This window comes from Gambusia affinis, linkage group LG01 (assembly GCF_019740435.1).
Source record: "Gambusia affinis linkage group LG01, SWU_Gaff_1.0, whole genome shotgun sequence".
Classification (NCBI taxonomy): Eukaryota; Metazoa; Chordata; class Actinopteri; order Cyprinodontiformes; family Poeciliidae; genus Gambusia; species Gambusia affinis.
The window spans coordinates 2,643,893-2,714,399 of NC_057868.1; the positions used below are offsets into that span (position 1 = coordinate 2,643,893).

A 70,507-nucleotide genomic window follows, 5' to 3' on the forward strand; every position below is an offset into this window, starting at 1 on the left:
AACTGGGAGTGGTGCATTTCTGCAGAGGCAACTGCAGAGGCAACAGTCTCAGGGAAGAGATGGAGAAGATCTAACTTTTCACAGATTATCTCTCTCATACTGTATTTGAACAAATTCCCACATCTGGAAATATTCAGGTTCATTCTGGTTTCGCTCACAATCAGACGATGATGCATCTGACAGCTGTTTTCTGCTGCACTCTTAGAAACTGACCCACAGCTCAGAATGACACTGAACACTGTGACACACAAGCTGTGATTATTTGTTGTTGTATTGATTCTCTACTTCTCTGCATAATGACAGGAGAGCTACCAAAATTCTTCGGTAGGACTAAAAACCTGAAGATTTAATGTGAAAATCCTTAAGTTCTGCTTTGCATCTGCTGTTTTGTCGATGAATGATCTGGCTGTAAATGTTCTGTTCGCTTCCTCCGGTGCTGCTCTGACTCAGAGCAAAAAAACAGAATTTTTTTTCCTCCCCAGGCAATTGTATGAAAGTCTATGCACACAAATGTGACTGCAATAAGTGCATGTGGGAGTGGAGAGATAAAGCTGCCAAAATCATGGCTTTATTTTGTGTATTCTCTCTTGTGTATGAGAGAATACACAAGAAGGAGGAGGGAAAAAAAGAAAAAAAGACTGCCTGTTTGTTTGGTCATCAAGCCTTTACCAAAGTCAAGTGGAACTGAAGCCAGAGATGCTCTGCTGACATAGTGCTAGATGTGAATGGTGACGCTCTCCTCTAGAGTAGACTATGTTTCAGTCCTTGGACATGAACACACTTAAATAAAGTCAGTAGATTTGTTCTTTACATCTGACTTACTGTTTTTATTTTAATGGTGGTGAATATCTGCAGGAACTCTGGAGATTTGTCTAACACTACATTAACTTGCATGCAACTTTTCAGCAAGATGTAGAAGCCCATCTTAAATTAATAATTACTGAAGTGCTAGTTCTGCTGGCAGATTTTTCCCCCATGCCAAAAAATAACTCAGATTTTTGCAGCTGAATCTATAAATACCAAAGACGACAGTTTGACAGAAAATAACACTGGTTCTAGCCTGTATTTTAGGAGCTTTTTGAACCTAAATGACTCAGTTTTCACAGATTCTTATTAATGATTTATCAAAGATTCCTCTTGCTGCTTCTTTTTGCATCGTGAACATTTTACCTTTAACCTTTTTCGTCTGAGGGTTCCCATCAGCAAAGGATTAAACTATGTGCTAAAGAATCACATAGTTTAATGTTCTTTCTTGAAGAAAGTGACAATACAATGCCATATTTTAATAAGTGATTTATTCTCCCCAAAATAAACCCAAATCAAACTTTTAAGCACAAATACTTCAAATACAAAGCATTGGGATTATTGCAAATGTTCAATAAATTAACTTATTTCTTCATTCAGACATATTCAGTAGTTCACATTAAAGAAGAAATGAAAAACAAACCCATAAAGAGAAACAACAAAAATAAATCACCCGGCAAGTGAAAACCGAGGGAAAAGGACCTAAAAATCAGAGTGAAGCCAAGTGGAACTTCCATGTGTGAACACAGGAATCAGTTTTAATGTTCTGTCGGGAAGGGGGAAAAGCCCAAAGAAGATTTAATATACTCTGCGTTCCCAGAATAATCTATTTCACAAATACAGTGAGGAAGCTGTCCATCAGGGTCCAGTTCCTAAGCGAGTCTGATGTTGGGGCTTAAATCCAGACTAGAGGTCAGGAAACCTGAGCGACACGTTCAGAGAAACCTCCAGAGCTCGAGTAAAACTAGAAAAACCAGGCAGAACATGACTTGTGAAAGCTGGTGCTGGTTAGATGTTACGAGAAATGCTGAAAAATGAGAAGTAGAGATGGTGAACTGGAGAAAGGTTACATGCTTCAGGTTCAAAGAAAATGATGGAAAAGGCTAAATACGAGCTAACGAGCCATCAGAGGACGGACTTTGTTAGCATGAGAAGCTAAACACAGCGGCTGCCAGTCAACCAAAGGAAGGAGTCGTGTTCACCGACTTCCACAGTCTTGCCTGGGATTCTCCGTCAGAGTCCTGCTTGAAGCACAGAACTACAGCCACAATTCGTCTAGAACTCACCACAGTCACATTTCTTCACATTTTCTCAGCCAGAACCAGATTTTCACTTTTTCTCTCTCTGGAGAAATCTTAAGTCACTCTTCTGCTGTGGTGTAGTTTCACACTAGGCCTGAAAGTTATGCCACAAGTTGGTCATTATCATAACATGCATATTGTAAAGATGTGCAGTGCCAGATTGGATGATATTAAGTGCAGCAGCAAAGTGGTCATAAGGTGGACAAATCTCTGCCTCTTGGCTGATAGGTGAATTTGACCGACTGTTTCACTGACATGCCTCAGAAACGGGAACCGTGAAATAAATAAATGTACATCTGATTAACTATCTGATATTACAAGTGTGTATTTAAATTACTTAATGGCATATGTAATCATCTGATTAAGAGTTTATTTATTTTATGGTGAATTTATTTAATGACTTATTGTATTAATTTTGTCCTTTTTAATCCTCCATAGACGTGCCTGATCCAGCCCTCCCTACATTTGATCAACAGTCCTTTGTCGTGTCTGTAGTGTTTTACACAGAAAAATGATAATTACATATACCAACTTGACAAACAATTAATTCAAAATCATATTTAGGCACTTTGTTAACACCAGCAAACTATTTACCCTAATATTTTTTGTTATACTAAAACCAGAAAGATAACTTGGCTTTTAAATATTTTTTTCTGCACAACACCATTAGAAATTATGCCTGCTTATCACACTGAAGCTAGGTTTAAAGAAGTAAACGGTGAAAGGAAACCATTGCATGCTGCAATGGTCCTAAATGAAATGTGTGAAAGGTAAACAGAAGACTGAAATTGCTGGTTTCCACCTGGATCGCCTGGCATAGATTCAGCTCTTCCTGTTTGACCTGGAGGCTCACACCACCACGTCTGAAACAATCAAGACGTTTTTTTTTTAAAGGCTTAATCTAGAGACTCTTCTACAGAAGACCGGTTTCATATTCAATTCTAACTCACAACTTGTGATTTTTTTCAAAAAAACCCCCACAATTTCAGTATACATATACTGAATACTCATGCAGAGTAAAACAAATAATTTTTATGAACGCTATTGCTAATTCCGGCCCTGTGGTTTGGTTTCCCAGCTGATTTCTGGGCAATATTCCGCCATGTTGGATGTTATTTTACATAAAACACAGCAGCTGAGTTGGACGTCAGACGATTTAGAATCAGAACGAACAGCAAACGAACGAACCCACCCACCATGTCAATATGTCCACAACAACAGCAGCAGCAAACCTGCGCTGAAGCTACGGTTAAGCGACCTCAGAGGAGTCGCGGCAGTCGTCTTCTCTTTTGCTGGAGACCTGGTGGAGTCAGAGCGGAGTGTTAGAACAGGTGAGGCATGGCGGAAACTGTCTGCCCCCACCCCTGACTACACACAGACAGAATGGCAGAAGAGGAAGAGGAGGGGGAGGAGGAAGAGCAAGGGGTGTGAGCAGTAAAGAACCAAAGCCACAGGTTTGTTGTTAATTTAATTATGTGATTCAATATAAAACATTTTGAAAAAAGGCAGAAAAAAAAGAGCAGAAAGAGTCCAAGCAGAGAGACAGAGCAGTTCATGCATTCAGAGTCCAGCCCGTCTCAAGAGTGCGGCAGGTCCGCCCAGCTGCTTGGGACCACAGCTGGAAACAGCAACTGACAGCCAGAAGCATCTATGCAGGTCTACACCCTCCCCAGAGAGGAAACAGAAACCTGTGAAGCGCTCCAACATGTTGACCTCAACCTGCCTCCTGATGAATCCCAGAATCCTCTCTGAGGACGTTCCTCCAGATGACTCCCTGATCGCCAGGTTCTGATCCCTGATCGCCAGGTTCTGATCCCTGATCACAGTCACTCAAGAGTTATGCTCAGAGTAGCTCAGTGATCACACTGAGCATCAACGGTGTGTGTGGGTGTGTGTGTGTGGGGCATTCGTGTCTAGTTTAGAGGTGAGGAACAAACAGATTTGTCTGCATTAAGACAATCAATATAGTTCTGGAAGAACTATATTTAGCTGTAATAATGATAATAAATTTCACATGTAGTGTTTCCAACATATAATGGAGTATTAGGGCCAGGCCAAGAATCCTTTTTCACTTCAAGAACGTCGTATTACAAAAAGTCATATGACATGAAAGTCACGACAATACACGAATAAAGTAATAATATTACCAGAATGTGGTTGTATAGTAGAATGAAGTGGACATTTTATGAGAATTTCTCCATGAAAAACGATCAAAAAATAAAATGGGGAATGTTAAGCAACTTGTGAAGTTATATTTTAGTATTGGTTTTACAAATGAAGAGATACTTAATCTTTAAACACATCAGAGTTAAACTATTATGAGCAGCAAGATTTTGAAACAATTTTGCAAACAGAGTATATTTTAAAGAAAGAATCGGGGACTGGCTGAGCTGCTTACGTTAGGTCGTAATAGTTATCAAAGCTTTTTTCTCATTAAAACAACTTTTTTAATTTTCATCTGTGAATGTTGCATCTTTATAATACTTATATTGACTTTGTTGTAATTTGAAAAAAATCTTTTCCTTTGGCCCCAACACTCCGTGGTGCCAACAAGGTTTTAGGTGTCTGATTCTGTGAAGTATATTTGCGCTTTTCACAAAGACTTGGACAGGACTCACTAGAGTAGGACTCTGTACTGGATTATAGAACCGATCAGCTGATTCTGGCACGAAGATGGGAATCAATCAGCCCAGTTAAAGATGATAACCGAACCCCAACCTGGTCTGGACAGATCTGCAGTAATGGAGGATTCTGATCCAGTCCATCCAAGCACTCAGACGTTCTAGTAATCTTTTGAACTGGTCTGGATCAACAGTTCCAAAACCTTCTCTGGTAACTTTATTGCTGTTTTCCAACATTTTCAGTCCAGTTGTTCAACATGTCTGAATATCCTAAACTTTGGGGATGTAAAAAATTAGAGCTAGGAGTTCAAAGAAAAGAAAAGAAAAACCTCTCTCTGACGTGTTGCTTCAGAAAGTCTGGAGAACTACAAATAAGGACGTCTTTAAAACATTACAAGAACGTCTGATTGCTGGGAAGAAAAGAGCAGAAAAAGTGGGGTCGACCAGGACTACTGGATGTTCTGATTTACTTTGAAAACCATCAGATGATGACCTTCATAAAAATGTAACACGTCTTCCAACAAACTCAAACTGGCAGAGATGAACAGCAAAATATTGGCAAAGGAAAAGATTTCTTGTGCTTGTTGTCCTTCCACAGCGACCAACGTTTCTTTCCGATCCACGGCGGACGTGAAGAGAGCAGGAAGTGTGCTAACGAGATGCTGGAAGCCAGACGTGTAGCCGATCTTAGAAAAAAAGGATTCAGCTTGGATCGTTGCAGAGCACCAAGTCCTTCCACCCAGAACCAACGCTGACCAAATCACCTCTCAACAGAGGGGGATAAAAGGAAAGTGTTTAAGGCTATGGCGCCCGCTCTGGTGTTCACTCACACAAACTCATTTCAAACCAAGAGCCCCAAGAGAGAGTGAGCAGAGAGAACACGCTGGACACAAACAAGAGAGCAGATCAGAGTGAAGTTGGCTTTTGTCAGCACCGTTTATACCTTGCTCCTGAAGAGAGGCTTGGCGCCGGGGCCACAGTACTCGTTGTAGATGAGTTTAAACAGGAAGAGGTGGAACAGGGTGATGAGCGACGCCACACTGAACCAGAACAGAAAGGGCAGGCCGGGGTATCTGTTTGCCATGTGCTCCTCGTGAGCCAGAATGGCCTTGAGGTGCAGCGTGTGGCGCAGGTCCTGCAGGTGGCGCAGGTCGGTGGAGATGTAGAGCAGCGGCGTGATGGGCTGGGTCACCATGACGGGGAACGTGTGGCCTTTGACCTCGGAGGTGAGCTCGACAGGCTCGTTGAGGCAGCCGGCCTCGCAGGCGTACAGCTTGACTGCCGCCTCCTGCTGCCGCACCGACAGGTGCAGGAAGGGCTTCCCCTCTCCGTCCAGCAACACGGCCAGGTTGATCAGATCCTGGTTGTAGTGGATCCCCCGCAGGGCGTAGCTGTTGTGCAGCACGTCCGGGTCGGCCTGGAACTGGAGGTGGTTCTCTGTGAACTGGAGGCCGCCGAAGCTGAGCACCATGCCCTGCATGGCCCCGTGGGCGCCGGCGGCAACCAGCACCTTGCAGCCCCTCTTCTGCAGGGTTAGGGTCCACAGCGTGACCAGCTGCAAGATCTGAGCCGTGTTGCTCACACGCTCGGGCCACAGGTTCTCGGCGTGCATGGTGGCGTGGCCGCTGAAGCAGTGGTCGGCGTAGTTGAGGCTGGACACGAGGCGCGCGCGCTCCTCCGCGCTCGGCCGCTGGTCGAGCAGAGGAGCCGTGGAGGAGGACAGGATGTAGTAGAGGGTGTTGTTCACGGTGCGGCTGGATGGCGTGTTGGAGTCCGTAATCTTTCTCATTTCGATACCTGAATTCAACAGACAGAAGTTCATCTGGTCAGCAGCTGGGTTTCCGTTCCAAATGTTTGTTGATATTCTGCTTATGTCAGCACAACAGAGCCTATTTCACAGGCTCATTACCTTATTTGAGATTTAACAGATGTACAAAAAATGTTTACTAGTATTTATTCATTTATTTTTTGGCTTGTTGATTTAAAACGCCCTGCGACAGACTGGCGATCTGTCCAGGGTGTACCCTGCCTCTCACCCAGAACGTTAGCTGGTGATAGGCCCCAACACCTCCCGACCCCACTAGGGACAAGGGTGTAAGAAAATGGATGGATGGATGGATGATTTTAAAACTATAGTTGTGTGATTAAGCATTGTCAACAATCTCTTCCAGTAGTACAGTTAACCAGTAATGTTTTTACAATTCCTGTCAAGGTAACATTTTTCAATACAAAAAACACGAACTGCTGGTGGACCACCCTGGCACCCCGATCACCGAACTTAGCAAGTTCTCTGGGGGAGGCCCTGAGGAGTGCACTGATGAACTGGTCTTAATTTTCAGAGATTGGTGATCGGAAGACACTTAAATGTGAAGACGATTTTATCCACCTATCTTATCTACCTGAGCAAAGGACTAAAAATCAACCACTGTCCTCTATTGTTCTGCTGTGAGAGAGGCTTGACTGACGGACCCACACACCAGGTCATGTCTGTAGTTAACTGCCATCCCACAGTTGCCAACTCGGGGACTTTCTTTCTAAATATAGCAACATTTCAGACAAAAATATTTGAATGGCAGGTCAGGCTTTGTGAAGATTAGTGATCAGCCAGAAAACTGTAACTGGGGCACTTCTACTTGATTGTGCTATAAAATTGGACCATGTGTCTAAAATATATAAAACCTGAGCTCCTTTCAGAACTTCAGGCAACTTGGAAGGAGGGCATAAATGATTGAGTGATGGGCTGACAGTTTAGCACAGATCTGGATGATGTTTGGCTCAGAATAGTAAAAACACAAGAGTCGGAGAGCTGCTTACCTGAGCTAAAGAGGTCCATCCAGGCCTGCTGGTGTTTCTGAACCAGCTCCTTCACGTCAACCCTCAGAAGTTCCTCCATCTCCTTCTTGGCACCATCCCTGAGGCTGCTGAAGGTCGCCTCCAGCTTCGAGGACTCGATGGGCTCTGAGGTCCAGACCACAGACAGGATGTTGTCCGAGTACTCGGATTTTGCAGCGACCTGGATCCTGTTCTTCAGCTTTCTGGTGACAACCACCACCAGCACGACCTGGCTGTTCTCCACCTGCACCGTCCCGGAGGACAGCTCCACCTCCCTGTCGTCGAGCGTGTCCACGCTGGAGGAAAACCTGCTCCTCGATCCTGGGCTGCTGGGTGTTATGTCCACGTTAGCGACCCGATCTGAGGGGTTGTTGATGTGGATTCGTTGTAGGTAAACATTGGGTCGGCTCCGGTGGGCGATGAACTCCTCTCGGATGGACACGCAGTCCAGAGCGGACTGCACAGCGGCCGGCGAGGCGCACCGGACCGAGAGCACTGCTCCCTTCCGGTACCCCAGCAAGTAAGCTTCAGCCTCGGCCCGTCTCCCCACAAGGTGGACGTTGACCCTCGGAGAGTGTTCGGTTTGGTGAACCGGGGCTGAGCCCGGCTGTGAAGACGAGGCCACCCACAACTTGTTGGCGTCCACATCGATGAGAATATGGCCGTTCCCCGTCACGAAAGGCGTGTCCAGCGGATCCGAGTGGGTGCTGTAGAGCCCCTCTCCCCGATCAGCTATGGACTTCCACTTGTGGATCTCACTCTGGAGGCACTCCCCCGCCGCACCTCCGGGCACAGCCGAACCGCCCAGGAACGTCCACCTGCGCTCTGCCCCCAGGTACCAGTAGAAGATGAGGAAGAGGAGCAGTCCGATGAGGACCCTTCGCGCCCAGCTACTCGACAACAAGCCCGGTAGACCCTTCAGTCTCTGCTGCAGCCACATTTTATGTTCAAACAACGGAAGCCCAGATGCGAGTCTGCGTGTAAACACGACACCCCGAGTGCTTACGGGTCGCTTTAAAGTCTTGCATTCATTTCAGGTGTCGGATTCTGTTCAGGAAGCTACATTTATGGTATTAGCTCAGGTTCCGACAGGCAGAGATGAGTCTAAGGAGCTGCATTAACTTTAAGGTTCAGTTTCCTCAGCTGAAGGTAAACTGAAAGTGTTCCATTCAGTTTAGTTGTCAGGCTCCACCGGGGGGGATAGCTTAGCTAAGTAGCTAGCACTGAGAACCAACTCAGTGGAACATTTCTTTCTCGCATCTTTTTAACTCTGACATTCTTCACCAAGTAAGCACGAAGCTCATCAAAATATCACGTCTAAAATATTTTAGTTGCGTTAGTTTCTCAACCCGAAAACAAATCACCTGACGTTGTAGTAGAGTCCAACGGCTGTCACTTCCGGTGGTCTCTTCTTCCTCTTTCTTCTTCTGTAGCTTTTTCTGGCAGTTTACATACATGGTGCATTACCGCCATCAACTGGACGGAGATGTAATTCAGAAATTCGTTTTATCCTATATATCTTCTAACCTTAAAAATAACTATATAATATACATACTTTAAATCTCACACACACATACATACATACTAAGTCCTCTCAACTAATTTTGTATATTTTAAATATTTTATAAGTGCCTGAATTATATCATTTGATTGCTGCTTCCCTAATAAATTATCCAGAGTTACTGAAATCCCCATTATCCTTTCCATTTTATTTCTTCTCTCTTATATATTTTCTAAAATAAATCAACACATGTTCTACTCCTTGTTTCTCAATTCTTCTTTTACTTCTCCTTCTTCTTTCATGGTGTTTACTGGCAGTTTACAGACTTAGTATATTACCTTCATCAACTGGACGGAGGTGTAATCCAGAAATTCATTTTATCCTATATCTTTAATACCCTAAAAGAGGGACGTCAAACTCCAGTCCTCAAGGGCCGGTGTCCTGCAACTTTTAGATGTGTCTCTGCTGCACCACCTGAATAGAATAATTAGGTCGTTAGCAAGGCTCTGGAGAACTGATCTACACAAGGTGGAGGTAAGTAACTCATTTCATTCCAGTGTTTTGTACCTGTGGCACATCTAAAAACTGCAGGGCACCGGCCCTTGTGGACTGGAGTTTGACACCTGTGCCCTAAAATAACTACACACACACACACACACACACACACACACACACTAAAACCTCTCAGTTAATTTTTTTTTTCTTTTAAATATTTCAGTGGTCTCTTCTTTTTCCCTTTACTGTGATTGTAGTTTCAGTGTCTTACCGCCTCCATCTGGAGTCACTGAGTTCTTCAGTTCACACAGTTCTTCAGATGAGATTGGAATATTCCTTTTATATCCGGATGCGGGATATATGGTCTCATACTAAGAAAAATGTGTTTGCATTATCTCGGTTCTTCTTTTCACAGTTTAAATTATGTTTTAGTTAAATTATTCTGACCAATACATGGAGGTGGGCAGCAACTACATGCATTCACCTCAGTAACTTTTTGAGTAAAAAGAAGTACAGCATTCTGTTGAAATTAGATTTCTTGTATAAATTCAGGCTTTATTGCTCTAAGTTTAGGTTCTTTTCTTTTGGTTGAGGCTTTCAGTTCAGTCAATAAACATACTGTATCTACTGGCACTGTCTGTGTTCTTCTAACACAGTGCAGACAATATTTGACTTACTTTTGGATACGTCAGATATTACTTATTGTAAAGTACTGAGTTCAAAAACTTTAATATATTTAGAAATAAACAGATTGATTTGAAAATGTTTCTTTGTCTGAATTTGTTATTTTGAATGAACACCTTAAAAAAATAACCACCACACCGCTGACTTCACCACTACTTCTCTACTTCAGTTAAACTTCACCCAGTGTTGTGCTGCATCACTATCATTGTCACATGATCAAACGAATAACATAACCTCCTGTGCCCTCCAGCACCCAAAAAAACAAATGGCAAAAAGATGGAAGTAAATATCGGTTCTTAATATTGGTTCAGTTTTAGTCATCCGACTGATATTGATGTGTTAAAATAATTAATATATTGTCCATCCCTACTAAATAGTTCTGTAAATGACCTAATCATTTGATTTTGGTGTCTAAAAGATGCAGGACAGTGGCTTTGAAGGAACATGCCTTAAATATCTCACTCTTAGACTGCTTACTAATGGTTCCTCGAATTCCCAAAAGTAGAAAAAAAGATCAGGGCATAATGTTGCTTTGATTTTAACTTAATTTTTTTGAATATATTCATCTTTCAAAACTCCTATAAATGGTGTGTTTTACTGTTTGTTGTGGCCTTTGGGACATCTCCTAACAATTAAGCAGTTATTGGTTTTTTGGTATGCTAACAATTCACACTAAATGGTTCATATGGTCTTGTTAGCAATATGAGTCTTCAGTTGATGGTGGCACATGCTTTTTTGGTAGGATTTTTAACATGAGTTCTATATCAAAGAAAATAATGAAAAGACAAACTGTCTTTGCAAATGTGTTATTTCCAGCAAAGTAGTTCACACACACAGCTTCTTACAGCCCAGAGTACAGAGCTCTGGAAAACAAAGATTACACGCTTTCTTTTATACGCTCAATTGCACCAGCAGCAAATTAAGTGTATCTAGATCAGAACACACTGGAAGACAAGCATATTGGGGAAAAACAATCCCAAATATGGGAAGCAGTTCTGAAATCTGAACAGTGACAGGAAGGTAACAACAAGACAGTTAGGAAAATATATGACATGATGGAATAGCTTTTATTAAAAATGGAATAGAAAAAGGTTGTTTTTGGGGCCTGCCATGCAAAGGGGTGCTATTATTTTTAATAATGACTCTGAGCAGTTACACTCTGAGAGTCATTATTAGACTGAGGGCAGCCAGACTAGTTTATTTTGCTAACTTATATTTAGCTAATTATTATTGCTGAGGGGCACAAACAGGCCTTCTGACATACAGATTAAAAATAAATAATTTAAAAAAAAATTGTTTTTTGAAAAAAAAATTTCAAAAAGGGCACTAGGGGCATCACGGATCAGGCACTCTGCACGTGCCTGATTAAACTCTACAAGTGGAGAAGATTAACTGTTTAATAATCTGACTGAATCAAACACATTTTAACAATATTCCTTTCTTGATGAATAACAAATCCTGTAAGTTTGAAAATATTTGCTCATTATTTGTCAAATTTATTTGGAATGAATTATTTCAGCTTCATGAATTAATCTGCTCCCCTTCATAACATGGGAACAGAGAACAGATATTATTAACTCTGTTTATTTGAATGATAATTATTTTTCCCTAAAATTGATCACTGAGAGAAGCAGGACTGGATCTTCACACATACACACAGATGTTACTCTGTTGAATGAACGAGTTAGCATTAGCTAGCATGTCGTCAATCAGTTTATCACAGAGTAATTTATTCTAACTCTCGGTTCTGTCTTAATGAGCCATCAGTACTAAATGCAGGTGAGTCTATAAATGAGACAACATGCCCCAAACGTCGGATATTAGCTATAAACTAGCGATATTAAAGCCATTTTGTTCGTGGTAACATCAATGAGAGATATATTTACCGATAAACCGAGTTCCGTCTGCATTACCCCCCCCCCCCCCAAAAAAAAACCTAAATACCGCGCTATTCATATTTAGCGAGCAAAGGACAAATAAAATCATTTCTCCCTATTCTGGTCACAATCAGAGGAAAATGAAGCTGTAGCTTCCCCTATCACGGCATTTAACAAACAAAACCTTCAGAAATAATAAAAAATGTAACAAAATAAAAAGCAGCGGGTTGAGGCGCTAAAAATAGACCTGACGGCTGCGGACGCCGCAAGGCTGCGGGAGTTGCGCGGGGCGAAGAGAAGCGATCTGCGGTGGCTCCACTTGTAAATGATTTAATTATCCCATCTGTAAAAAGTTTAAATATAGTCTGACATGCGCAGTGGCTCCTGACAGAACGTGACTTCATACTGAGGATATGACGCTGCTGTGTGGGCGGTTTGATGTGTATGACATATGGACAGACGTCATAGGTCAAGGTCTTTATTTGCTTTTTTCCCCCCCTAAACATCACTTTGCACTCATTCTTCACAGAACCTGCTGTTTTTGCTAGAGTTGAAAATTATCTTCAACCTGACAAATAATGATTAAAAATAGTCAGAGTTCACCATCTGAGACCCACAACGTCACCGTTTTGGATAGATCGCCCTCATTCATGGAACCAGCCGACAGTGAGCCAAAGTCTAAGACTAAAGGTCTGACAGGAGAGATCAAGAGGTTTTTCAGGAATTTCTTTGCTAGACATTCAGCAAAGGTGGCTCCACTGATCATCCAAGTGGAAGACATAAAAATGTCAGAAGGCGAGGCTTCGCTTTCGGACATTAAAGGGTGCGTAGCTCAGCTTGCCAAAGACAACAAGGAAACGACAGCCATGGCAGCTGATATTCCTAAAGAAATCAAGACAACCGCAGAGCTACAGGAAGAGGAGAAAGACCAGTCCGTCTGCAAACCATTGGAAGACAAGTCCCTCTGTGAACCTGAGGAAGACCAGTCCCTCAGCGAAGCAGAGAAAGACAAGTCCCTCAGCGAAGCAGAGAAAGACCAGTCCCTCAGCGAAGCAGAGGAAGACAAGTCCCTCTGCGAACCTGAGGAAGACAAGTCCCTCTGCGAACCTGAGGAAGACAAGTCCCTAAGCAAAGCAGAGAAAGACAAGTCCCTCTGCGAACCTGAGGAAGACCAGTCCCTCTGCGAACTTGAGGAAGACAAGTCCCTCTGTGAACCTGAGGAAGACCAGTCCCTCTGCGAACTTGAGGAAGACAAGTCCCTCTGTGAACCTGAGGAAGACAAGTCCCTCTGCGAACCTGAGGAAGACCAGTCCCTCTGCGAACCTGAGGAAGACCAGTCCCTCTGCGAACCTGAGGAAGACAAGTCCCTCTGCGAACCTGAGGAAGACCAGTCCCTCAGCAAACCAGAGGAAGACCAGTCCCTCAGCGAAGCAGAGGAAGACCAGTCCCTCAACGAAGCAGAGGAAGACCTGTCCCTCGGCGAAGCAGAGGAAGACCAGTCCCTCAACGAAGCAGAGGAAGACCAGTCCCTCAACGAAGCAGAGGAAGACCAGTCCCTCAACGAAGCAGAGGAAGACCAGTCCCTCAACGAAGCAGAGGAAGACCAGTCCCTCAGGGAATCAGAGGAAGACCAGTCCCTCAGGGAATCAGAGGAAGACCAGTCCCTCAACGAAGCAGAGGAAGACCAGTCCGAAGAGATATATATGAGAAGGACTGCTGTAAGAAATCTTGTCAGAGCAGTTATCCAACAGATTGTTGACAAGACAGGAAACAGCCATTACCCTTTAATTGAATATAATTATATCTGTGATCGACTCTTTAAGAAACTCTGGGTTGAAACAAAACCCAGAGTTCTGAAAATGAGCCCAGAAAAGATTGCACTCCAGGGGACCACCATCTTTAAAGACCTGATGAAGGAGTGCAAAAACGTAGAGTACATCCTCCTTGTCCTGGAGGCAGGGACCCCAATACTACAAAGAAATGTCCTGGTAACGATGGCAAACAGACTACAGCCGCAGTGGAACCCCTTTAAATCAGTGAGAAAGGCTTTCAGGGAAGTGGTACAAAACCTGCGAGAAAACCTACACAGGCTTATCATTTGTAAATGAGTTACAGCCAAATGTAAAGCCTGAAACTCAGGAAAAGTTAGTATAGTTATTGTTTGTAAATGAGTTTTAGTAGTTATTTAGTAGTTAGATCATTTTATACATGTTCATTTCTAGTAGTTAGGTCATTTTATACACGTTCATTTTTAGTAGTTAGATCATTTTATACTTGTTCAATTTTTAGTAGTTAGGTCATTTTATACATGTTCATTTTTAGTAGTTAGATCATTTTATACTTGTTCAATTTTTAGTAGTTAGGTCATTTTATACATGTTCATTTTTAGTAGTTAGGTCATTTTATACTTGTTCAATTTTTAGTAGTTAGGTCATTTTATACTTGTTCATGTTTAGCAGTTAGAAACCCAGAGTAAAGAGTGTCTCATTTTGCTAAAACATCTGCCTCAACATCTGTGCAGTGAATCCTGTAGGACTGGTTTTTATTTCTGGTCCTCCAGAATCGCAATGTGGCAGCTTTCGTACAGCGTAGTTCAGTTTTTCTGTCCGTCTTCCTTTAACTTCAGATCGTCTTCTCTCCAGGGACTCATCCCAGATGTTTCTCCCAGTTCTCCCAGTTCCCATCTCCTCTCCCTGCATGAACATCATGGCGTAAACGTTTCCACCTGAGACTCTTTCCAGGTTCCAAGGTGAAGCCAAGGTCAACTGATTTAGTTTTGCTCTGAATACCTGGATGTCTGCTGGAGTCATTTCCAGGTTTTTCATGGACATCATTCACTCTTCTTGATGTTTTGTCCTCCATTGTTGCAGGAACTGAAATGTTTTCCTTTTATTTTAGCATATAGCTAAAATGCTAAATTCTATTTAGCTAAATGCTAAAATTAGCATTTAAATTTTAGCTAAATGCTAAAATTAGCATTTAAATTTTAGCTAAATGCTAAAATTAGCATTTAGCTAAAATTAGCAAATGCTAAAATTAGTGTTAGCAATGCTAAATTTAGCTAATATTAGCATTAACAAAAATTAGCTAAATGCTAAATTAGCTAATTAGCACTAAGCTAAAATGCTAATTAGCTCAATTAGCATTTTGACAAATATTAGCCAAAATGCGAAACGTCTTGGCTAATGCTAACGTTTAGCAAAAACGTTAGCATTTTTGCTAATTTTAGCTCATACGCTCATTTTAAGACGCTGAATGGCGCAAGTCCATGTCAGTCGATGTTCTCGTGATTCTCCTCATGCCGTCGATCGTGCTGCAGCTTTCTATGGCGTCGATGTTAACTTTCAGCGTCGGAACGCCGGGTCCAGACTGACGGGCGCACTTTGGCAGGCCCCATTTAATTTTCTTCAGAAATTTTCTAGTTTTTTAATGCTGCTGAAATATGACATACTGATCATTACAGATACAATATTGCCAACTATAACCATTCAAGTGCATAATGTTTACATGTATAACAAGTTAATATTAATTGATCAGTTTGTCAGGTTATCTGCTGAGAAAACCATTCAGACAACAACGGCTTTAAAAACACGACAAGTATTTCCAATCAACTGTCTTAAAATATTATTGATCGGCTTCAGGCAGCCGTCAAGCAGCTAAAGGAATGTCTGGTCGCTCCACTTTCTTTATCATTGTATTAAAATGATTTGAACTAGAAATCTACAGATCTGGCTTTTCCTGGCTGATATGAGCATCTGCTTTTCCCATTTAGACTCCAATCTGCCAATTTCAATTCATGATCTTTACACCATTTAATGCTAAAAAACGGAATAGTCCAGTATTGACAATCCTGCTCTGTTTCCTGTCCTTTTCTGACAGGAGTGGCGCATGCTGTGACTTTCTGCGGCTGCAGCTTATCCTCTTCACCGTTTTATTTGTTGGCCGTTCTGAGTTAGCACTTTACATGATCGCACCTGATTGCAACAAGTAGTTATTCGAGGTTTCTGGAACAATTTGCGCACTCTTGCCCAAGCATAGACATTAAGACAACTTATTTAGTTCCTCTTTTTCTGACTTTTCTATGTAAAGCCCAGAGATGGCTGTCCATGAGAACTCCTGCAGATCAGCAGTTTCTGAAGCACCCAGACCAGCATGACTGGCACCAACACAACAACGCATTTGACGTCACTTAAATTCCCATCTCTTCCCGATTCTGACGCTAGAGGTGAAATCACTGTCATCATCTTAATGCCTAAATGTACAAGGATGCTGCTATTTAATTACTGGATTTGCATATGTCATTGAACTGGTCTACCTAATAAAGTGGCCAGTTAATGTGTGCATCTATTTCATCTGCACAAACCTGCACAAATGGAGCACTAACGAACTAGCGCACTTTGGTTTGTTTTGGAGCGATATGGGGGGATGGTGACGTCATCGGCCAAAATTATAACTTTTAATATCTCAAAGACGAAAGTTGCACAAACGAAAATTTCAACGGCACAAACCTGCACAAACGGAGCACTAACGAACTAGCCCACTTTGGTTTGTTTTGGAGCGATATGGGGGGATGGTGAACTCTAGATGACCTAAAAAATAACTTTTAATATCTCAGAAACCAAAACTGCACAAACAAAAATTTTAACGGCACAAACCTGCACAAACGGAGCACTAACCATTCAGACTATTTGCTGAATTTTTTGACGTGGGTGGGGTGTCAGCTTCACACAGCTCAAGCTGGTAGCACATGTGTGTACATAAAGCTACCGATTTCTTTGCCTTACTAAGAAACCTGGACTGGAGTAGTGGATCTGAGTGGCTCTGTAATCACAATTCACTGTTAGCTATGTAATGTGTATTGAGGAAGTTGAACAAACTCCCTAACGCTTTTTAAAATCCCCCCGGACATTTTTTTAGGTCTGAAAAGTAGGACATGTCCGGGAAAAAGAGGTCTGGTCACCCTAAAGAAGTGTTATGTTGATATGTAATTGTGGTGTTACTTCTATTGTTGTTAGGACTGCGAAGACCCAGAGGTGTCTCACACCCCCATTGGGATCCTGACCATCATTCCTGAGGACAGGCAGGCCTCCACTGACTCACTGCACCTCCAGTCTTCAAGTACTGCCATCATTTTGGAAGGAAGTCTTGTCATGAATGATCTTGGGAATCTTCCACATGCCATGTGCTCTTTGGACTTATTTATACTCTGAATTTGGAGTACCCTCAACAACTGAAGTACACCTTTGACTTCATCCAAAGGGTGCTTCTCTCACTTGGACATAAATCCCTAAAACCAAAAATACAATCACTCAAAAATCTTCTGATGCAATGAGTGAATGTGATGTGACATTATGGATCAACGTTGATACCTTTACCCTTATTGGAAAAGTGATTTTTATTTCTTGTTTGATTCTTTTTTTGTTGGAGAGAGCATCATTGCATTTGCAGACTACTAAATGGTTTTATGTTAATGAGAAACATTACTTCACTTCACTACTTCATTATTTGCTTTATCAATGTTATGATAAATGTTGGGCTCTAGTATTGAGAATTGAGTTTTTGTTTCACACCAGTCAACAAAGACATTTAAGCAGGGATTCTCAAAGTTTTAAAGACTGAGGGCCATTTGAAGGATTCAATATTAGATTGAAGGCTACCCTAGAAAAAAAGTCGTGTCATTTTTCCCTAAAAAAGTCTGAAAACTTTGTTTCCAGGTTAGTGTGTATGTAACCACACTTGAGAACCTTGTATTTAAGGTAAACTTGTTTAATTATTAAACATTTTTTTCCATTCAAACTGTTGTCTGTTGGCTCTTCGTTCCAATAACTTAACACTTTTGGTTCATCTTACTTGAACATATCAAGGCAATTGGTTTCCTGATATTTTGCAAGTAATGTGAACTCTTAAACGTGTAAGTATAACTTATTTTTATGAGTACTGCTTAATTGACATAACTCACAATTTGAAGTAGTCATAATTTACATTTTATAGTCAACTTTACTAATGATTTTGAGTTAACGGCACTCAGGTTTACTGCCTTTATCTGAGTGGTCTAAACATAGTTATTTTTAGCAATAACACCTTAAAATGAATTAGCTACTTTACTTGAAGATTTTGAGGCAATCGGTTTCCTAACTTTTTTTAAATAAAGTGAACTTATTACATTTTACAGTGTATGAGGGGAAGTCTACGTGCAAGGAATCATGTTTTCCAGACAAGAGGACCAGGTCCTCCTTTCCCAAATGTTTTTATCCCACCCACTCATGGAGAGAGGGTGGTTCATTTACATCGTGACCTAGTAGTTTTCATTTAAAAAACGCCACTTCAACAAGACTGAAAGTTTTATAATATTTTTTCACGGATGTGAAGGGACCGTTGGTTGCAAAGACAGGAAGAGTGGAATGGTGGGAAGAGGCACACGGGGGTGGTAAAAAAGTCCAGGCAGCTCTGTAGGGTGTACGGCCAGTGAGGCTCTCGGTCTGGGACCAGGCAGCACATAGGAAACCTTCGCACACATTGGGGTTCTGCTATATATTTCGTAAACTCTGATTAACAATGAAACTCGTATGTTTTCCCATCCTTTCATGGATATGTTTATGTGCACTTTCCTCGCTGGTGAACTGTGGAGATCAGCGTATACCGGAGGGTAAGTGGAGCTTTCCGGAGCCCCCGCTCACATTCCCACCGGGTTACGTCGCTCAGGCTGCAGCTACTCTCAGTCTCACCAGCCTCTGTGGCTCCGGGTGAAGTTAAACTCGCTCGGTCTTCTGGTAGTTGCGGTTATATCGGTTCGCTTAGAGAACGTTCCAGCAGATTCGCTGCAGTTAAAACGCTGCAACGCAGTAACGTCAGTTTGGTTAGAAAAATGTGTTTTAGTCGTTACGGGTTTCAGTTTTGGGACTTCCTCATTCCGAATTATTATTACTATTCATGCTAAACTACTTTATCTGGGGACTTTAATAAAAGCTTTTCAATCTACATATAGTGTAGTTTGTGATAAATATATATATTTTAGCTGCTTTCAGCTCAGAACTCAGTCCTGAAGTTAACATCTGACTCACACGTAATAAAAAACTATTTAACTGATTTTAGTGATTCAACCTTGACAGGTTTAAACATGACTGAGCTAGTGTACATTGACTGCAAAATCAGATATATGTGAATAATTTATTTGTTCAAAACAAAAACGAGAGTTGCAATGTTTTGAGGATTTAGCATTAAGACAACATTGTATAGTGTCTTGCTGAAGACAGTAGCCTACCTGCCAAACCCAGAATTGATTACAATAGAATGGAGGAAGTTGTTTTATTTTTATTTTATTCCAAAACACAGTCGTAAAATATTTACTAATCCAGTTTAGTTTCCAGTATTTTGAACTATGAATAGTTGAGGCTCCCTATAAGAAATGGTCCTGGCAGAGGCTAACTTCGGCGCCATGAGAATCTCTTCCATGTCGCTGACGTGGACGGGATTCCGCAGAGGACCGAGGGCTCTGGTTAAACATAGCCTCCGGCTCCCACAGCTTCTTCTCTACATCATCAAATATCTACAACGTTTAATAGCATTATGGTCGTTTATTGTCAAAGCTTGAACTATGTAGAAGTGATGCTAAAGAAACAAAGAGACCACACGAAATAGTTCTCAGCTAATTGAATCCGTTTCAGAGAGAAGCCCGTCACACTGACTGTATATTTACAATGTTCAGATATTACAGTTATAAATATTCATATCAAATGCGCTTCTTATGTGCTCCTGCTATGTCATTGCAACACCGGCTATCGTTCTCCAGACGTATCTTTTTTTTTTTAATTTAGAAGCAAATGATAAAGAAATAAAAAGACTTTCAAAAATAGATAGGTCTACATTTTCTGCAGTTACATTTGGAAATATTTTAAATTCAGTTCATTTGAGTAAAATAGGCAGTTCTGAGTTTTTAGAGGAGCTGGAGTCGATATCCTGCAATGTTTAGATGTGTCTCTATTTTAGCACACATGAGTAACACTGTCATTAGCAGGACTCAGGAGAACTGTTGGACTAGGGATACATCTAAAAGCTGCATGGTGCTAAGACCATGCTTTGATTTTAACTTCATCTTTTTATATTCATTTTTTAAAACTCCTATAAATGGTGTGTTTTACTGTTTTTAACATGAGTTCTAAATCGTGAAGAGACAAACTGTCTTTGCAAATGTATTATTTACAGCAAAGTAGTTTACACACAGAGCTCTGGAAAACAAAGATTACACGCTTTATACACTTAATCACACCGGAAGTGATAAACATCTACATCAAATCGGACTGGAAGACATGCAAATTGGGAAAAACAATCCCAAATTTAGGAAGGAGTTCTGAAATTTGAGCAGTGACGACAGGGTTACAGGACAGTTAGTCAAACAATCTCCTGCTGATCCACAGGACTTCATCTACTGTCCACCTGGTTACACACAGTTCAGTCAGAGAGATAAATGTCAATCGCAGAATAATTTGTCTGACATTGTCAGAGGATTTGGCAAATTTTTCATGGATTCTTAAGTCTACTGCTCAATTTAATGTGATACCACTTAAAGGTTTCCAACTGTATGACACTCAGTGCTTAGAAGCATTGCTACAACAATTAAATAATGAACCAAATAGACATTTTTGGTATTTTTTTTTTTTGTGCTGACATGAAAACAATTCAAGACTTAATTGCTTCTGTTCTGTAAGTTTGGTTTGTGTTTCCTTCTGGTTCTCTGCCAAAGCAAACGTAGCCCTGTGCTTGTGCCCAGAGTCATTTAGCTCAACAGTTTCTTACTTTGTTGTGAACAGACCCGTTATTCTGTGAAGGAGAACCTGTAATTTACACCCAAGCAACATTTCAAAGTTGAAACAAACAAGTTTATATGTTTATGTAAAATTTTTTTCTAGAATCTAGAGTATATATTTTGTAGGGCATGAAGCAAACCATTTGACCGCTCTCCCATCTCATAATTTTTTTTCTTCCAGATAAACTTTTAGTTTTGACTGTTGCAACCAAAGAGACAGATGGCTTCAGGCGTTTCCTGAGGTCGGCCAAGCACTTCAACTACACTGTAAAAGTAAGTCACAGCTTCTCTATATCTTTGTGTAAAACAACAACAAAAAAAGAGAAAACACTAATTGTAACTATTTTGTGTTGTTTTTCCAGGTGCTCGGCCAAGGCGAGACGTGGAGGGGAGGTGATTACATGTCGGCTCCAGGAGGAGGTCAGAAGGTTCGCCTGTTGAAAGATGCTGTGGTGGAGATAAAGTCCGAGGACCAGGTCATCCTTTTTATCGACAGGTGGGACTGACTCTCACATTTAACCTTCTTGCTGATTTGTCTATTATTTCCCTTTTGCTTTTATAGCGGAATGTTTCATAGGTCTAAGTGAAGGGCAATACAAAATGAGAACATTTCTCTGAAGATGGTCAACTTCAGAGAAAGTCCAGCTAAAGACATTTAGAAAGCTTAATTGCACTTGTAAACCATCTGGCTGCTTTGAAGGAAAATGGAAAGGAGTCAGAGGTTGAAAGAGTCCTGCATATGTAAAATTAGCCATGTTTAGTTTTATTGTGATGGTTCTCATTTTCTGTACGTTTTTGACAGTGTGTTATAGCCGAAGTGTGTTATAGCCAATAGGTCCATTTGACCACATTCAGGTGAGGTCAAATCACTCTAGTTTTTTTTGTATTCAAAAAAGCTGCAAATCCCAAACGATCCTTTTAAAAGAAACATTCACTGGAAATGTGTTTCGTTCACGTAAACTACATCTCTGGGATAACAATAGGAAAAAAGCAATATTATTCAAAAACTCTAGTCTTTGAATCTAAAACCACTGGCACCTTAACTACCTTAACTCCTCACATTTATAGCGCTCTTCTCAGCCTTTTTTTTTTTTCTTCTTCACACAGTGAAGCCAGAATCGAGCTTTGAATGTTTCCTTCTTTCTCTCCCTTGTTGGCTCAGCTACGACGTGGTTTTTGCCTCGGGTCCTAAAGAGCTTCTCAGGAAGTTCCAGCAGGCCAAACACAAGGTGGTGTTCTCCTCAGAGAGCCTCATCTGGCCAGACAGACACCTGGAGGACAAGTACCCCCATGTCAGGGAGGGCAACAGGTTTCTGGGTTCAGGAGGTGGGTCACCCCGGTTGGATCACGTGGCTCTTACTGCTAACAACTATGATAGGTGGACAAAAGTAATATTTTAGTTCTTTAAATCAGCTAAACATGGATTGTTTTCTCAGACTGTGTTATCTGCTACACTGAAAAACGACAACAGTTTATCCAAGTAAATGTACTGAGTTTATGAAGTCCCCATGCTAAGCAAATGCAAGTAGATTAAGTTTGACAAACTTAATTTGATTACATGTAACAAATTAAGAAGTGCTGTCAATCGATCAGATAATCAGATTAAACAAACTCTGGCACTGTGATTAGTCACGTTTAATCACCATACCTAAACTTTGTAAGCTTGAAATATAAATATCCACACAGTTGTGCACACTTGCCACACTGCAACCAATTAAAATGAAAGAAACTATCTGAAAGCAGGTGCTATAATTTCCCATCACTCAACAGAAACTTACTCCGCTTCACACACATACGAGTAGCAGCAAACTTGTGCAGGGGACAACTGACAGATAAGATATATTTTATTTTCTAATTCTTGTTCTTATGCTGCCCTGGAGAACTGCCCATATTGAAAACCAGTACGCTCTCAAAAAATGTTTAAGAAAATGTTTTATTGTCTCAAACCAAACATGTCTGAAGATTCTCAGTTTTCAGGGATTTAACATTCCTGGACGTGCAGCATAAAGCAAGTCGTTTTGATTTAAACATTCATTTAAAAATGTTCCTTCCCAATAATTTCATATGGAACTTGTGCGATGAGGCAACAGTCACTTGTCCTCCTGCAGCCCAGTGAGCAGCATCATTTGTGCATGTGAAATTTCGATGTGCACACTTGGTCCAATGGCGCAACACAAGAAAGTTCTAAAGTGTTCAACTTTTGTTGCTGCCTGCTGCTGGAGAAAACCACCACCTGTCGTCGTTCTCTGTGTGTCAATGCTCTTTGAAATATTCAATTCGGCGTTCTCTATTTAAACTTTCTGCGTCTGACTGGTGTTCCGTGTGCACAGAAGCTGCTGACGTGGCTGCTGGTAGATTTTACAGTCTGGTGAATTGCTGACTGTGGAGCCTGTAAAACTGTGGCTCCAAGCCCTCATTAGTACCGCCGACGTGGAACTGACACACACGCACCCACACCTCCATCGAGTTGTGACTGAAGTCAGGCGGTGTTTTGTTGACTTTATTTGGTTCCCAGGTTTCATGGGCTACCTTCCCAACATCAGAGAGATGGTTGCTAACTGGACGGGAGCAGACAGTGACAGCGACCAGCTCTTCTTCACAAAGCTTTACATAGATCCAGCTAGAAGGGTAAGATATGTGTAATTACAGAAACGAGCCCCTTTAATCAAAGCACTCAGCTACAACTAATGAGACTCCACATGTCCTGCACGTGTTTGATGTTAAAAAGCTGCCGGTGGCACAACTTTTCCTTTTTCAGTCACAGTTCAGCTTGCAGGACGAGAATACACGAATAAATATTTACATATACAACACGAAGAAGCTGAAAATGTAAACAATCGACTGATCATTTTAACTCACTCGACTGTTTCTAAATGTATTTTCAGAAGGCCTTAAACATCACCCTGGACACAAAGTGCAGGCTGTTCCAGAACCTTCACGGCGCTCTTGGTGAGTGTTTAAAATGAGGCCAAATAAGGAGAGTCTTTCAACACGTCAACCAGCTTTCCACCATTCAGTTTAGTGGCCACATGTCACTCTGACACTAAAGTAGGATTGAAAGCCCATCCCTTTATATTTGTTGCTCTGTTGGGAGGATATGAACCATCATTCTCCTTCCTGGAATAAATAACTATTGGTGTTTTTACCTTTAGTGAGACGTATTAGTTTTCCAGCTAACAGTTTTGTAGATCAGAGGAAGTAAAGCTAAAACCATACATTTTTTGAGTTTCTCTAGATCTTGCTGAGACATTGGTCCCTGAATCCTGGAAATATTCTTCATGTCATAGAAGGCCTTACTTTATTACTGTTTTTATGTGTCTCTGAAGGTTCAGGTCAGAGTTCATCTCTTCACCCAGGTTTTGAGCAGCTGTAATAACTGAAGCTGTGTGCTGACTCTGGATGGTTCCTCTTTAGGTTCACAGATAATGACTTCAATATTGTCTCAGTTCAGCTGGAGAAAGTTCTATACTTTCTCTAAGCAGTGATTGGGTGGCGTCGGAACGACCTGGTGACATCGTAACGTAGAGCCGTGCATCATATGCGTAGTTATGGTAAACAATCTTTTCGCTTCTGATAACCTGAGCTGGTGGGAGTGTAGATGTTAAACAGAAGGGGCTCCAGAATTGAACTTTGGGGTACCCCACATGTGACATAGTGCCATAAAATTCACACTCATCTGCATAAGACCTCCTTGCCTTAGTCGTATCTTGCTAGAATTACTGCAACACTCTGTGTGCCAGTCTTGATAGAGTCTCACCTCAGCAGGTGTGAACCTGTCCAAGACACAGCTGAATGCTTTTAGACTAGAAACAGACGCTGTCAAGCCTGTGCTGATTACAGTAATCCCTCGTTTATCGCGGGGGTTACGTTCCGAAAATGAACCGATAAGTGAAATCCATGAAATAGAAAACTTTTTTTTACAATTAGCAAGGTGCTTTTGTCGGTCCAGGCCGTTTCTACATTATGGGTTTAGGTGATGTTCAAATTACAAGATAATTTGGCCAACAATGTAAATTTGCCAAGCTGTTTTATGTAATGCATACATAACTGCACGAGACGACAAAATGATAGTACAACAATAGCATGTTTTGATACAAGAAGCGGGAGTGAGTTTTTAGCTAATCAGAATGCAGAGCACAATGCACCAAAAAAAAAATTGCATTATGAAAATCCGCGAAATAGCGAATCCGCGATAAGTGAACCGCGAAGTGGCGAGGGATCACTGTACTACACTCACTGCCTTTCTGTTCATTTCAGGATCCAGTTTAATTCTGTTACACATCCTGTCAGAACTTCAGGTCCACTATTGAGCTGTTGCCAGACAGAGCTTCAGCGGTGGAGCCAACTAATCCATGGAACCACCTTAAATCTCTGTTTAGAAAAAAACCCATTTTATTTTAGGCAGTTATTTTAACGTGTTTATATTTCATAGTTTTATGGCAGTTTATCATGTTGGTTAGCTGTTGCTGCCTTTAAATGTGCCGTAAACATACCACGCCTGTGAGTTTGTCCGGATCCCACAAATGGGTTCAAACTGCAGAGGAGCTTCATGCGGGTTCAGCTGTACAGAGCTGCAGGTCGGTCATAATGTTGTGCCTGCTCGGTTCTATTTATGTTTGTCTTTCCAGATGAGGTGGTGCTGAAGTTTGAAGACGGTCGAGTTCGGGCCAGAAATGTACAGTATGACACGCTGCCCGTCATCCTCCATGGAAACGGACCAACTAAGGTACTACAGATAGAGAAAAGGAATGAAGCCGCTAAACTGGACTCCATCGCTTTCCCCACGACTTTCAACTACGAAGTAGTTACCCAGAGTACATGAGCAGCAGTCTGTTGGCAGAAGAAGTTTAGCCTGTAAAATATTTTTTAAGCTGTGACTAGAGATGCACAGATCCAATGTTGATACATGCACTGGTTCTGGTACTGAAAAAAAAACTCTAGATGGGTTTGCCTGATCCATATGGGCAAATCCTATCAGAATTCAATGCTCTGTGCTCTGAGCTATTTATTTTACTGTACATTTAGAATTACTAATTGCACTTTCTGAACCAGTTGACAAAAGGTTTGTTGCATTTCATGTTTTACATGTTTGATCAACCTACTGTTTTTGTCAGTTTCAGCTCCTTTCTTGTTTACATTACTTGGGCTGTTGTAGTCCTAGTTGCACTGACTGGACAAATTAAAGTTGTGTTGTTTTTATATGTTTGACCAAGCTTGTAGGGCTATCGGTGTATTTAAGTGTGCTGTGCTGGTGCAGAGTTCGCAAATAAATTAGTAATTACGCACATTTATTTCTGTTTTTAAGAAAAGAGAACATTTAAGTCAAGTCAGCCCTGTTTTTCTGTATCAGAATGGCATCGGCCCACACTGAACAGATATCTGTATCGGCTTGAGAAAAGCAGATCGGTGCATGCCCAGTTGTGACGTGATGACCTACAGGAACACGTTTGTCTTCCAGCTCCAGATGAACTACCTGGGTAACTACGTCCCCAACTCGTGGACGTTTGAGACCGGTTGCACCGCTTGCCTCGAGAACCTGCGTCCACTCTCATCCCTGAAGGTCAGCTCAGTTCTCGACCAGCCACAGCTTTTCCGACAAGGTTTTCCATGAAATACATTAAGTCTGCGCAAAACAGTAGTCGGATGAAGTCTGTTGTTGTTTTCTACAGGAAAGTGAGTACCCTCTGGTGGTGATCGGGATCTTCATTCAGCAGCCAACGCCATTTGTATCTGTCTTCTTCGAACGTCTTCTGAAGCTCCAGTACCCGAAGAACAGACTCAAGCTCTTCATTTCCAACCGGGTAACCCCTGATGTACACTTCTCAAAAAATAACACGTCCTACATCACATTGGATAAAAATACTTCAGTTGAAAATCTTTATCTATTACATAGTGGAATGAGTTGAGAACAAAATAGCATGAAATGGCCAGTGTATTGTTATTATCCTGGATTTAGAATCACATCCTAGGCGGATCCAACTTTTTCCTCACTGTCTGAAGTTAAATCAGGCCTTAATGTTCAGTTTTTGAAGACATTAATACGGTAAATAAATTTCAAACATTTTGTTTCTCTTGCTATTGTGGCATTTAGCAAATAGAAATAATAATTTTGGTGATTATAACTACTGTAAAAGGGGAACATAAAGGCAGATTTTGATACGGATGGAAGCCCAGCAGCCTGTAGACCAGCCAGTTCACTGAAGAGTGGCGTCATTAATGTTATTAAAGACTCTAACAGGTAGGCATGTTTCAGTAGTGAAAGGTTCTGAAGTTTGGGTTAAAGGCAGCCGTTTTTGGTTTTTTTTTGCTTCATTGAACTGAAACAGTAGCTCCACGGGACATTCTTTCTCTTTTTATTTCTAACTCTCTCTCAGTCGTGAAAGTGTTTCTGTGGAAGGAACCACTGTGAAGAGAATCGAAACATTATTATTTTTTGTGTGTCAACACTGTATTTAACAGGAAGAAACAATTGCAGTACTCCTGGTGCAAATCCACATTCAGCGGTTCTACAGCTGCCACATTGCGAACATGAACAGTCCTGTCTCTCCTGTTTTGTCTACAGAGAAAAGAGGTGAATGTCCATAAGAAACACATTAAATCTTTTGTTCTTGCAGGAGCCTCATCATGAGCAGCAGGTCAGCTCCTTCCTGCAGAATCATGGGAGTCTGTACCAGGATGTAAAATCCATCCGGCCTGAGGAGGAGATGGATGGAGCAGATGCTCGTGACTTGGCCTTGTGAGTTTCAGTTTATGTTCAAAACATTTTTTAACAACTTCCAGTGTCATGGCAACCACTTTGGCAGCATAGAAAGGTTATCCTGCATCAATAGACATAGAAGCCCCCCTAGTCCAAGTTGCTAATATGCTAAAAGTTACTTTCATTCAACAAGAATGAGTGGGAATAAAAGCAAGAAAGGATGAGTCCCGTTTAGTTTTACTGCTGCAAAAGCTAGTGTTACGTGTATATGTGCAGGTGATTTTAATTTATTTCTAAACCCAAAAATTTAAATTAGCTGAGAAAAATTTAGAAAGATGGGAGCAGGTGCAATCTATCAACAAAAACCCTTCCTTATTGGAACAAACGAGGCCTATTAACAGGAGATTCACAAAATTCTGGGTGAGGACGCTGAAAAAAACCCTTCAAATACATGAGACAATGATGCTATGAACCAGGGCCTAAAGCTTTCAAGCTGCTTACATGTAAACCTAGGAAGCAACAGGTAGAAAACATAACCTATAAAATGAGACAACTAATAAACTTGAAGAAATTCAGAAATTATGGGGGCCTGCCATAGCAATGCATAGAGAGAGCAGTGAAATGCTCACAGGAATGTTCATTAGTGCACCGCCTTAGCTGTTCGTCTTAGGCGGTGCACTAATATTAGCCTTTACTGTAAAATAAACATTTTAGCTAACTTTTTTCCTCAGGTTAACATCAGCAGAGATATTAGCATTTCACTGCCCCCCAGTAGGCTTTAGCCTTTTCTCCAAAATAAGCATTTTAGCTCTTTTTTTATGTATTATCTATGTTTAGTACACTAAATGGAAGAAGTCAAGACAACATGCTAGTGACAACATGTAGGCTAACATTATCATTCTGGTTAATTTTAGCTTATACACTACTTTTAACATACTTAATGGAGTAAGTCCATGCTGGTCAACATGCTTGTGATTCTCCACATGCTATTTAGTACATTTTAGCTAAGCTTAGCATCAATGCTAACTTTTAGCATCAGAACCCTGAGTTCCAACTAACGGGCACACGTTGGCAAGCCCTGTTTAAGTTTCTTCAGGAATGTTCTAGTTTGAAGAATATTATGCAGTTTTATACACACAGCCAGACAAAAAGGATGACAAAAGAAATGTAAAAAAAAATTATCTTTTTTTTATTATTACTGAGAATAGACTAAATGTTTTTCAGTTTGTCCCCCATTTGAGGCCAAATGAATTCAAACGCGACATTTTTACTTTAATGAGGCAAAGAGCTTTGGATCTTCACTGATTTACACAAAACTATTTGTTGATTTAAAGTACTAAATTCTTTTAAAAAAGAGAGCGAATCCTCAGCTTATTGTTGAGTGGCTGCAAGAAAAGTTTAACCAAAATGTGGCCTGCAAATACTCATAACAAAACGTTTTGACACCCCTAAACCAACCTGTATTTTCTGTGGTCTCAATAAATCAGAGCAGATCTGACGCCAACTGTTCCGGGGCCCTGGCTTTGCCTGAGCTGTCGACTCCATTTTACAGATGACGGTGCAGAAAACTTCATTGTAGTTGAAATGTTAAAAACCTGCAGAGGGTTAACCTCCCTGGCACCTCTGCTTTGTCTTGCAGTGACATGTGCCGGAAAGACAAGGAGTGTGATTATTTCTTCAACTTGGACATTGAGGTTGTCCTAAAGAACGAGAACACATTGAAAATCTTGATTAAGCAAAACCTGTAAGTACATTTTAAAAAAAATTTAATTAATTAAAGATCAGATTTTATTCCTGCAGTGCAAACTATAAGGCTTTATTTACTGCTTGTCGCCACGCCCTCATGCCTGAACTTGTCCCCCAGGCCCATCGTGGCGCCCATGATAACTCGAGCGGGCCGACTGTGGAGCAATTTCTGGGGGGCGCTCAGCGAGGACGGCTACTACGCCCGATCTGAGGACTACGTGGACATCGTCCAAGGACGGAGAGTGTGAGTTTGCTGGTGTCCCCCAAGGACTTGAATGCTATCTTACTGGGTAGACTGATGATCAAAAAAACAGAAAATTCTGTTTACTTAGATCGATCCAACCACTGGGAAGTTCTAAAGCTGAAACGCCTGAAGTGGTGATTAAAAAAACCCAATTAAACAGCAATGCTGGAGGGAAAAGTATCGATGAGAGAGAAGGTCAAAGTTGAAGCCAGCTGTAGATCCAGACATGATCAGAGGGAAGACGAAACAGAACCGGTTTCTGGATCAAACCAGAAAACAGACAGTTTTTACTGTCTGTTTTAAAAAATATTATAATAATTAAAGAATATTTCAGTTCAATTAAAAATATTTTATTCTTAAAGGAATGTGCTTTGCTGTCGGGGACTTGCATCATTCAGGTATTTCCGGAGAGTCACTGTGGATGGTGATTCTGTGGGCAGGAGGGATTGTTGGTAGCAGTCAGTGTTAATGCGAATCCGAATAGGCCTCTGACTGAAGACTGTTGCTCATGATATCATGACATGGCAACAGTTTAATGTATGGACGCAATATTTCACAGGTCATGTCCCGCATGACTTCATCAGTCGGTGTCAAGCTCTGCTAGTCCTTCTCATTTGCCTTTGCTGCTCCTGGCCGTGTCAAGATCCATCTTGATTGAAAAAGATGGTTTGAACGTCCTCCTTCTCTCTCCACAGCCATTATTATGCCTCATTTTCAACTCCGCTGAGATTTGGGGGTCAAAGTTCAAGTATTATTTGAGGTTTTGAGAAGCTAACCAGCTGCAACTACTTTTAAAAACATAATCGTAAAAATACAAGAGCACAAATTCTTCCAGCTGCACAGAATCAAAAACCAGAGGAATAACTGTCCAAATAAAGAAAAAAAAAAATTATACAAAGAGCTACTCCAACAGGTTGCAACGATTCTAGAATCAGTAAAGAGGGACATTAATACAGTCCTAAAAGGCCTTTTGTAAAAGCCTTGTTCTGTCACGGTCTTGTAGAATCTGCAGCATTCTGTCAGTCTCTTCCTGATGTCGCATCCTTGTTTGCTTTGAAATTCTTTTGCAGGGGCTTGTGGAATGTACCGTACATTTCCAGCGTCTACTTGGTGAAGGCGAGCCTGCTGCAGGCAGAGCTGAAGGACTACCAACTGTTTACCTCAGAGAGCTTAGACCCCGACATGGCTTTCTGCCACAACGTTCGCAGCCAGGTCTTCAGCACAGCAGAGATTCAAAATTACACTCTGATTCAAGGGATTTGTTAAACATTATTATGGAAAGTTTCTCCATAACCTTAAAGCTGCGACTCTGTCTTGTCCTTTTGCCAGGGTGTCTTCATGTACGTAAACAACTTACACACATTTGGCCGCATTCTGTCGACAGAGAAGTACAAGACAGAACATCTTCACAATGATCTGTGGCAGATCTTTGAAAATCCTCTGGTAAGGACGGACGGCCTGGATGGACGGCCTGGATGGACGGACGGACGGATAGTGTTGAACTGATCGGAGTGTGGTCTGTCTCTGTGTGTTTCAGGACTGGCAGGAACGTTACATCCACGAGAACTACACCCGCATGATTAAGGACAAACTGATAGAAAATGTGAGAAGCAACTTGAAGCCAGATTCCACAGAGAACCCACCAAACTGAAATGACTCTCTGACCCGGGCTTGATCGTTTCTGTCTCCTCTCCAGCCATGTCCAGATGTTTACTGGTTCCCAGTGTTCACTGATGTGGCCTGTAACCATCTCGTTGAAGAAATGGAACACTTTGGCAAGTGGTCAGGAGGGGGAAATGTGGTAAGCTGTTGCATGGGTGTGTTCATCCTTCACGTTGCATAACCTGCATCAGTGAGGCTCAGAGTGGACATAGCTGCTAGTATTCACCGTCCCTCAGTGATACATTTGGATTGGTTTATTTCCCAGGACACCAGAATCCAGGGGGGCTATGAGAACGTCCCTACCATCGACATCCACATGAACCAGGTCAACTTTGAAAAGGAATGGCAAAAGTTCTTGCTGGAGTTTGTTGCACCCATAACAGAGAAAATGTTCCCTGGGTACTACACCAAGGTGAGACCTCTGAACCCTAAATGATCTGCTGCTAGCTGGGAGGAATGTTGGACCAAAAGTCCTGATCCACCCTCATTTCCTCATCTTTTGCTTCCTAGCAACCAGAGTAAGGCATTCAACTGGTTATGCTCAGTTGTACCCCTGTAGGAGATCCTGAGATCTGAGTTGGATCTGGGCTGACTTTTACATCATTCAGGCAAAAACTGCTCCTGAGCTCAACGAATGACCTGTTAGCTAACAAACATCCGTCCACCTGTGGTGCTTCGATCTGTCCAGGGTCACTGAGGCCTGATTCCACATAGCCATGCTAAACCAATCCGATTGAAAAAATATCTTTAGACTCTGATTCTTTCACACGTTTGTTGTCATTTCTGACAAACATGTCACAAATCCCAGTGATTTAGAGCTGTCAGTGATGAGGCTCCGCTGTAGAGCAGAATACTAAGCAACGAAGGCGTTGCCAAGGATTTGGGCTCATACCGTTTGTCTTGAAAAGCAACACCTTTTGGGGTTTTCCTGATAGTGCTCTGCAGAAGTCAATCAGAAAGTACTTGCTGTGCAGCGTTTTACTTCTTAATACAGTCTAGCCGTTTTTACCTCTGAACAGGAATCGTTGAAGCGATGGAAACAAAATGGCTGCTTCCTGAGCCAGCCTTTACTGCTGCACTGAACTGTGAAAATAAAGACTTCTTCTTGTTAAGATGGTTTAATAGGGATCTGGAAAGCCTCCAGGTGAACTGAATATTTAGAGTTTAGCATCTTTGAAGGAGACACAATGAACTGGGCCAGCCTTTAGCAGAGCTCCTGGAGCAGCTTCTGTTAGGGTATACATGACATCATGTTGTGGCAAAATTCTGACAACTATTAACTCGTTAGTGAAACTAGTAATTGTTTCATGTACTAATAATGAAGACAACACTAAAAGAGTACAGGACACAGGCTGGGATTTTGCACTTTGCACTGTCCTGTAGCGCCACCTTGTGGCCAAACTACAAATTAGCTTTCAAATTAAACAAATTCATGGGGATTTTCTGCATCGGTCCTAAAGCAATGTGAGGCTCGTTTATTGGCTGTTATTTGTAGTAAATTTCAGCAACAAGTCAATTTAGCATTGACACAGTAATGTCTGTGATTACAAACATTACATTGCTAAAATAAAGTGATGGAATTAATAAAGTTCCAGTTCTTAGTTTGGTTTTAGGCTTTTACGTCTGCATGACTGCTGTGTCTCTGTGTTTGCAGGCTCAGTTTGACTTGGCCTTCATAGTTAGATACAAGCCAGACGAGCAGCCCTTTCTGCGGCCGCATCATGACGCCTCTACATTCACTATAAACATTGCACTCAATCAAGCCGGCGTTGACTACCAGGTAAGCAGACGGTGGCCCTTCTACTCTGCACCTCATAGATTTTGGAGCAATCACAGTCACAGCTCCTGACAACGAGAGAAAAAAGATGAAATCACATGTAAGTGACTGATTATATTGGTTTTTAAAGTTTGACGTCTTTCCAGATTGAGAAATTCTATTTCCGTAAATCAGGGGTCTCAAACTCCAGTCCTCGAGGGCCGCAGTCCTGCAACTTTTAGATGTGCCTCTGCTGCAGCACACCTGAATAGAATAATTAAGGCTCTGGAGAACTGATCTACACAACGTGGAGGTAATTAAGCCATGTGATTCCAGTGTTTTGTACCTGTGGCACATCTAAAAACTGCAGGACTGCGGCCCTCGAGGACTGGAGTTTGACGCCCCTGATGTAAATAAAAAACGGTGTGGAGCTTTGATGGCTTTCTGCATCCTTCAGATCTATCAGAACATATCATTTAGGCTTAAATCTCAAAAGCGTTTCTTTCAAACTGGAAAGAAATACTACTCAAAAACTGAATCTGTTTCTGCCAAACTCCAGTCAGAAACATTTCATTTCTTAATGATAATGCCCCTCAGTGGCCTAATGGAAACCCGGGTTTCCTCTTGAAACATGCTGCTGACATCAGGCCAAAGCTTTTTAAGATAAGTTCTTTATCTTTAGAGACTGTTTTCTGGAGGTGTGTTTAGAGTGAAAGCTGTAAAGTGTTTTATGGATGCAGGGTGGTGGATGCCGCTTCCTCCGATACGACTGCTCTCAGGCTCCCCGCAGGCTGGGCCCTCATGCACCCCGGCCGCCTCACTCACTACCACGAAGGCCTGCCCACCACTGCGGGGGTCCGCTACATTGCAGTGTCCTTTGTGGATCCCTGAACTTCACCACAGCATATTCCAGACTGTATGGGACACTGTGATGCCCAAAAAAAAAATCTGACATTTTTTAAAATTTTTTTATCTTTGTCTCCAAAACATTTCTAATTAGTTCAATCACCGATACTCTATGTTGACTGTGAGCTGTAGTTCGTCATCATTTACTAACTGAGTTGGGTAAGTTTCAATTCTAACATGTGAAAATACAACAACTTACTGGGAACGTAAAGAAGATGGGGATCTAAAGATTTCTCAATGAATCGTGCCTTATTTGAAGCAGTTTTCCCAGGCTCTCATGTTTCATTGAACGCACCAAAGGGGCAAAATCATGTTAGTTTGGAAGTGGAGAATGACATTTCACCTCAGCTGTGTTCCAGTTAGAGTCCCAGAACTAAACAGAAAAGGAGTGTGAAACCATCCTCCTGACTCTGATTGGTTGTTTCTGACCAACTGGCTGTTTTTCTACAGATGGCAGTAGGACACCAGGGAGGAGATTTGTTCAGTCTCATATCACAACATAGTGACAGTTTTGGCAGATGTGTAAAAAGCAATTTTTTTAAAATAAAAATTGCAACTTTTACTGGATTTGTGGGGATAAATAAAGGAAGTTGGTCAAATACAAAATTATTCTTCAAGAGGCTGTCCCTGGTGGTCAACTGAGATATTGCATGTAGGCCTGCGGCAGTAACAAACTTTGCTGGACAACACATGTCACAGAAATAATTGCCATGATGGATAATATTTCATGACCATATTCAAGTAATATAATAGTAACATAATGTAAGGTCACCCTCTGAAAAACGTGATACTGCAACCCACAAAATGTCATCATTCCCAGTTCTTCCTCAAAGTAAGTTGTAAAAATAAATTGAACAAATGTTATGGGTGCACATGCATCCTGGGATTTGTAGGCCACTGTAATACAGAAGTTTACAAACAGACATTTGATTTTAAACTGAAGATTTATCATGGATTCTCCAGGGACCACCGACGCTCCAGCTTGGAGTGGATTTAACAAATCGTTTTATTCTCCTTTCAAGTAACTGATCATCCTCTCTGACATCCAGACATTCATCTTAGCAGCAACAATAGCTCACAGCAGGAGGTGAAGTAGGTCGGGGTTTATGGATCAGAATCTCAGGAGAAAATCCTTAGTTTTTAGATATATTTAGTTTGATGTTAAGCTTTGCTTAAATCACCAGTGCCTTTTTCTGTATCCTAGCCGTTTTACTGAAATACTCCAAAGTAAGTTTATTTATTCTTTTTTTATATATATATGCTAGATGTGAAACAGCTGGACTACCTGCAGATGTTTGGAGTCAGCGCTGCAGTATGGAAATGATCTGTAACACCGTTTGTCTCATTAAGAAGTTGAATGTGTTTTATGGGAGAGGTTTGGAGAAAATTACAATAAAGCGGGGAAGCCAACCAAGATGTGTTTCAGGCTCCTCACTTTCCTCTCAAAAGCATCAACCTTAAAGGATGAATGGAGTCAAATATTCATACTGGTGTCATTTATACCAACATTACTACCATTCATGTATCAAGGGGAAGAAAAGCTATCCAAGACAAAGCAGGTGATGTGGAAAAAGTAATTCTCCCTTGTTAAGTCAAAGGTTTACTATGATTAAATTTACAAATCCTCCAATAACCACTAGTTTTTTTTTTAACTCAGCATCTATCAGTCTGCTTGGGGTTACCAGTGCATTTGGAAGGATTTGGCTCTGGATTGCTCCAGCAAACCTCAGCAAAAACAACAGACATATGTAACATATGTAGACACAGAATGGCTGTGAACCTTTGTAGGAAATACAAAATTACTCCAGGAATGCCAGAACACCTAAAGCTTTTTACTTATTTTTTAATAAATGCAAATGAGCATTTTCACCTATTTCAGAAAGGGAAATTCATATAGGTTCACTGCACATAATGAAATATCCCCAGCCTTTATTTCTTGTAAGATTGCAGCTTATAGTTAAAAGTCAGAATCCTTTTTTTTTTTTTAACCAAAGTTTGTCCACAAAAGAAGCTTTGTTCTCAAAGATATTTAAAACAAGTATAAAATAAAGGCTTTTTTTTAAAGTACATACACACAAACAATGTTTTCATAAAAGAGAAAGCCTATACTGAATTAGTGCAACTATGGCATTGACCTATTGGAGAGTCTGTGGGGAAAAACGACTGAATGAGAGAACCAGAACCAGGAGATGACAGCCCAAACCATCATTGGTTTTGGAAACTTCAAGCAATGTCATTCTCTCTATTGTTCCTTCAGACTCCAATTTTTAAATAAAATACAAATTGTTTAGCAGATGTGAGCTGTATGACTGTTAAAGGCTCAGGTTTGTTGCTGGACAGAAACATTTTTTGATGCTAAACTGCATCTGCACTGTTTGTTTTGAGCCTGAGGAGAGTAAAGGCTGAATTATAGTCACAGGTTTAGTGCATAGTCATTTTCATATTTGTTGTTAGCCACGCCAGAACAGCAACGTTGAAATGGAATACCAAATAATTTTTTTGGTGTGCTGTAGTGTCCCTTATATGAAGGTAGGCTGACAGGAAAGGGGGAAGGAGAGAGGGGAAGACATGCGGCAAATGTCATCAAGTCCGGGAGTTGAACCCACGACGGTCACGTCGAGGACTCAAGACCTCCAAACACGGGTTGCCCCACCAAATCATTTTTGCCAGTTTTGTATTCTGGATTTAGTGACAAGCTAGGATTTCGGATAAAGGTTTTATTACATAAATGTACTACATGTGGAAGTTTACATGTCAAAAACAAAATAAAAAAAAAAAAACACTAAAATTTACCAAGAAACTCACTAGAAATTCAAGATATGAGAGAAAGGTTAGCAGAGATCAAGTAGAACTATAAACAAAAGCAGTTTTCAGCCACCTCATTGCAACAGTTAAAAACTGAAAACATATTTGCAAAAGATGCTGCCATAAAAGAGATCTTGCTTCTTGTTACCGGAAGCGTTTGGAGAAGTTTGGAGACTCTGGCATTGTGAGAGGAACGTCGCTCTTCTTCACGGCGACAGGTTTATAGTGTCTGATGGGCTGAGCTTTGTGGACCTGAAGGCAGGAGGAAATGTCACATGGTAAAGTGGTTCTAAGGCAAATTTAATCAATGCTTCCCACAGTTAGAAATGGATCAATTTGTAGCATGAAAGAGATCTCTCCTAATGGTGGAGTCAACATATTACATTTCTGATGTGCATACTTGTTTTAACTCCAGCTTCTGGAGTCGAGAGCGAATCAACTGGAGCCCAGTTTGTAAATGTTAGTGAAAGTCTTAAGAATTTCCCAGTTTGAGTCAACATACAGCTAGATGCGTCACAAAATATGCCCCTCCACCCCGGAAAGGTACAAAATGATTGGATTCCTAAAGCCCCAGACCCAAGTCAGGCAGCCGCAGAGCAACCCAGGCAGGAGCTCACCTGTTCTTGCCGCAGCCTGGCAATCTCCTCCCTCTCTCTCTGCTCTTCCTCCAGCCTCTGCTCTGCCTCAATCCGCGCCCTCAGCATCTCCTTTTCACTGATCAGATGCTCATACTCCTGCCACTCTTGGGCTCTGCACTCTGTGGCCAACTGGAAGGGCTCCACCACTGCGGAAGAATCAAAAGTCTTCTCAGAAGGTGCCCAGAATTATGACGGCGAGTGGCGCCACTGAAGACTGCTTCAGCATCATTAACAAGGCTGGAGCAGCCTTCAGGACACATGAGCAGGGTTCCTACACAGTCCTCCACTCATAATACAGATCACTAACATTAAAGTCAATGTGTGATGTAGTAAATAGTGAAATAAAAAAGAAAAAACACAAATAAACTTCTTTAGAAAATCCAAGAAACAGCAAGTCTGGACAGTCAAATTTTGCAGACTCAGTTTGACTTTAGTTTTCTATGTCAGGGCAGTAATAGAAAACCAGATGTAAAGACGCTCTTTGCGATGCCATCAGACAGTTTCCCATAGTTTTTTATGTGAATAGCCGGCATGTTGTGACTTAAAAGTCACAACTGGGGTAGTCAGAGTTGCTCCCACTTTACCAGGTTGAAGTCTTATTTTTAGAGGGTGTTCCAACTTCCAGCAGAATGTCCCAGTTTCCTACTAAAATAACGTTTTAGTCAGCATTGTGGATTCTGCAATGATTTACAAATACAAAGTTTCCTCAAATCTTCATTTTGGTCTGTGTTTGAGGGTCCAGTGCTTTAGAGTCTGAGAAATAATCTGACAATATGCCACATGTCCTGGCGCCATGTTTAATGATGCATGTAGATGAAAACTTCTGAAACAGATCCCGTGTGCACAATATTTTAAATGATGTGGTGGAGACACTCAGACACAGCTGTGTGTGAACAAGGACTCAGAACATGATTGTTCTTGGTCATTTTCTACAGAACCTGGTAGTTTAGCAATACGACCTCTTGTAGGCAGTAAAGTAATGCCACATCAGTAGCTGAACTACAAGCCTGAGTCATCATCGTTTCACTACAGGCTTGTTTCTTAACTTACCCACTGATGTCCGGTTCTCCTTCTTGGGTCTAAACGGTTCTTTCTGAGTGACTGTGTTGGGCCTGGCTTTGAACGTAGCCGCCTCCTCCTGCTGCTTCTGCTCCTCCTTCACCTGCAGGACACAGGACAGTCAGTCGGCTAGAAGACTCTGCCACGAGTCCCAGGCACAGTCAGCCGTAGGCGGCCTGTCCTACCATCTGCTCCCACTGCCTGAGCCTGCCTGCTCCTCGCTCGTCGATCTGGAGCCTGAAGGGTTCGGGCTTGGTGGGCTCCAGCTTCTTCTTCTCAGGGAGGACCACTGTGTTGAAGTCTGGCAGTGGCTGGGCCTTGAAGTGCGGCACCTGGAACCAGTGCAGCCACACCATGAGCTATATGGACTCTGTAGAGTGACATTTCCAGTTCTGGATTAACGAAACCCCACCTCTTCGTTTTGCAACTCTGCCAGTCTCTTCTCCTTAAGAGCCTGTCTCTCCTTGTCCCTCTGCTCGAATGAGAAGGGACACACCTCCACCTGGTGGCTCTCAGGGAGCTGCGGCTGGAACGGAACCCCAAAGTGGGGGACGGAGACGGCTTTGGCTGGTGAGGGTGGCTTTACCTGAACACAACAACAAGGTCACCAAACTGAAGCGACAGAGTAACAGGTGGCCCAGAAAAGGCAGCCCTTCCTTACCTCCTCAACCTTGCGCTCCATACGGACTCTCTTCTTCAGGGCAAATGCTGGAGACTCTGGTATAGTTAGACCTGCTACCTTCTTCTCAGGTAAGCCCTGCCCACAGGAGAATGTCTGCTTTATAGACGCTTATAATGGTTTGAAGTTCTCCAGATAAGATTGTTCCAGATGAACCCTCTGGAGGGACTCACCACAACACCATCCAGGACCTTCTTGGGCAGGGGGTTTGCTTTGAAACTGTGAGGCTTCTCCCCGTCCTGCGACTTCTTGTTCAACTGTCTCTCCTGAAGTCGTTTCTCGATCTCCAGCTCAAATCCTTCAGGTACCGTGGGCTCCTTCGCTGCTGGCTTCCTCAGCTCCTCGGGGCCTTCCAAAATCTTCTTGTTCAGCTCCAGGGGTTTGATTTTATACCTGAACACACACACACAAAACTTCCTTACATGAACTTGTGGGAGGAGTTTGACGCCTGACAGAACTTCCAGCTCTAATGATGAGCTCTTTAGAGACGGGTTCTTACTTCTGAAGTTTCTCCAGCTCTTCTGCCTCCAGCTCTGCACTGCTCTTCACAGAAGTTTGACGGCTTCTCTGTCGGGTCATTAGCTGGGGGGAGTGAGGCTGGGTGAGGTGCAGGTGCTGTCCCTTCAGTGGAGACGGCCCTGAAACAAGTCCAAGAGAGACTTAACACCCAAGAATGACCATATCTCCATCTAGAGTTGGTTGATATGGTGGAAAGATTTATTGCAGTACAAAGGTTTCATGTCAGCTGACAATTAGTTTTTGGCTTTGCACATCTGAATTACTGCCAAACTGATGTGACCTTTCCCGTTTTAACAGTTTCCTCTCAAACACCTGTTCTCCCTCCTCTTCTTTCACACCACAATGTTTTTATTTTGAAACAGTTAAGGGGCACACTGGTGAAGTCTGAAAATGCTGCTGTATACGTTACTCAACATGTTGCTAGGTAACCAACAAGTGAGTGACACCACCCACCTTGCCAAGATGGTTGAGCAACTAACCCCATTCCTCTGCCTACACCACCAAAATACCATGTGGTTCTGGTTCAGTATTACTGAATATTCTACATGATTTAATATCCACTGATATTGATCGCATGTTTATTGCGATTTATATTGCTAAATTGATGGAGAAAGGGCTGGACAATAAATCAATGAGACTAGGATTAATATTTCTATTAGTATTTTGCTTTGAACTTCTGGCTTGCAGCGAAACAGTTCCAAGTTCAAATCCTAGCCCGTTTCTGAAGATATTTTCTGTCATTTGTAATTTCTTTTAAGGAAAAGAAAAGCATGAAAAATCAGAAATCTGACTTGGTACCAAAACAAAAACAAAACTGATTTTATATCCAGTCATATCACCCAGGACTACTCTTATCTGAACCATCATCCATTTCCTTTTAAAAAGATCCCAAGCTCAAGACGTGAACCACTAATGACTCTTTAGACGATTGCTCCAGTGTTGGCATGGAAACAGGTTCCATCTCCAACAATATTGGAGAACAGTGAGTGAGGGGCAGGTTTCTAACCAACACAAAAACATCAGAAACATCTCAGCTCCAAGCTTCAGACTAGAGACGCAGCCTGAACTTGCTTCACCTCTCTCTTGGGTCCTGCGGCTGTGCAGGTGGTAGCGGGTGGGGGTCCTCTTCTGGAACTGCTCTACCATCTGAGCCATGGAAACGTAGACACCAGGCCCGTCCTTACAGTTCTTGTGACCTGCTGACAGGTTGAACGGTTTGGGCACCGTGGCTCCTTTCCTCGCCTTGGCCTTTAAAAAGAACATAAACAACTCAGCTGAAGTGTGTCATCAGTTTGTACCCCTAATACATCCGATTAACGACTTCAATCGAAGAACAATCTCAGGTGATAAGCCGACAGGTCTGGACTACTGCCCTTCAACTTCTGATAACTTGGATGTCTTGCTTCAGAACAGGAAGATGTGCCATTACTGGCAGATGTGTATGCGTTGATTGTGTGTGTGTGTGTGTGTGTGTGTGTGTGTGAAGGGTCACTCACAGGTGAGGAGGGCTGTCGCAGCTGACTGATGAAATCCACCTCCTTCTGCAGGGCATTTGATGAAGCGGAGGCTTTAATGCGGGACTCCGTGTTGAAGCGGAAGTCTTTAGGCTTAGTCACAGACATCAACACCTTCTTTGGTGGTGGATCTGAAAAGAGAGGCCGTTGAAATTTCTCAAACACTTGTTGTCCGTTGCAGCATAGAGTCGTCTTCACTCACTGCCAGCCAGAGCAGCTTTGTAGCTGGCCTCGTTTTTCCTGCGATGCAGAGCAACTTCCCTCTGCAGGCTCCTGATGCGTTCCAACTCCAGCTCTTCAGAGCTGCTCAGCCTGTGTGGACAAAGTCAATGCAGCTGACAGAAACCAACTTACATATTCAGCCTGTAATTTAAAGGGTCAGTATTGTGAGTTTTCCAGGCACATAGTGCCATTTATAGCCCAATCCAGTAACTGTTAACTTCAGTTTTTATAAAAATGCTGTATTTATCAAATAGGACTTCAAAGAAATGTAATATAGTGCCTTGAAATTCGGGCCTCAGTCTCTTTAAAAACTCCTGTTCTTTCTAAATAAACTGACTTCAGACGGTCATCACATTGCTCTTCTATTAAGTTACGTGCAAAACATAATTGCCATTCTTCTCAGTTGCACTGATCTTAGCAGGATATAGTTTGTGTAATGCAGCAGATGCACCGTTCCACCAGGTGTTTGTTAATTGCTGCCACTAGTCTAGAAGAGCGGAGTGGGAGGGCTGCTCTGTGAGGCAGAATATTGGAAACTGTAGATCAGAGGAGGAACTATGTTACAAAGGCAGCGATAGGTTCATCCAGACATTTTCCACAGCTGAGAGGTTCCAATGGAGATTAAAAGATTTCTCAAGAATACATGAAAGAGTCAAAGAAACTAAGAATAATAAAACATACCAAGACAAAAAAAATAAAGGTTCGTTGGTAAATTGAGATGTTTTTCTTTCTTTTAGGAAAGTGTAATAATTTCAGGTGTTTGCTTACCCTTTTGGTTTCTTTAATGGAGGAGCAGCCGCATTGCAGCTCGCCTCTTTACGTTTTGAAATCCTGAAATATAATGCAGGTCACAGTTTAGATCTTTAACGTTATATGTAACACACACACACAACAATCCTTTACCAACAGTTCCTGAACAAACTGTACCTGCGAGGCTGTGCATGGTGTTCTTTGACAGGCTCCCTCTTCGCCTGGCCTGATTTTTTGGCCTCCTTGGAGCCGATCATGTTTGATGAGACACATTTAGCTTGGCTTTGACCTGAAACAAAGCGATCACTCAATAAGTTTCCATTCAACCTAAAGAGATCTTTTATTCCTACTGATACAATTCTAATCTTGTTGACAAGCGTACAGAAGCACTGACCAGATTCCACATCTTTCTCAACTTTATCCCCATGAGCTCCAGAATGATCAGCCTCCAATGCTTCGTCAGCATGTTTGTCTGTTCAGGACAGTCCAAAGAGTGTTACAATGAAGTGGAGTCCAGATTCGTAACAATTAATCAGATTGAACATAAATGATGAAAATCATCAATAATTTAGAAATCAATTAGTTATTAACTAGAAAATACAAACTAAATAAAATACAACCATTTTCTGAAAGAACATACTCCGCAGTAATTAAGCCAAAACTATGCCAAAAGACATTTAGTATTTAATCAGAAAAATAAAATACAAAAACAAACAAAAAAAAAAAAAAAACACTCTAAATTCTACCCAGGACTCCTTGTGTGGCAGTTTTATCTTCACTTAGTTCAAATTCTGTAAAACTCGCCCACCTTGTGCTGTCCAGTTATCAGTTGTTAAACATAATCACAAGCTCAGTCCAACACAGTATTTCATGTTGAGCAGAAACGGTTTATTTAAGCATTTAGCTGTAGCTGCATCCTTTGCAACAAACGATCAACAACATGCTAGAGAGGAATGCTATGGGATTGAATGTAGGAAATAAGATGCTTATCTTCTTATTTAGAAAAGGGAATGAGTTGTTAATTTGTATTTTTGTTGATATTTTTTTAAATGAATCCTTCATTTATACAGAAAAATCTCTTGAGACTCATTGTCTAATTTACGAGACATCTGTTACATCAGTAATAACATAAAAACAACACAATCTACTTAACTCTAAAAATCATCATACCTTCATAAAAAGGTTTGCACTGATACAAATGCTTGCAGACATAAACAGGCTTAAGTGTTTAAATAAAATCTGAAGAATGTAGCCATTTTTTTTAGCTGACTAATCGACAGAAGAGACAAAATTCTCCATTGTTAAAATAATTATTAGTAAGAACAATTATAAGAAAATGGGAACAAGTTATCTCTGCAACATATAGAAGAGGTTTAGAACCACTGAAAAAAGAATTTTTACAAAAAAGTTAAATTAAACATGTTCTTCAGGAAAGTTGGTTAATATGCTTTAAGGTCAGATTGTTTTTTCCCCCTGTGGCTCTAATCCAAAAGACAGACAACTTAAATTGAATATTATTTTCCCCCCCCCAAGTTCTCCTAAACAGAAGGAGTCACTGAAAAAGGTAGTATGGCTGCTGGGGAGAAAAATAAGCCAGGCCTTACAAAACCCCCTCCCCCTTATCAGCTCTAAAGCCATCAGATCTCCACAACACCACATGCACTCAAAATGATCAGCTTTTGTATATATACACCATTCTGCTGACAGATCTTGCACAACATTAGAGTTAGAATGTTTAGCATTTTAAATTGTTGTTTGTCTACGAATTTTGAATATCTTTTCACCTATTTTGAATCCGTCCACTTATCTAGCAGATGTGTTTGGATGTTCAAGACAATCATCACGTTTCTGAAAACCTTCCGTCTGCATAAGAAAGTTATATCCCATTTAAAGAAGTACATACATACATATATAACCCACACAACTGTAGGTGTTTTGTTTTATTTTGTCTTTTAAAATGTTTAGCAACTCCACCGCGTATTTCAGTTCAAACAGGAAGTGGCAAATTATAGAAACAACGCAACAAAAGGGCTTCCGAACGTAAACAGACAGCTAAATTAGAATCGATGCTGGATTCGGGAGTTTCGTAGACACTTACCAAACCAATGGTCGTCGGATTCTGCGTCTAAAAGCTCCTTGAAGTCCACAACATGAGTCGGGGCGTCAAAGTCGTAGAGCCCAGAAGTCTCCCCAGAGTCTGTGTCGGCCATAATCGCGTCTCTCCAAGAGCTACTCTAAAACAGATCCATTTAATAGCTCTTCGTTAGCCTTAATGGAAAATTATTAGACCGAGTTAATAAAAAACTATAAACAACTTTACATGTACAGCCTCTCTCCCCTCCCCCGGTTACCAAAACATGTTAGCCAAAAAAAAAAAAAACCCAGAACGTAACACGTCCTCAATATTCAAAAAAATAGAACTCAAAGTACCGCCTAATTGTAACTGGACCACTGGAGCAAGCGTCAAACTGGCAAGAATATCCCAAAACAATATAAAGAGAACTTATTTACTGTCAAAAACAGTCCGAAGAACTCACCGTATTGCTCTATTCCCCAGTATCACAGTGTTAAAACGCAACCGTCGGACAGAGATGTTAACGTTTAAAAAGACCGGTCCATTTCGAACCAGCCAATGTCTGTCAGCGTAAGTCATCGACTCGATGCTCATTGGTTTATACAAAAAACGTATTACGTAGCGAATTCTACGCACAAAACGTCACAGGTCCAGCCAATTTTCACTGAATTACTATAAACATGTTTTCTCAATAAGCAAAGAATAAAAACAAAACTGCCATCTAGAGCAGGGGTGTCAAGCTCCAGTCCTCGAGGGCCGCTGTCCTGCAGTTTTTAGATGTGCCACAGGTACAAAACACCCGAATGAAATGGCTTAATTACCTCCTCCTTGTGTAGATCAGTTCTCCAGAGCCTTGCTAATTGGGGCCTGCCCATAGCAATGCATAAGGAGAGCAGTGACTGACTTGCGAAGCAAGTCAGTCACTGCCTCCATGCATTGCATGGCAGGCACCTATTGTTCTACACCCAATAGAACAGACCTGGGCATTTTAAGGCCCGCGGGCCAGATATGGCCCGTTGGGCATGCCTGTCCGGCCCGCGTCCCCCCAGTCAAAACAAAACACCGTATTTTCGTGTGCATGCGACACAGCTGTCTTTTATTTTGAAAGGGCTTGACGCACCGTTTATGAATGCACGTACGTAAATGCTAACGCACAGCAACAGGTGATGCTAGCAGCCGAATACACGATCCCCACAAAATGTCATCTCACGGTAAAAAAAGAAAAGTTGATTCCGAATTCTGCATTTTTAACAAGGCATGGACAGCGAAATATTTCTTTATTGAAGTCAAAGGCAAGGTCGTGTGTTTAGTTTGTGGTGCGCAGGTGGCTGTGTTAAAGGAATATAATATCCACCGTCACTACGTGACCAAACACAGAAGAGATACAAGAACTTTTCAGAGAAAGAGCACGTCACTGAGTCGTCTGTACTCGTAGCCAAGTTGCAAGCTCAACAAACACTTTTTACAAAACGCCTGGCATCTAGAGGAGCTGCAGTCAAGGCAAGTTTTGTCATATCCCACAAGATTGCTAGGAAGAGCAAACCTTTCTCTGACGGAGAGTATATTAAGCAGTGCTAATATGTCCTGAGAATAAAGACGCTTTTGAGAACATCTCCCTCTCCCGCCGCAAACGTAACGAGAAGTATTGAGGACATCGCGACGAACCTGGTGCTGCAACTGAAAGACAGCGTGAATGATTTTGAGTACCGGTATTTCCCTGGCTTTGGATGAGAGCTGTGACATACGGGACACTGCCCAGCTGCTCATCTTCGCGCGGGATCAATGCAGAATTTAGCATCACGGAGGAGCTGGCAGGCATGCGGTCAATGAAAGGAACAACAACAGGGAGTGAGCTCTTAGTAGAGGTAAATGCGTGTCTGGAAAGCTTGGGTCTGAACTGGGACAAACTGGTGGGCGTGACAACAGATGGGTGTCCAAATCTCACAGGAAAAAAAAGTTGGTTTATTAAAGAGAATCCAGGACAAAGATACTTGAAGCTGTCTATTCCTTGTAGTATTTCAGTTTTGGTTCTTACAAGTTTTCAAGTCATTACAGTTTCATTTTGTAATTACATTTTGTAATGAGTTATTTTAATGTTACCTAAAGTGATATTAGTTTTGTGTGTGTACCTCTTTAAGTTTCTGCTGCATTTAAAGTACTTTGTGGTACTTGTTTTCCCATTCATTTGCATCTGATTGGAGGTACTTTTGTGTTAGTCCTTCAAGTTGCAGCACTGCAGGTTCGTCAGGCTTTTTCCAACACTTAAAACCATTTATTGCTCATATATGCAGTTGATCAGTTGATTAATATAACACACACCATTTCAATTGTGGAGAGATTAAAAAGTTAAAAATAAATTCACATGTGATATTTTTTTAAACTATTAATTTGATAGTATTAATTCTCACTTCAGCCAAACCACAAATTAATTTTTATTAATATTTACTGAATATTCTTCTTAACAAAAGAATATGATTTAAATATTTTATTACAACAAGAGGTATGAGAAAATGAATAATGAGTCAAGATTAAATTTGAGTCATTGCTGGATCGGCCCTCCAACATATTTCAGATTTTTCATGCGGCCCCCTGAAGAAATTAATTGCCCACCCCTGCAATAGAATGTTTCTTTAATACGTATTATTTATTATTCTTCCGTTACCGTTAATGCGGCTCGTACCGCTGCGAGCCCACCCACAAAAGTGGTATCAAAACGTGCGGCTCGTTCCCGGGAGGGGAGCTATTACTTTTGGTGGGCTTTGGAGTTACCATGGCGACGTAAAAAGCAAAAAACGACCCCAAAATCACTAACGAGCTCACCAGGTGCATCTCTCGTCAAGGACAGGCAACCAGTAAATCCTGAAAATACCCTATTTTTGAGGATTTTCTGTGTAAATCATAACTTTATGTAGAAACGCCATTCAAACTTCATTTTGTAGAATCGTCCGTGATCTCTTTTAAAGTGAAGACAACCGTCAATATGTATTATGGTTTGTCCACAACTTCTTTCTAAGCGACCCAAAGTTTTTGATTTTGGAAAAATCAGAGTGTGAAGGCTCCGCTAGAGTGAGAGTCAGAGCGACATTTTGACCCCAAATAATTTTTTAACTCGCCCTCACGCTCACAAATATTGCATGATTGGTATCAAACTTGGTCATGACATTGATACGCGTGCCTGCTCCGGTCAAATGTTTTCAAAAATTATCTAGCGCTTACAGTTTTCTCTCCAGGTGCTTCAGAGCAAAGTCATGCCAGGGTAGCAGACAGATCTCACTGATTCACTTCCATGTATTTCTGAAAAATTTCAGACCTTGGCACACACTTTTATTATCTCATTGCTGTTAATACTGTGAGTGAGGTAGAGATATGAATGGCGGGACTATGTGAGACGACAAATAGCCCTCTCATATGCTTCAAACGGTTTTCGAATATGTATTACGGTTCCCGAACGGGAAACAGTTTTTTGCAATGCTTTTTTTAGTCAAACTGGCTGGCTCAAACAGATTGTCTCCCCTGGATGTCTCACTCACAGCTGGCAGAGAGGATTATTTACCATGGCAACGGAACCCAGAGCAGGGAGATTTGCTGAGGACTACAAATACGCATCACTGTAGTTCGAACTACTAGTTCAGTTAAAACAGAGGAGGACTGAGCTGGCCTTTAGAAAAAACTTGCTGCTATGGGCTGTATATAACTAATTTAACCCTGTCACTGTTACACATGGGATGAGTCTAGCCCTTTGAAATGAAGCTTACTGAAAATTTCAAAATAAAAGCCCTTGAAATTTTTACATCAGGTCATTGCTTTTTGAGCGTTATATGACTGATTTAATCCAATGACTGTTACACATGGGATGACTTTGACCCTTTCAAATGAAGCTTAACAAAATTTCAAAATAAAAGCCTTGGGAATTTTTACATCATGTAATTGCTCTTTTGGCTTTATGTGACTGGTTTATCCAAAGCACTCTTACACATTGGATTAGTGTGGGCATTTAATATGAAGCTTACTGCAAATTTCAAAATAAAAGCCTCAAAATGCCCCTCTGGACAGTGCACCGGAGGCGTGCAGTGATATCATTCTGCATTATCTGTTTATCCGAGGTTAGGGAACTGCCTTGCGCAGCAAGGCAGTTGATTAACGATTAGCCTTTTAGCTTAAATAAGCTATTTTCTATTTTTCAGACTTATTAGCCATGTTTAGTATACTTAATGGAGTAAGTAAATGACAGTAAACATTCTAATGATACCCCACATGCTACTGAAAGTATTTATGCTTACATTAGCATATTTGCTCATTTTAGCTAATACACTTACTTTATCATACTGAATGTTGCATGTCCAGCTTACTTAACATTCTTGTGATTATATTGATTACATTGCAGCTTTCATTAGCATTGATGCAAATTCTTAGCATCAGCTGGGTCCAAACCGACGGGCACACTTTGGCAGGCCCCAGTTAAATTTCTTCAGGAATTTTCTAGTTGGGGCCTGCCCATAGCAATGCATAAGGAGAGCAGTGACTGACTTGCGAAGCAAGTCAGTCACTGCCTCCATGCATTGCATGGCAGGCACCTATTGTTCTACACCCAATAGAATGTTTCTTTAATACGTATTATTTATTATTCTTCCGTTACCGTTAATGCGGCTCGTACTCTTGAGCCCACCCACAAACGTGGTATCAAACCGTGCGGCTCGTGCCGGGGCGGGTAGATTTTATTTTTGGTGGGCTTTGGAGTTACCATGGCTACTTAAAAATAAAAAAACGACCCCAAAATCACTAACGAGCTCACCAGGTGCATCTCTCTAAATGTCAAGGGGCGAGGCAACCAGTAAATCCTGAAAATACCCTATTTTGAGGATTTTCTGTGTAAATCATAACTTTATGTAGAAACGCCATTCAAACTTCATTTTGTAGATCGTCCGTGATCTCTTTTAAAGTGAAGACAACACGTCAATATGTATTATGGTTTGTCCACAACTTCTTTCTAAGCGACCCAAAGTTTTTGATTTTGGAAAAATCAGAGTGTGAAGAACGCTCCGCTAGAGTGAGAGTCAGAGCGACATTTTGACCCCAAATCATTTTTAACTCGCCCTCACGCTCACAAATATTGCATGATTGGTATCAAACTTGGTCATGACATTGATCTGCGTGCCTGCTCCGGTCAAATGTTTTCAAAATTATCTAGCGCTTACAGTTTTCTCTCCAGGTGCTTCAGAGCAAAGTCATGCGCCAGGGTAGCAGACAGATCTCACTGATTCACTTCCATGTATTTCTGAAAATTTCAGACCTTGGCACACACTTTTTTTATCTCATTGCTGTTAATACTGTGAGTGAGGTAGAGATATGAATGGCGGGACTATGTGAGACGACAAATAGCCCTCTCATATGCTTCAAACGGTTTTCGAATATGTATTACGGTTCCCGAGCGAAACAGTTGTTTGCAATGCTTTTTTAGTCAAACTGGCTGGCTCAAACAGAGAATTGTCTCCCCTGGATGTCTCACTCACAGCTGGAAGAGAGGATTATTTACCATGGCAACGGAACCCAGAGCAGGAGAGCTGCTGAGGACTACAAATACGCATCACTGTAGTTCGAACTAGTAGTTCAGTTAAAACAGAGGAGGACTGAGCTGGCCTTTAGAACAACTTGCTGCTATGGGCTGTATATAACTCATTTAACCCTGTCACTGTTACACATGGGATGAGTCTAGCCCTTTGAAATGAAGCTTACTGAAAATTTCAAAATAAAAGCCCTTGAAAATTTTTACATCAGGTCATTGCTTTTCTGAGCGTTATATGACTGATTTAATCCAATGACTGTTACACATGGGATGACTTTGACCCTTTCAAATGAAGCTTAACAAAAATTTCAAAATAAAAGCCTTGGGAATTTTTACATCATGTAATTGCTCTTTTTGGCTTTATGTGACTGGTTTATCCAAAGCACTCTTACACATTGGATTAGTGTGGGCATTTAATATGAAGCTTACTGCAAATTTCAAAATAAAAGCCTCAAAATGCCCCTCTGGACAGTGCACCGCCGGAGGCGGTGCAGTGATATCATTCTGCATTATCTGTTTATCCGAGGTTAGGGAACTGCCTTGCGCAGCAAGGCAGTTGATTAGCATTAGCCTTTTAGCTTAAATAAGCTATTTTCTATTTTTCAGACTTATTAGCCATGTTTAGTATACTTAATGGAGTAAGTAAATGACAGTAAACATTCTAATGATACCCCACATGCTACTGAAAGTATTTATGCTTACATTAGCATATTTGCTCATTTTAGCTAATACACTTACTTTATCATACTGAATGTTGCATGTCCAGCTTACTTAACATTCTTGTGATTATATTGATTACATTGCAGCTTTCATTAGCATTGATGCAAATTCTTAGCATCAGCTGGGTCCAAACCGACGGGCACACTTTGGCAGGCCCCAGTTAAATTTCTTCAGGAATTTTCTAGTTGGGGCCTGCCCATAGCAATGCATAAGGAGAGCAGTGACTGACTTGCGAAGCAAGTCAGTCACTACTCCATGCATGCATGGCAGGCACCTATTGTTCTACACCCAATAGAATGTTTCTTTAATCGTATTATTTATTATTCTTCCGTTACCGTTAATGCGGCTCGTGCGCTGCGAGCCCACCCACAAAAGTGGTATCAAAGCGTCTGCTCGTTCCGGGAGGAGCTATTACTTTTGGTGGGCTTTGGAGTTACCAGGGCGAGTTAAAAAGAAAAAAACGACCCCAAAATCACTAACGAGCTCACCAGGTGCATCTCTCGTCGTCAAGGGCGAGGCAACCAGTAAATCCTGAAAATACCCTATTTTTGAGGATTTTCTGTGTAAATCATAACTTTATGTAGAAACGCCATTCAAACTTCATTTTGTAGATACGTCCGTGATCTCTTTTAAAGTGAAGACAGCACGTCAATATGTATTATGGTTTGTCCACAACTTCTTTCTAAGCGACCCAAAGTTTTTGATTTTTGGAAAAATCAGAGTGTGAAGGCAGGCTCCGCTAGAGTGAGAGTCAGGCGACATTTTGACCCCAAATCATTTTTAACTCGCCCTCACGCTCACAAATATTGCATGATTGGTATCAAACTTGGTCATGACATTGATCTGGCGTGCCTGCTCCGGTCAAATGTTTTCAAAAATTATCTAAGCGCTTACAGTTTTCTCTCCAGGTGCTTCAGAGCAAAGTCATGCGCCAGGGTAGCAGACAGATCTCACTGATTCACTTCCATGTATTTCTGAAAAATTTCAGACCTTGGCACACACTTTTTATCTCATTGCTGTTAATACTGTGAGTGAGGTAGAGATATGAATATGGGACTATGTGAGACGACAAATAGCCCTCTCATATGCTTCAAACGGTTTTCGAATATGTATTACGGTTCCCGAGCAGGGAAACAGTTGTTTGCAATGCTTTTTTTAGTCAAAGAATTGTCTCCCCCTGGATGTCTCACTCACAGCTGGCAGAGGATTATTTACCATGTGCAACGGAACCCAGAGCAGGAGAGCTGCTGAGGACTACAAATCGCATCACTGTAGTTCTAACTAGTAGTTCAGTTAAAACAGAGGAGGACTGAGCTGGCCTTTAGAACAACTTGCTGCTATGGGCTGTATATAACTCATTTAACCCTGTCACTGTTACACATGGGATGAGTCTAGCCCTTTGAAATGAAGCTTACTGAAAATTTCAAAATAAAAGCCCTTGAAAATTTTTACATCAGGTCATTGCTTTTTTGAGCGTTATATGACTGATTTAATCCAATGACTGTTACACATGGGATGACTTTGACCCTTTCAAATGAAGCTTAACAAAAATTTCAAAATAAAAGCCTTGGGAATTTTTACATCATGTAATTGCTCTTTTGGCTTTATGTGACTGGTTTATCCAAAGCACTCTTACACATTGGATTAGTGTGGGCATTTAATATGAAGCTTACTGCAAATTTCAAAATAAAAGCCTCAATATGCCCCTCTGGACAGTGCACCGCCACAGGCGGTGCAATGATATCATTCTGCATTATCTGTTTATCCGAGGTTAGGGAACTGCCTTGCTGCGCAAGGCAGTTCATTAACAAATAAGCTATTTTCTATTTTCAGACTTATTAGCCATGTTTAGTATACTTAATGGAGTAAGTAAATGACAGTAAACATTCTAATGATACCCACATGCTACTGAAAGTATTTATGCTTACATTAGCATATTTGCTCATTTTAGCTAATACACTTACTTTATCATACTGAATGTTGCATGTCCAGCTTACTTAACATTCTTGTGATGCTCCACATGCTATTGATTACATTGCAGCTTTCTTTAGCATTGATGCTAATTCTTAGCATCACAACGCTGGGTCCAAACCGACGGGCACACTTTGGCAGGCCCCAGTTAAATTTCTTCAGGAATTTTCTAGTTGGGGCCTGCCCATATGTCATAAGGAGAGCAGTGACTGACTTGCGACAAGTCAGTCACTCTCCATGTACATAATGGCAGGCACCTATTGTTCTACACCCAATAGAATGTCTCTTTATTATTCTTAACTTATTCTTCCGTCACCGTGAATGCGGCTCGTACCGCTGCGAGCCCACCCACAAAAGTGGTATCAAAACGTGCGGCTCGATCCCGTGAGGTGTGCTATTACTTCGGTGGGATTTGGAGTTACCATGGCGGCGTAAAAAGCAAAAACGACCCCAAAATCACTAACGAGCTCACCAGGTGCATCTCTGTCGTCAAGGGGATGAGGCAACCAGTAAATCCTGAAAATACCCTATTTTGAGGATTTTCTGTGTAAATCATAACTTTATGTAGAAAGCATTCAAACTTCATTTTGTAGATCGTCCGTGATCTCTTTTAAAGTGAAGACAAGCGTCAATATGTATTATGGTTTGTCCACAACTTCTTTCTAAGCGACCCAAAGTTTTTGATTTTTGGAAAAATCAGAGTGTGAAGGCCGCTCCGCTAGAGTGAGAGTCAGAGCGACATTTTGACCCCAAATAATTTTTTAACTCGCCCTCACGCTCACAAATATTGCATGATTGGTATCAAACTTGGTCATGACATTGATACGCGTGCCTGCTCCGGTCAAATGTTTTCAAAATTATCTAGCGCTTACAGTTTCTCTCCAGGTGCTTCAGAGCAAAGTCATGCGCCAGGGTAGCAGACAGATCTCACTGATTCACTTCCATGTATTTCTGAAAAATTTCAGACCTTGGCACACACTTTTTTATCTCATCGCTGTTAATACTGTGAGTGAGGTAGAGATATGAATAAGCGGGACTATATGAGGCGACAAATAGCCCTCTCATATGCTTCAAAACGGTTTTCGAATATGTATTACGGTTCCCGAGCACGGGAAACAGTTTTTTGCAATGCTTTTTTAGTCAAACTGGCTGGCTCAAACAGAATTGTCTCCCCTGGATGTCTCACTCACAGCTGGCAGAGAGGATTATTTACCATGGCAGCGGAACCCAGAGAAGGAGAGCTGCTAAGGACTACAAATACGCATCACTGTAGTTCTAACTAGTAGTTCAGTTAAAACAGAGGAGGACTGAGCTGGCCTTTAGAACAACTTGCTGCTATGGGCTGTATATAACTAATTTAACCCTGTCACTGTTACACAAGGGAATGAGTTTGGCCCTTTGAAATGAAGATGAAGCTTACTGAAAATTTCAAAATAAAAGCCCTTGAAAATTTGTACATCAGGTCATTGCTTTTTTGAGCATTATATGACTGATTTAATCCAATGACTGTTACACATGGGATGACTTTGACCCTTTCAAATGAAGCTTAACAAAAATTTCAAAATAAAAGCCTTGGGAATTTTTACATTATGTAATTGCTCTTTTGGCTTTATGTGACTGGTTTATCCAAAGCACTCTTACACATTGGATTAGTGTGGGCATTTAATATGAAGCTTACTGCAAATTTCAAAATAAAAGCCTCAAAATGCCCCTCTGGACAGTGCACACCGGAGGCGTGCAGTGATATCATTCTGCATTATCTGTTTATCCCAGGTTAGGGAACTGCCTTGCGCAGCAAGGCAGTTGATTAACATTAGCCTTTTAGCTTAAATAAGCTATTTTCTATTTTCAGACTTATTAGCCATGTTTAGTATACTTAATGGAGTAAGTAAATGACAGTAAACATTCTAATGATACCCACATGCTACTGAAAGTATTTATGCTTACATTAGCATATTTGCTCATTTAGCTAATACACTTAGTTTATCATACTGAATGTTGCATGTCCAGCTTACTTAACATTCTTGTGATTCTCCACATGCTATTGATTACATTGCAGCTTTCTTTAGCATTGATGGTAATTCTTAGCATCAGAACGCTGGGTCCAAACCGACGGGCACACTTTGGCAGGCCCCAGTTAAATTTCTTCAGGAATTTTTTCTTAACTTATTCTTCCGTCACCGTGAATGCGGCTCGTACGCTAAGCCCACCCACAAAAGTGGTATCAAAGCGTGGCTCGATCCCGGAGGTGTGCTATTACTTTTGGTGGGCTTTGGAGTTACCATGGCGGACGTAAAAAGCAAAAAACGACCCCAAAATCACTAACGAGCTCACCAGGTGCAAGTCTCGTCAAGGGGACGAGGCAACCAGTAAATCCTGAAAATACCCTATTTTGAGGATTTTCTGTGTCATAACTTCATGTAGAAACGCCATTCAAACTTCATTTTGTAGATCGTCCGTGATCTCTTTTAAAGTGAAGACAGCACGTCAATATGTATTATGGTTTGTCCACAACTTCTTTCTAAGCGACCCAAAGTTTTTGATTTTGGAAAAATCAGAGTGTGAAGGCTGCTCCTCTAGAGTGAGAGTCAGGCGACATTTTGACCCCAAATCATTTTTTAACTCGCCCTCACGCTCACAAATATTGCATGATTGGTATCAAACTTGGTCATGACATTGATACGCGTGCCTGCTCCGGTCAAATGTTTTCAAAAATTATCTAGCGCTTACAGTTTTCTCTCCAGGTGCTTCAGAGCAAAGTCATGCGCCAGGGTAGCAGACAGATCTCACTGATTCACTTCCATGTATTTCTGAAAAATTTCAGACCTTGGCACACACTTTTTTTTATCTCATCGCTGTTAATACTGTGAGTGAGGTAGAGATATGAATGGCGGGACTATGTGAGACGACAAATAGCCCTCTCATATGCTTCAAAGCGGTTTTTCGAATATGTATTACGGTTCCCGAGCGGAAACAGTTTTTTGCAATGCTTTTTAGTCAAACTGGCTGGCTCAAACAGAGAATTGTCTCCCCCTGGATGTCTCACTCACAGCTGGCAGAGAGGATTATTTACCATGGCAACGGAACCCAGAGCAGGGAGAGCTGCTGAGGACTACAAATACGCATCACTGTAGTTCGAACTACTAGTTCAGTTAAAACAGAGGAGGACTGAGCTGGCCTTTAGAAAAACTTGCTGCTATGGGCTGTATATAACTAATTTAACCCTGTCACTGTTACACATGGGATGAGTCTAGCCCTTTGAAATGAAGCTTACTGAAAATTTCAAAATAAAAGCCCTTGAAAATTTTTACATCAGGTCATTGCTTTTTTGAGCGTTATATGACTGATTTAATCCAATGACTGTTACACATGGGATGACTTTGACCCTTTCAAATGAAGCTTAACAAAAATTTCAAAATAAAAGCCTTGGGAATTTTTACATCATGTAATTGCTCTTTTTGGCTTTATGTGACTGGTTTATCCAAAGCACTCTTACACATTGGATTAGTGTGGGCATTTAATATGAAGCTTACTGCAAATTTCAAAATAAAAGCCTCAAAATGCCCCTCTGGACAGTGCACCGCCAGAGGCGGTGCAGTGATATCATTCTGCATTATCTGTTTATCCGAGGTTAGGGAACTGCCTTGCGCAGCAAGGCAGTTCATTAGCATTAGCCTTTTAGCTTAAATAAGCTATTTTCTATTTTTCAGACTTATTAGCCATGTTTAGTATACTTAATGGAGTAAGTAAATGACAGTAAACATTCTAATGATACCCCACATGCTACTGACAGTATTTATGCTTATATTAGCATATTTGCTCATTTTAGCTAATACACTTACTTTATCATACTGAATGTTGCATGTCCAGCTTACTTAACATTCTTGTGATTCTCCACATGCTATTGATTACATTGCAGCTTTCTTTAGCATTGATGGTAATTCTTAGCATCAGAACGCTGGGTCCAAACCGACGGGCACACTTTGGCAGGCCCCAGTTAAATTTCTTCAGGAATTTTCTAGTTCTTAACTTATTCTTCCACACCGTGAATGCGGCTCAGATCACAAGTGAGCCCACCCACAAAAGTGGTATCAAACGTATGCTCGATCCCGGAGGTGTGAGCTATTACTTTTGGTGGGATTTGGAGTTACCATGGCGACGTAAAAAGCAAAAAACGACCCCAAAATCACTAACGAGCTCACCAGGTGCAAGTCTCGTCGTCAAGGGGACGAGGCAACCAGTAAATCCTGAAAATACCCTATTTTTGAGGATTTTCTGTGTCGTCATAACTTTATGTAGAAACGCCATTCAAACTTCATTTTGTAGATACGTCTGCGTGATCTCTTTTAAAGTGAAGACAGCACGTCAATATGTATTATGGTTTGTCCACAACTTCTTTCTAAGTTTACCCAAAGTTTTGATTTTTGGAAAAATCAGAGTGTGAAGGCCGCTCCGCTTAGAGTGAGAGTCAGAGTGACATTTTGACCCCAAATCATTTTTTAACTCGCCTCACGCTCACAAATATTGCATGATTGGTATCAAACTTGGTCATGACATTGATACGCTGCGTGCCTGCTCCGGTCAAATGTTTTCAAAAATTATCTAGCGCTTACAGTTTTCTCTCCAGGTGCTTCAGAGCAAAGTCATGCGCCAGGGTAGCAGACAGATCTCACTGATTCACTTCCATGTATTTCTGAAAATTTCAGACCTTGGCACACACTTTTTTATCTCATCGCTGTTAATACTGTGAGTGAGGTAGAGATATGAATGGCGGGACTATGTGAGACGACAAATAGCCCTCTCATATGCTTCAAACGGTTTTCGAATATGTATTACGGTTCTAACGGGAAACAGTTTTTTGCAATGCTTTTTTTAGTCAAACTGGCTGGCTCAAACAGAGAATTGTCTCCCCCTGGATGTCTCACTCACAGCTGGCAGAGAGGATTATTTACCATGGCAACGGAACCCAGAGCAGGGAGAGCTGCTGAGGACTACAACACGATCACTGTAGTTCTAACTACTAGTTCAGTTAAAACAGAGGAGGACTGAGCTGGCCATTAGAACAACTTGCTGCTATGGGCTGTATATAACTAATTTAACCCTGTCACTGTTACACATGGGATGAGTCTAGCCCTTTGAAATGAAGCTTACTGAAAATTTCAAAATAAAAGCCCTTGAAAATTTTTACATCAGGTCATTGCTTTTTTGAGCGTTATATGACTGATTTAATCCAATGACTGTTACACATGGGATGACTTTGACCCTTTCAAATGAAGCTTAACAAAAATTTCAAAATAAAAGCCTTGGGAATTTTTACATCATGTAATTGCTCTTTTTTGCTTTATGAGACTGTTTTATCCAAAGAACTCTTTCACAGTGGATTAGTGTGGGCATGTAATATGAAGCTTACTGCAAATTTCAAAATAAAAGCCTCAAAATGCCCTTCTGGACAGTCACCGCCAGAGGCGGTGCAGTGATATCATTCTGCATTATCTGTTTATCGAGAGTTAGGGAACTGCCTTGCAGCAAGGCAGTTCATTAGCATTAGCCTTTTAGCTTAAATAAGCTATTTTCTATTTTTCAGACTTATTAGCCATGTTTAGTATACTTAATGGAGTAAGTAAATGACAGTAAACATTCTAATGATACCCCACATGCTACTGAAAGTATTTATGCTTACATTAGCATATTTGCTCATTTTAGCTAATGCACTTGCTTTATCATACTGAATGTTGCATGTCCAGCTTACTTAACATTCTTGTGATTCTCCACATGCTATTGATTACATTGCAGCTTTTAGCATTGATGCAAATTCTTAGCATCAGAACGCTGGGTCCAAACCGACGGGCACACTTTGGCAGGCCCCAGTTAAATTTCTTCAGGAATTTTCTAGTTATTTATTTTTCTTCCGTCTCCGTTAATGCGGCTCGTACCGCTGCGAGCCCACCCACAAAAGTGGTATCAAAACGTCCGGCTCGAACCCGGCATTGGAGCTATTACTTTTGGTGGGATTTGGAGTTACCATGGCGTAAAAGCAAAAAGCGACCCCAAAATCACTAACGAGCTCACCAGGTGCAACTCTCGTCGTCAAGGGGGAGGCAACCAGTAAATCCTGAAAATACCCTATTTTTGAGGATTTTCTGTGTCCATAACTTTATGTAGAAACGCCATTCAAACTTCATTTTGTAGATATGTCCGTGATCTCTTTTAAAGTGAAGACAGCACGTCAATATGTATTATGGTTTGTCCACAACTTCTTTCTAAGCGACCCAAAGTTTTTGATTTTTGGAAAAATCAGAGTGTGAAGGCCGCTCCGCTAGAGTGAGAGTCAGAGTGACATTTTGACCCCAAATCATTTTTAACTCGCCTCACGCCACAAATATTGCATGATTGGTATCAAACTTGGTCATGACATTGATACGCGTGCCTGCTCCGTCAAATGTTTTCAAAATTATCTAGCGCTTACAGTTTTCTCCAGGTGCTTCAGAGCAAAGTCATGCGCCAGGGTAGCAGACAGATCTCACTGATTCACTTCCATGTATTTCTGAAAAATTTCAGACCTTGGCACACACTTTTTTTATCTCATCGCTGTTAATACTGTGAGTGAGGTAGAGATATGAATGGCGGGACTATGTGAGACGACAAATAGCCGTCTCATATGCTTCAAACGGTTTTTGAATATGTATTACGGTTCCCGAACGGGAAACAGTTGTTTGCAATGCTTTTTTTAGTCAAACTGGCTGGCTCAAACAGAGAATTGTCTCCCCCTGGATGTCTCACTCACAGCTGGCAGAGAGGATTATTTACCATGGCAACGGAACCCAGAGCAGGGAGAGCTGCTGAGGACTACAAATACGCATCACTGTAGTTCTAACTAGTAGTTCAGTTAAAACAGAGGAGGACTGAGCTGGCCTTTAGAACAACTTGCTGCTATGGGCTGTATATAACTCATTTAACCCTGTCACTGTTACACATGGGATGAGTCTAGCCCTTCAAAATGAAGCTTACTGAAAATTTCAAAATAAAAGCCCTTGAAAATTTTTACATCAGGTCATTGCTTTTTTGAGCGTTATATGACTGATTTAATCCAATGACTGTTACACATGGGATGACTTTGACCCTTTCAAATGAAGCTTAACAAAAATTTCAAAATAAAAGCCTTGGCAATTTTTACATCATATATTTGCTCATTTTTGCTTGACGTGACTGGTTTATCCAAAGCACTCTTAGACACTGGATTAGTGTGGGCATTTAATATGAAGCTTACTGCAAATTTCAAAATAAAAGCCTCAATATGCCCCTCTGGACAGTGCACCGCCGGAGGCGGTGCAATGATATCATTCTGCATTATCTGTTTATCCGAGGTTAGGGAACTGCCTTGCGCAGCAAGGCAGTTCATTAGCATTAGCCTTTTAGCTTAAATAAGCTATTTTCTATTTTTCAGACTTATTAGCCATGTTTAGTATACTTAATGGAGTAAGTAAATGACAGTAAACATTCTAATGATACCCCACATGCTACTGAAAGTATTTATGCTTACATTAGCATATTTGCTCATTTTAGCTAATACACTTGCTTTATCATACTGAATGTTGCATGTCCAGCTTACTTAACATTCTTGTGATTCTCCACATGCTATTGATTACATTGCAGCTTTCTTTAGCATTGATGCAAATTCTTAGCATCAGAACGCTGGGTCCAAACCGACGGGCACACTTTGGCAGGCCCCAGTTAAATTTCTTCAGGAATTTTCTAGTTACCTAATTATTCTATACAGGTGTGGTGCAGCAGAGGCACATCTAAAAGTTGCAGGACACCGGCCCTTGAGGACTAGAGTTTGACACCCCTGATCTAGAGCCTTTGGATCATAATTTAAACAATGATTTATTTTGCTGTAAAAGTGACTACATTTTCTCAGACAACTTACAAATTTAAATAACTTCATGCAACTGATCATCCATTACTTTCTTACTATCATGCACCGCAGAAGAAATTGCAAAAATGTTCATTTTAATTTCTTCTAAGGTAAGAATTACTATCACTTTTACTGTTAAACTGATTAGAAGCTCCACAAGTTTGCTAAACTTTATAAGTTCTCCTAAAATGCTATATAGACATGAAACCACTGATTTGTCTAGCAAAATATGTTTGAAATTAAGTAGTCTGACAAACAATACTTAATATTGTTGCTATTTTCATTTAGTTGTTTTAGTGGTACAGCAGTACAAACTGAGGGAATGTGGAAAAGTCAATGTCCTTCAGATAGAATAGATCCACTAATGTCACATGGGAAATAGTAGCAAGTTTAAAATAAATGGAAGTATGCAAATTCATCCATGCATCCTTTTTACAGCCCAGCAGGATCACACCCCTGCTCCTATGTCCAGCGGTCACTGGGTCAGGGCTACACCCTGCAGGTCACCAGTACAACCATGAACACACAAATACTCACACCTAATGTGAAATGACTACCAGGGGAAGCCAGAAGTTCCTGGAGAGAACCCACACATACAAAGGAAAAAACATGTGAATGCAGAAAGATCCCAAACTCCAGGCCACGTTGCAGCCCGTATGCAAATTCATACAAGAGTAAAAAGTAAAAGAAAATGAATAAGAGTACAGCAAATATAGGAAAAATATAACTGTAAAGTTATTAAAGAAGAAACAGCCTACTCAGACCACACAAAATTTTAAATAATATATAAGACGTGTATATGGCCAGGATGGAGAACCAGATTGTGTATTGAAACGAAAGCCAAGCATCGGGGTTGGTATGCCACAACAATGTCTCAATAACATGTCATGTACAATCAATTACGGCTTGACAACAGCGTTTCATGCTGTTCACAAGTCAGTCTCTGCTTGATTAATACTGACCGCTACAAGAGATCTTTCCTGCCAACAATCATCCTTATCTACAGTAACTCTGAAGAATTTGGATTAAACATTTAGTTTCTCTTTGGGGTCAGTAAAGTATTTTTGAATTTAAATTTGAAGGGCAGCTTGCATGTCATTAAGTTCTGGGGTACAAAGTTACAAGCCTCCAAACAGCAACTCAGCTGATCCCAGAGGCTTTCTAAGGGATTTGGGTCTGGAGAAATTGTGGACCCCTTCATTTGAGGTACCCCCAGACTACAAGTGCCAAACTCTAATGAGGCGATCTTATTGAGCTGGAAAGATTCTAGTCCATGAAATTGAAATTAAGCTTGTGTTGTTAACGCAGGGGCACAATGGCAGGGTCAGTGATATCATTCAGGTAGTGTGGGATTGACACTAACACCTGCCCATATGGTTACACTGCGACCACTAAAGGATCATCTTTCTCTCCAACAATGACTGATGCATAGCGCTCTCCTTGATGTCTCCAACATTGTTGGTAGCCGTCATTCCTGCTCAACACACAACACAACACTGAGGCCCACTGGTCCCCTGTCAAGCATAAATGCTTGGTTAAAACAGTTAAAGTATTTCACCATAAGGGAGTTTTAACAGACCGGTAAATCTTGCATGGCTGATTAGTGCATCATGCAAGATGATGACGATCGTGTGTGGTGGTGTGCTCAAGTACAAGTTTCAGTTTGTCTAGGACTCAGACAATGATGATGTAAACAGGTTGGTTTGACGTGGCACTTGGATACCTCTGACCTCCTTTAAATGCTCCTGACGTTGCCTGCCATTTATCATCCAGATTTGCAAGCTACAGCTCGCAATGAAACCCTGAAGATGATGACTGCATTCAGCCAAAGAAAATCCACTACCAAGCCTCTTCCATGGTAACTCTTCCATTTTCTCTGTGTCTCTGTTGCAACCTGCTGATGACACTTTGTGACATTCTGAGCTCAGAGGCCACTTCCGTCTGAGAACATCCTGTCTGCAGCCTCTCAACGTTGAGCTTCTGTTAATCAGTTGTTAGGTGTTGTCTTTGTCTCGTTGTGTCAAAATGTGAACAGCATGATGAGGACTGTCTTAACACCAATTCTGATTGAACCAGGTCATTCATGGGCGATTCATAGTTCAAACACGTTGTTGTTAACCTCCTTGTTAAAGAACAAGATGAGCAAAAAAAGTGCCAACACACTGAACAGTTGGACATGTGCAATAAAAAAGTATAGAGAGAGTAACTTTAAATTCACTTTTAGAGGCTATTGTGCATTTTAGGTTCATCCCAAAATTTACCCCAAAAGCCAAATAACTAACATTTTGTACATATAATACACAATCATAATATATAACAATAATATAAATATAATGTAATAATTGTTCTGTTAGGAATAAAATTATTCTGGTAAACGGACCTGGGTTGTGCACAGAAGGGAAAATGGATGTACTACAACAGTTCTCATGGTTTTCAGTTTAACTTAAATAACCATGGCACTTTTCATCTTTATAATAGTCTGAATGAAGGATTGAGAAAGATAAATACAAAAGTAAATGTCCTAAAGATTTCACTTTGAGCTTTTGTATTGTGAGTGGATCCTAAAAGCAACTTCACATGGGGCCACACAAGTCTGAGGTTCATCAACTTTTACTTGAACTTGTAAAGTCAAATTAACGCAAATCAGATTAATGGAAAGCTGTTCATGTATCACTGGCTTGGATTTCTTATCACGGGACTAGGAATCAACCAAGAGAGCTACACAAAAAACTCAGAAATATGAATTAAATCTTGGTGAGGTTCAGTTGAAACTGAATTCTATTGTACACAATCAAGCTGCGTTTACATTCGGAATAAATCCCGTAATTCAACAAAGTCTGTGCACATTTTTTGCATCCCAATACAATTAAAATAAAAACAGTGATTTACCAACTCAGTACAGCAACTTTAATAGTTTTTGTTGTTCTCAAACAGTAAAAAAAAAACCAAAACCCATCCTGTATTAGTAGGCAGGTGGAAATACTGGCGAGCGAAAATAGAATAGGATAAAGTAAAACAAAATAAAGTTTTGTTAGCTTACGGAAAACTTGATGATCAGAATCCATGTCTCTGGATGGTCAGTCTACCTATCAGTCTAGATTTCTCTCTGTCCCATTGGGTGGAAGACTCAATTGTGGGCGGGGAACTTGATTACGCATCACCGGGGCGGGACCATTGTGTCTAACAGGAAAACTACAGAAAGGCAAGTATCTCTCCTAAAACCATCGAACTTCTCATAATTTATTGACCAGAAACGCTCTTTACTCGGGCGCTTTGTACACCAGAACAGCAGCTAGACTCGGAAGCGTTTAAATGAGTTTGTTTTCACTTCAGGAAAAGGCCGGCTGCTGCCGAACAACTACCCAAAGTTAACAGGCTAACAGTTAGCTCCTGGTGATTGCCTGACACTTCCGTAAAGAACACAGAAATAGTGTTGAACGTCATAGTCGCATTCAGGTCGGATTGAACTTTTTTTTAATTAAAATTCCAGCTGTCTTTCACTATAGAAACAAAGACGACCGCAGCAATCTGCAGCGTTTTCTGTTGCGCCAAATGACTTCACCGGTTAAAAACATTTTTCAGTATCTATGTAATATATTACAGCTCAGTTCATTCCGGAGAACATCTTGTGTTTTCATGAACAGGGAAACTGCCACTGAACTGAGCCCGTTTTAAGTTAAGAAAAAAAAAAAAATCAGATTTTTAGAACTATGTTCAGAACCGTCATCATGATTTACTTTGGAAGAAACAAATTAAAATAGTATTTTTTTTTATCGTTGGTTACATGTATTTGCAATTCTACTGTTCAAATAATAATAGTTGTACAACATAAGTACAAACAATATGACTTTAAATGAAGATTTCTAATTGAGTTTTCCTACTTCAAAATCACTTCTGTGCAAAAGTCTTCATCTCAATTTCTGTAATAATATGTTGTTAACAAGAATGGGGAAAAAAAATCCCCCGATAACGACTGACATTCTGGCTGTGCACAATATTGGAAAGACTCCGAACTACAACCCACAATAGCAAAAATCAAAAGCTATTATTTAGTCGCGGATCAGTCAGTTGGAGCACAAACGGTAGCTCCAGACATGTTCAAATATTTTAGACACACTGCTGATATCTGCAAATGATAATCCAAATGAGTGGGAGCTGAAAATTATATTTCAGTGGGCAGAATTATTGAAGATTTGAAGAATAAATAAACATCTGACTGCTTATATACTAGATATATAACAACAAGACAATTTCTGTACACTTTATGTTAAGACAAAATGATTTGCTAATCATCTGATTCATTTTCTATATTTGTAATACACACAATCTGTCTTGTACATTCCCACTTTGCTGTAAACCATCCTGAGCTTGGTAATCTCAATCACGTTTGTCTTGTTATCTTACCAGATGGCTGCGATCAGAAAGAAACTGGTGATAGTGGGTGATGGAGCCTGTGGGAAGACATGTCTGCTCATAGTGTTCAGCAAAGAGGTCTACGTTCCCACCGTGTTTGAGAACTACGTGGCAGACATTGAGGTGGACGGTAAACAGGTGAGCTGACGATTTGATAAAGTGTGACGGTGTTCATATAGTTTCAATTTAAAAGATACTTGATTTCTCCCAAAGAGAAATGAAATGTTATTGCTCATAACATTCATGTTTCTGCAAGGGGGGTGCTGTAGTTGTTTGTCCTTTCTTGTAGACGACTTCATTGTTGCATCCAGTCTGTTGTCCAGGTTAACACTCAGGGATTTATGTGTCAACACAAAGCATAAATACCTTCATTATTTTCAGCACCTTCATTATGTGGGATCGTTGGGTTTGTCCGGACTTCCATCCAGCCGATCCTCCTTGTTTTTGAAGCCTGTGATCTTCGTCCCTGACCACACATCTGTGATATCGTTTTGTTGGACCTGGTTCTTCCTGTACGCCTCTTTACTGGCTCTAATCTTGAGTGAAACTTGAGCATGCCCCTCAGTAATTCCCTGTTTCCCTCCCTGAAGGCTCTTCTTTTTTCCCTGCTTAGCAGTTCTGTTACACAGCCAGCCACGTCATTGATGTCCTGTCCATGTGGTTGGCTCCATGCATCCCCATCTATAACGTCAAAACAACCCAACTTGGCTTCTTCTTCAGCTTCCTGCAACCGTCTTCTCACTGCATCACGTCTTCATTACAGATTGCTTCTGAACAAGGGGTTTATATTCTGAGCAGGCATCAAGATTGTGAGCTAATTTGCCAAGAGGAGGTCTTGTTGTGGGGATGCATGAATCCATGACATTTGCATAAAACCAATCCAGCATTTTGTTTTCTCTAGAGCAGCTAGCAAACCGTTGAACCATTGGAAGTGTAGCAGAGAGTGAGACATGGTTTAAATCATCATTAGCCACAAACATATTGAGATGTTTTGTACAAGCTTGAAAGCATGTAAGCTGATGACATCACATGAAGTGTTGGTAGTTGCCAAAGTTACATGGGTAAACTCGCTTAGCAAGTAATATGGATGAAACCTTACTAATTAAAGCTTAATATCTGGGCTGCAGAGACGACTCTTCACAGGATCCTGTCCTGGATTACACAATCTGTGGTCTCTGCTAATTCACCTCCTTTGCTTTTGCCACTCCTCTTTAAATCTCTGTCTGCCTCGATGGTCAGAGAACTGTTGGAGTCTTGGATATGATCCTATAGCTGTGACTCAGTGAAAGGTATAATAGCACATATCCGGTGTACTGGCTGGATCCTTGTTAGCGATTGGAGTCCATCCAATTTGTTTGCCAAAGATTCTACATTCCCTATTTTAATGGATGGAAGAGATGGTTTGAGCTTCCTCCATCTATCCATCGTCTCCCCATTTGTCAACTCGTCTGCATTTGAGGTATTATTTGAAATGTCTATCAGCTGCTTCCAGTTGTAAAACACCTTGTTGCAATGACTACACATCACAAATGTCATAACAGTAAAAAAAAAAAAAATTCTGCAAAATCTGTCCAGCGGCACAAGTATCCAACACGAGAGGAAGAAAAGCCAGAAAAGGAAGAATTTGATTTTAAAATAGAAATATCGGAGCGAAAGTAACTGAGTTACTCCAACATGTTGGAAAAATGATTTACGATTTATGCAGGATAAACTTCTATCAAACAACTGGTTCAACCCTCCATTAATCACAAACATTTCCAAATAAGTTGATGATTAAATTCATTCAGAAATATCCATATGCTGATGAAGTTTCCACTCAAGTAGTAATAGTCCAGTTGAGTTTGACCAGTTACCAGTCCAAGAATCAACAGACTGAATCAGTCGTTAGCAGGTTTAGATCAGTGTTCCACCTGCCTGACATGTTTTAGGTGTTTCCTCTTTGCCACACACCTGGATTGAATCTGTGGGTGATTAACAGCCTTCTGCAGTTCTGGCTGCAGAAGAGATCATGGAATAGAGGCACATGTAATAAAAAAAAGAAAAACAAGTTATTCCAAATGATTTAAAGCCCACTTGCATCAGCCAGCCCTAAACTTCTTTGTCCACCACATGCTCTCCCAGACCAAACAGTTGACCCCGCCCTACTTTTAAAATCTCTAGTCCCATGAAATCTTGCATGCTCAGCAGTCAATTAATCTGTGTTAGACTCAGGTAATTGACATATCGCTCAGATCAGACGAAACACTGGAAGGTCATGCTGAAGATACGGAGGATCTCTGTTCTCTCATCACAAGGTGTACATAACACTCAGGTCCCAGACAGTAAGTATGATTTAAAAGGGTTTAAAGAGGCATGCTTCTTGATTTAATTAACCAGTGTCTGTCTTTGAACCCAAGGCTTGGACTAGTTTTTGTGAAATGTACGACAAAGCTTTATTAAGACAGCTGTGTGTTTGTTGTGTTGTCGCAGGTGGAGCTGGCTCTGTGGGACACTGCGGGTCAGGAGGATTACGACCGTCTCAGACCTCTCTCATATCCAGACACAGACGTCATCCTCATGTGCTTCTCCATCGACAGCCCTGACAGCTTAGGTATGACTTCTCACTCGTTTGTTTCCTGGGTTTCTCCACTCCAAGTAAATCGCAATTCTCCTTGCTCCTCACGTAGAGAATATTCCCGAGAAATGGACTCCAGAGGTGAAGCATTTCTGTCCCAATGTGCCCATAATCCTGGTGGGAAACAAAAAAGACCTGCGAAACGATGACCACACCCGCAGAGAGCTGGCCAAGATGAAGCAGGTCGGTGAAGTGTTCAGTTCATAAAGGTTCTGCTTGTCCAAATTTCAGATATGTTCTACTCAATGGGAACGGTTCAAACGTCACATTTCCATTCAATCGAAGCACAGCAACAAATACATTTCACACGATGTGTCATGGATTATTGAAGTCATTTCATACAAAAGACAATAATGCCACATGAACAGAGAAGAGCAAAATCGTGACACTACACACACACACAGTGCAGAGTTGAAATGTGGAGTCAAGGTTCTTAGAGCTACACTGTGTGCTTGCCAGGTGAAGAATACACCACTGGAAAGTAGGGAGAAACCAGACAAATGTCTAAAAATCGTAGCTCCACAACTCTCTGAATCAGATGAACAGCATTTAAAATGTGTGTGGCCTGGTATCAGAAAGCTTGGCCTCAGTCACAGGTCACAGGTCATGGGTATTCCAACAGGGTAACACCAAAAACACACAGCTAGAAACAACTAAGAACAGATTATTCTGAACTATCCGTCTATGAGCCCTGATGTAAATCCGGTTGAACTTCTGTCAAAGAAGCAACATGCCGTCTTCAGGCCGAGACAGCTGAAGCAGTTTGCCCATGAGGTGGGCCAGGAGTACATGAATGAGCGCACAAGTCTCACTGGAAGTAGTAGAAGTTGTTTGATTGCAAAGATTGCCTCAAAACATTGAAAAAGAACATATCAAACTCCAGGTACCATCGTCTTTGTCCAAGCTGGTTTCATTAGTTACCTTTTTTTATTAGTTTCTTGTTTTGAAATCATTCTATTTATTTTGTTGGTTAATTTGCATTACATTATAATTTATTATTGTCTACAATTTTAAGGTATTCAATGCCATTTGAGCCTTTCCTTCATTTCGTTCACCCATGTCTCTATGTGCCGAGGCTGTACATCTTTTAGTAGGCCTTAGCTTTTCTAATGCCTAAAGGTTTCCAGGTCAGAATTAGGGTGTTTAATAAACAAACATGGCTCTAAGTGTGTCTTCACACGCCTCTCGCTAAGAGGAGAAACGACTCTTGGTATTTTAACCAAGGCAAAAAAAGAAAACCTCCAACTGCTAACATCTGACCTCTCCTCGATTTCTCTTTATGTTTCATGACGGTAGAAGTTGCGCTCAAGTTGCTTTCTTCAGAGGTTTTTATGTTGTTTCCTTCAGTGGTTCTTGTCACAAAGCAGGGGTGCAAAATGCTTTTCAAAGGGGCTGGTTCGTTTGACAGTGCAGTGTGAAAGTGAACCGCACCAGCTGTGTGAAAACACCCTAAAAATAGTTCCAAAAATACTAATTCAAACCCACGTTTGGATTAGTACACTAACAACTGCAGGCGTACCAAGTAACTTATTACTCATTTTACTTTGACTGAATCAGATTTTGTTTTTCTTCTTGCTGTTTTGTCCAATCAGGAACCGGTGAAGACGGAGGAGGGCAGGGACATGTCAAACCGGATCAATGCCTCTGGTTACCTGGAGTGCTCAGCCAAGACAAAAGATGGCGTGAGGGATGTTTTTGAGATGGCCACCAGAGCGGCGCTGCAGGCCAAGAAAAGAGGCAGGAAGAGTGGCTGTGTTCTGCTATAGAGAATCCATTGCAGAGTCCACGGTGGGAAGGGAAAGGCCGAGCATTCCTCTCCTCTGTCACCAGAGCAGGCAGACTTAATTTGCTCTAACTGAGATGAGTCAAAAATATGTCGATGTCAGCCAAAGGGAAAAATTAACCAAGATTAAAAAAAAAAAGAAGACAAAAGAAAGGAGAATTATGAACGTAAGGCTATATGTTTAGCTATAAATTCACCATAAATATAAAAGAATATATAAAAGAATACAGAAAAGGGAACATCTCAGATTTTTTCCGTTTATAATTTTGTTTGGCTTTTTTTTTTTTTTTTTTTTTTTAAAGTATCTCATTATGACATAAAGCATCTATTAAGTAGGTCACCATAATACTCCCACCTGTTCTGAATGGGTTTATTTCGTATTCTCTGGGTTTCTTTATTTGGGCCTGAATTTCTGTTTTATAAAACTGTATTTGCTGGCTTGCGTTTGGGCTTCAACACATAACCATGTTAATTCAGTTATTTGAAATGATCTCGGCTTCACAGTCAGAAAATTCTGTTTTTATTCCTGTAGACTGCAGAGTATTAAATGATCTTTTGTCGGGTTTTTTATTTTGTTCCAGGGCTGTGTAAACACACAGCTCTGTTAGTTCAACTGTTTTTACAAAATGTTGTGTTTAGTGCAGAATCACATTCAGCTGGACTTTACAGATTGCCCCCAGACATCATGCAAGCCTGTATTTCTCAAAGTCAATTATAAACCCCCAAATACTCCAAATGAAAGTCACACACATATATGTAACTTTTAGTTATTACTGAGATATTTCTATGTGTATATTTTCTGGAAAAGGAGAAATAATTCTAGATAAATGTATCAAATCTAGTAAGCACATACTCCGAACTGTGTAGTGACAGCTTTTGGATACTCCGCTTCTTTTTCTGTATTTAAAGACGTCTAAAAATGGCGAATATCATCTAACTCGTGTATTAACCCGTTTATTTTGCTTGAGAACTAAATTGAATGGAATATTAAAGTGTGAGGAGCAGTTTTAAGATGGGCTGGAGAGGCAGATCTCTCCATTCTCTCTGGTCTCCTCACATGTAGTCTCGGTGCTTTCGGTAAAATCTGTCTCCACAGTCAGCCGTCACGCTCTGCAGCAGCCGGGCTGTTTTTCCAAAGCGCTTTAGTTGTTACCTTTGTAGGCTTTTCATTTGCAACAGAACGACTTCGACTTTGACAAACCCGGAAACGGGCAAACAAACAAACAAAAAGAAAAACGTCAGTGTTTCTCAGGATGGTGTTGCGCTGACGTGACTCCTGCTCTTCAGTGACAGATTCTACTGAATTGCTGAACCTCATCTATTTTGTCGTTCTCCTATT

General features: G+C 41.0%; 5 protein-coding genes and 1 long non-coding RNA gene across 12 annotated transcripts in view; 4 read left to right on the top strand and 2 right to left on the bottom strand.

Annotated features, from left to right (window-relative positions):
• LOC122832863 (polyhomeotic-like protein 2) overlaps window positions 1–810 on the top strand; it is an 11,607-nt gene extending 10,797 nt beyond the window's left edge. For both annotated transcript variants that reach the window (XM_044120057.1, XM_044120048.1), the window contains exon 7: window positions 1–810. This exon is cut by the window's left edge and continues 1,196 nt beyond it. The gene's annotated coding sequence lies outside the window, so the exon portion shown is untranslated.
• Window positions 811–1,276: 466 nt separating this feature from the next.
• Window positions 1,277–9,001, bottom strand: LOC122832646 (uncharacterized protein KIAA2013 homolog). Its single transcript, XM_044119611.1, has 3 exons — window positions 7,541–9,001; window positions 5,670–6,523; window positions 1,277–3,405 (listed from the first exon to the last, which is right to left on the bottom strand). The coding sequence occupies exons 1-3, from the start codon at window positions 8,496–8,498 to the stop codon at window positions 3,355–3,357; spliced, it is 1,863 nt and encodes a 620-aa protein (XP_043975546.1). The 5' UTR covers window positions 8,499–9,001; the 3' UTR covers window positions 1,277–3,354.
• Window positions 9,002–13,755: 4,754 nt separating this feature from the next.
• LOC122830664 lies at window positions 13,756–17,147 on the top strand. 3 transcript variants are annotated; one of them, XR_006370573.1, is made up of 4 exons: window positions 13,756–14,259; window positions 14,758–14,875; window positions 15,995–16,340; window positions 17,131–17,147. It is a non-coding gene; the product is annotated as an uncharacterized LOC122830664 (long non-coding RNA). The 3 variants fall into 3 exon arrangements; XR_006370569.1 differs by lacking the exon at window positions 17,131–17,147 and having other exon boundaries at window positions 15,995–16,476; XR_006370571.1 differs by lacking the exon at window positions 17,131–17,147 and having other exon boundaries at window positions 14,758–14,864; window positions 15,995–16,476.
• Window positions 17,148–18,385: 1,238 nt separating this feature from the next.
• On the top strand, window positions 18,386–36,775 carry LOC122831999 (procollagen-lysine,2-oxoglutarate 5-dioxygenase 1-like). The gene is given in 20 exon segments (XM_044118420.1): window positions 18,386–18,761; window positions 21,100–21,191; window positions 21,281–21,414; window positions 22,081–22,244; window positions 23,434–23,546; window positions 23,804–23,867; window positions 25,547–25,644; window positions 26,377–26,478; window positions 26,588–26,719; window positions 27,533–27,654; window positions 29,255–29,359; window positions 29,480–29,605; window positions 30,676–30,817; window positions 30,935–31,048; window positions 31,143–31,208; window positions 31,302–31,406; window positions 31,533–31,679; window positions 32,922–33,047; window positions 33,764–33,810; window positions 33,812–36,775. Coding segments are annotated over 20 exon segments (2,193 nt in total). The 5' UTR covers window positions 18,386–18,670; the 3' UTR covers window positions 33,915–36,775.
• LOC122832015 (targeting protein for Xklp2-like) lies at window positions 36,632–44,761 on the bottom strand. 4 transcript variants are annotated; one of them, XM_044118422.1, is made up of 16 exons: window positions 44,653–44,761; window positions 44,214–44,349; window positions 42,510–42,587; window positions 42,293–42,404; window positions 42,134–42,196; window positions 41,346–41,455; window positions 41,126–41,274; window positions 40,706–40,877; window positions 39,610–39,748; window positions 39,284–39,503; window positions 39,093–39,188; window positions 38,844–39,017; window positions 38,617–38,763; window positions 38,423–38,534; window positions 37,352–37,518; window positions 36,632–36,986 (listed from the first exon to the last, which is right to left on the bottom strand). In XM_044118422.1, exons 2-16 carry the CDS (start codon window positions 44,323–44,325, stop codon window positions 36,879–36,881), a joined length of 1,959 nt encoding a protein of 652 aa, XP_043974357.1. In that variant the 5' UTR covers window positions 44,326–44,349; window positions 44,653–44,761; the 3' UTR covers window positions 36,632–36,878. The 4 variants fall into 4 exon arrangements, with proteins under 4 accessions (XP_043974357.1, XP_043974356.1, XP_043974358.1 ...); XM_044118421.1 differs by having other exon boundaries at window positions 44,214–44,344; window positions 44,653–44,758; XM_044118423.1 differs by having other exon boundaries at window positions 44,214–44,383; window positions 44,653–44,742.
• Window positions 44,762–63,467: 18,706 nt separating this feature from the next.
• The window catches only part of LOC122829940 (rho-related GTP-binding protein RhoA-C-like), a 7,331-nt gene continuing 291 nt past the window's right edge, over window positions 63,468–70,507 (top strand). The window contains exons 1-5 of the mRNA XM_044114875.1: window positions 63,468–63,560; window positions 64,766–64,909; window positions 67,241–67,361; window positions 67,438–67,568; window positions 68,978–70,507. The exon at window positions 68,978–70,507 is cut by the window's right edge and continues 291 nt beyond it. Of these exons, the coding sequence (XP_043970810.1) occupies window positions 64,766–64,909; window positions 67,241–67,361; window positions 67,438–67,568; window positions 68,978–69,151 (570 nt within the window). The 5' untranslated portion in view covers window positions 63,468–63,560 and the 3' untranslated portion in view covers window positions 69,152–70,507. The remainder of the gene's footprint in view (window positions 63,561–64,765; window positions 64,910–67,240; window positions 67,362–67,437; window positions 67,569–68,977) is intronic.

Excerpts from the sequence above, each read along its gene's own strand:
- LOC122832646 (XM_044119611.1), bottom strand. The coding sequence starts at position 8,498 with ATGTGGCTGCAGCAGAGACTGAAGGGTCTACCGGGCTTGTTGTCGAGT. Across the intron at positions 6,524-7,540 it reads GATGGACCTCTTTAGCTCAG|GTATCGAAATGAGAAAGATT; the intron begins GTAAGCAGCTCT and ends TGTTGAATTCAG. Across the intron at positions 3,406-5,669 it reads AGCCTCTCTTCAGGAGCAAG|GTCTCCAGCAAAAGAGAAGA; the intron begins GTATAAACGGTG and ends TGACTCCACCAG.
- LOC122832015 (XM_044118422.1), bottom strand. The coding sequence starts at position 44,325 with ATGGCCGACACAGACTCTGGGGAGACTTCTGGGCTCTACGACTTTGAC. Across the intron at positions 42,405-42,509 it reads TGAGAAAGATGTGGAATCTG|GTCAAAGCCAAGCTAAATGT; the intron begins GTCAGTGCTTCT and ends GCTTTGTTTCAG. Across the intron at positions 39,189-39,283 it reads AGGTCCTGGATGGTGTTGTG|GGCTTACCTGAGAAGAAGGT; the intron begins GTGAGTCCCTCC and ends TCCTGTGGGCAG.